Here is a 72,089-nt window from a genome sequence, read left to right as displayed (position 1 = left end):
TATCTCCATCATAGCAGGTTTTTCATTCCCACACACTCCACCATTCTTAGTTCCTCTTCGTACCATCGATTCATGCCAGTCCTATGCAATTGCAAGTCAGATCAGCAATCAGCCACCCTTAAAAAAAAAATTAGTACACACAACCTCCGGAATGAAACTTCGTTGTGATACCGCTTGAAATAGTTACCAGTGAGGAGGAACCTGAATGGGCTCAATTCGAACCGGTCAAAAAGAGTAAACACAATGGAAACACATAGATATGATGGAGGCAATGAAAAATAGATAGTTTTATTGCATGAAATTTGATTACATCCAACTGGTAACAACCAGGTTACAACATGCCGACACACATGCCTGATAGAATAGGTCACAACCGGGACCTTGAATCGAAAGATCTATCTTTTAGGCATAGTCTATCTATCTGATACTCTGATTGATCCTAATTGATTATATTCTAAAGCATGATTACAAACATATATATTGATCCAAAGGATCCAATTGGCCCAAAAGGGATCAAAACCCAAAAAACAAGACCTAACATTAAAAATGAACAAGGTCGGCCTCCACCAAGAGATTCCTCTGCAAAAATCAAAACGATGAAATGTAGATCATGGGAAATGGTTGGCCACATGCCAAGGAACATCAATATCAATGCCCAATGCTCTAAAAGCTTTGGAAAGGGTTCTAGTAGATCACCATAATAGGTCTCAGACAACTGGTAACAAAGGAATAATTGGTAACAAGAAACTGTCATGGAAACCGGTAGTGATATCTTTCATGTAAGTGATCCAAATGAGATGTAGTCTAAAAGAAAGAAATATGGTCAAGTCTTCAAGTAGAATCCAACTCCATAGGATCTGGTGAGCCAAAACCAGGACACACAAAAAGGAAAACTAAAACTGCAAACAAAATAGAAAGGAAAATATTTTGGGCTGATGCAATATTGTTGTGAATTGGGATGCTCTTGCATGAAGAAATATGATCCCAATGAGTGGAGAATATCTGGATATGAGAGAGAGATGGATGAGCTTGAAGCACTAATTATCTAGAGATTGTCTAAAGGTGCAGGTAAGTATGATGGAAAGTTCACTTTGAAATGTTTCTCTTGTAATAAGATAGGACATTTTTATTCTAGATGGCCGAAGAGAATGGCTAAATATGTCAGGAATGATAAATTTTATAAGCATGATAAGATAGATAGATATGAAAAGAATGAGAAGTATGATAAGCCCTATAAGCCTAACCGGAAGTATAGGAATCAAAACAACTATTACTATGTTGCTGATGAAGGTATTACAAATGAAGAATCTGTTAGTTAAGATGAAAGGGGGGGTGAATCATAAAAACTTAATCTTCAATATATTCAATAGATTCAACCTCGGTAGCCTTTACTGATATGCAACTATGACTGTAAATCATTCAATACTCATGAACAGATACACTTAAAACATCATAACACATTTAACACCAGATTTAACGTGGAAACCCAAATAGGGAAAAACCACTGTGGGATTTCGGACCCACTAAGAAATATACCCTTCTAGAGTATGCTCGATTAAAAGCTAATCCTGTTAAAGATTACAAACACATTGCTAGATGTGACCCGGTTAAGGGATTTCCCTCGAACTTGTTAGAGTCTTGCACTTTGTTAGAAGTGACCTTGTCAAAGGATTTCAAACACTCATTTAGAATGTTACCTTGCTAGAGGGTTTACAAATAAGACTGTTAAGTCCACTCGGTTAAGAGATTTCCTGTCACTTACAAAATAAATAATAGTAATAAAATATATCTGCAACTTCACATCTGAAATGCTAAAGCAAATTCTATTTGCTCAAAACAATCTTGTCATAAGACTTTTCTTGTCCCTTATTGGGCTTGCTGGGCTTCTCAATCTGTTCTTCAATCAGATCTTCAAGCTTCTATGCTCGGTAAACATTACTATAGCATCATTGTGCATACATTTGCCTGCATACATTATTCATCAACAATTCCTTATTTATAAACAATTTCTAACCGCTTAATCTCCTTGATCACATTTCCCATCATCAATCTTAGCCATCAGATCTTCAAACTTGACTAGGTTCAATGTATCCTTCAATCTGAAAAATGTTTTACCTCACCTTGGAACTTGCATTCAATCCTTGGAAATTGTGCTAGGTTATTGTGGTTCAATCTGTGCTGTAGATCTTCCTCTTGATTTTCCATGTCGTTGATCCTCAACAAACTTCTTGCGTGACATACCAATCATTTATTCATCTCTAGCTCATCAACATCCTTCATTAAATAATACTTTTATTCATCCAATGTGATCTATTATAACTCAATTGTTACTCGGTAAATACTAAACTTCACTCAGTAGACATTCTTCCTTCTTTAACCGATATCGATAACCTTAGGGTTTACCGACTAGGTTCTTTGCTTGATGACATAGTACAATATTAAACTTGTAATCAACAACATATGTAGGATATCAAAACAATCAAAACAACATGATCTCATCATTGTCTAACTCAGTAATAGTTGCCCATTGAATAACTTATTATTCCCCTTCATTATCACATTCTTTCTGTGTCACTTACCGACCTCTTAATACTCATCAAAACATACTTCTCAAGATATGGCAACATCGTACTGAATCAGAAAATCAATTTCTTGACATCAATGACAAAATAATATTATTAAGACAGTAATCATCCTTCTTCAGTTATATCAATAATCTCCAACAACCTTCTCAATATCCTTATTGAAATGCCAACAATCTTATTTCTATTGTAATGCCAACAATCTCCCCCTTTGGCATTGATGGCAATACCAAATTTAAATGGCAATACCAACTGATTCGGATTCAGATTGCTGTTTAGACTTCTCTTGTTATCCTTGAGCTATTTAAACCTTCTCCTGAAGTCTTCTCCCCCTATCATTAGTCTTCTCCTAGCTTCTTCATTTAGTCTACTCCATTTAGTCTTCTCCATTTAGTCTTCTCCATTTATTCTTCTCCCCCTTTGACAACAATGCCAAAAAGAAAAACTAATTCATGATTTCTTCCTTTGTGAGGTAATTTCCTTGCAGTCTCATTCACGGTCAGAGCATCTATGTCTTCAATCACTTTTTCTTGTACAAATTTAGGCGACCTCCTAAAGTGTAAAGCAGCATCAACTCATAAATAGTTATCCTTTAGATTCATAGAATTGATGCTTTCACCGAACTCTATCAGTGAGTGCTAGATAGGGGTAGGACCCCTAACTGACTTCTAAGATACTCAAAAGTGTCCCTTGGCAATGGCTTTGTGAAAATATCTACTATTTGTTCCTTTGAACTGATATATTCTAGCACAACTTTCTTCTCTTGAACTTCTTCTTTGAGATAATGATACTTTATAGAGATATGCTTTGTCTTAGAGTGAATTACAAGATTCTTTGAAATGTTAATGGCACTAGTATTATCATAGAATATAGTTGCTAGCTCGGTAACTTTCTCATTCATACCTTCCAATAGTTGTTTGATCCATGCTATATTGGTACAATTCAATGTTGTAGCGACACATTCAGCTTCCGTTGTTGACTGTGAAATGCATCCTTATTTCTTGCTAAGCCAACTTACTAGTGTATCTCCCAAAAAGAAAGCTCCATGGCTTGTGCTTTTCCTGTCATCAATGTTTCCTGCCCAATCAGCATCATATAGACTTTTAAGTCAAAAAAATTTCTCTTTTGATACACTAAGCCATAATCTTTAGTGCCTCTCAGGTATCTGAAAATTCTCTTGATTGCTGTCAAATGAGTTTCTTTGGGATCTGCAGAAAATCTTGCAACTATACCTACTGCATGTGCTATATCCGGACTGCTGTGAACCACATATTGCAACTTTCCAATCATAGATCAGTAAAGTGTCTCATCAATAGATGCAGATTCATCACTCTTTGATAGTTTACAATTGGTAGTCATAGGAGTACTTACAGGTTTAGAATCCTATATTCCAAATTTCTTCAAGATTTCTTGTATATACTTGGATTGAGTAATGAAAATCTCATTTTTCATTTGAAGTATCTGTAAACCTATAAAATACTTTATTTCACCGATTAATGACATCTCAAATTCTTTGCACATTTCATTTCCAAAGTTCTTGCATAAGGAGTCATTTCCATAAAAAATAATATCATCAACAAATATGGTTGAAAGTAGTATACCATTGTTTTCATCATTTTTCATATACATGTTGTTTTTGCTTGTCCTCGTAAATCCAATCTTGATCAAATAAGAGTGCATTCTTTCATACCATGCTCTAGGTTCTTTCTTTAAACCATATAATGCTTTGTTCAGCTTACATACCTAGTCTTTATTCTTGTCTTCAATAAATCCTTCAGGTTGTTCAATGTAAACTTCTTCTTCTAGTATACCATTCAAAAATGCAGATTTAACATCCATTTGATATACCTTGAAATTTTTGTAAGTAGCATATGCCAAAAATGTTCTCACTCCTTCAAGTCTTGCCATAGGTGCAAAAGTCTCACCATAATCAATTCCTTCTTCTTGAGTATATCCTTTGCAAACTAGTCTTGCTTTATTCTGAATGACCTCTCCTTTTTCATTTAGCTTGTTTTTGAAAATCCACTTTGTACCGATTACATTTTTGTCCTTCAGTCTTGGGACCAATGTCCATGTTTCATTCTCCTTGATTTGATCAATCTCTTCTATCATGGCATTTATCCAATCTTCATTACTAAATGCCTCTTTTACTATCCTCGATTCAAATTCAGATATCAGACATGTGTTTTGTCTCAGTTTGTTCCTTGTCATCATTGGATGATCCTTATCTCCTATAATCTAACTTGATGCATGATTTCTTTTGACATACTTGGCTAATATGGGCTCAGTATGCTCTGTTTTATCTTCTTCATCACTCGGTAACTAAGTATTTTCTTCATCAACTTTCTCAGTAGGATTTCTCGATTGAACATAAACAAATTCTTCATAATTTTCTGGTTCTTTGTAATTTCCTTCATCATTTCTTTTTGCAAATTCATCAATTTTGACATTTGCACTTTCTACTATTTTGTTAGATGATTTGATCAGACATTTAAATACTTTACTTCTAGAAGAATAGCCAAGAAATGTTCCTTCCCCACTTTTCAGATCAAACTTTCCATTTCTGTCATCTTTGTGAACATAACATCTACTTCCAAATATTTTAAAATAACTTACATTGGGTTTCTTATCATACCAAATTTCATATGGTGTCTTCAAAGTTCCTTTCTTCAGTTGTACTCGGTTCAGGGTGTAAACTACAGTGTTGATTGCTTCTCTCCAGAATGTTTGAGGTACCCTCTTTTCTATCATCAAGGTTCTGGCACAATCTACAATTGATCTATTTCTTCTTTAAGCTATCCCATTTTGCTGAGGTGTTCTCGGTGCAGACACTTGTCTCTTTATACCATGATCATTGTAAAATAGGTTAAATTCATCATAAATGAATTCTCCTCCTCTATCAGATCTTAGACATTTCAACTGTCTTCCTGTTTCTTTTTCAACTCTTGCCTTGTACCATTTGAACATTTGAAAGGCTTCTGATTTTTCTTTTAAAAACATAACTGACATCATTCTTGAGTAATCATCCACAAATAATATGAAATATTTATCACCATAATAACTTTGAACTTTCATGGGACCACAAAGATCAGTGTGCACTAGATCTAAAATTCCTTTAGAATTGTAGGACTTACTTGTAAAGCTTGACCTTGTCATCTTACCCATCTGGCATCCTCGACATATTGCATTCTCTAGTTTTTTCAGGCTCGGTAGACCTCTTACTTGGTGCTTCTTACTTATTTTGATCAGGTTATCAAAATTTACATGACAAAACCTTTTATTCCATAACCAGGTATCTTCTATTTTAGCATACATACAATTGTTCTGAGTTGAGTCAAGATGAAATGTATTACCTTTTGTTTGTGTCCTGGTAGCAGCCAGTTTTCCATGTTTGTCATGAACTTTGACACATCCCTTCTGAAATTCTATTTGGTATCTTGTATTGTTTAGTTGTGCTACACTCAACAAATTGTATTTCAAACCTTCAACCCAATAACATCATCACATTTAGCATTGTCAAGAAGTGTTATAGATCCTTTACCTTTCACCGGACATGGTGCAGCATTACCAAATCTTACATATCCTCCATCATAGTCTTCTAATTTAACAAACTTGTGTTTATCACCTATCATGTGATGTGAGCATCCACTATCTATGATCCAAGAATCATTTTTATTTATGTGAGATATTAGGGATTTTTATTCATACCTTTCTTCATCTGATCCATCTTTGATAGCCACATAAACAACTTCCTCTGTATCAGTCCCATCAGATTTATCATCATTGGATTCCTCATCAGCTACTAGGTATGTCTTTCTATCTTTCCTTCTAAAGTCTCGGTGTCCTCTATATTGGTTGTCTTTCTGTCTGTCATCTTGGTATTCTCTCTTTTCACTAGATTCTTTGTCAGGACAATTAGAAGCCATATGTCCTATTCTATCACAGTTAAAACATTTTAAAGGTAACTTTCCTTTATACTTACCTTTGCCTCTCAGTAACCTTTTGGCTAATAATGCTTCAAACTCTTCTTGCTTTTTGATTTCTTCATATAGTTTGTGTACCTCCTCCATGTTTTTGCAAAATCTTTCACTTGCTCCACTGTGATTTCCTTCAGTATACTTATACATTCTATCATTGTAATCATCACATTCACCAATATGAAAAGAAATGAATGTAGATTCAACTTTATTTATCAAGGACCCACTGTTATCAAAATTACTTAACTCAAATGCATGTAGCTTCGCTATAGTAGCATCCAAAGAGACTAGCATGTTTGGCACAGACCTTAATTCATTTATTGTAGAGACTTGAATGGCATAAGCAGGTAGAAGTGTTCTAAGCAACTTACTTGTTACATCCTTTTCTTCAATAGTTCCTCCTGCTCCTTTGATTTGATTGACGGTTTCCTTTAACCTTGTACTGTATTGGGTTATATTCTCACCTTCATTCATTCTCATGGATTCAAGTTCACCTCTTAGATTGTCTACTTTTGCTCTTTGAACATGTTCATCACCACTATACACAGATATAAGCTTGGTCCACATCGCTTTGGCATCATTGCAACCTTCTAGGTCATTAAACTCTAAATCAATTAATGCAGATGTTATTTCATTCATAGCTTGAATATGTTCTTTCTTTGCCTTTATCTCTTCCATTGTCATCATGCTGGTGTTGGGTGCTATGTAATCATTCTCTAGATAATATGTTGCATATTCTCCAATTCCTAATAAATGCAGCTTCATCCTTTTCTGCCATGTGGAGAAACTTGACTTTTTCAACTTTGGTGCATCCCTTTTATACATCTTCGGATCTTGCCTCAAGTACCTTTAAAATTTTCTTCCGGAGTCCAAAGCTCTGATACCAATTGTTAGTTAAGATGAGACGGGGGGGTGAATCATAAAAACTTAGTCTTCAATATATTCAACAGATTCAACCTCGGTAGCCTTTACTAATATGCAACTATGACTATAAATCATTCAATACTCATGAATAGATACACTTAAAACATCATAACACATTTAACACCAGATTTAACATGGAAACCCAAATAGGGAAAAACCACTGTGGGATTTTGGACCCACTAAGAAATATACCCTTCTAGAGTATGCTCGGTTAAAAGCTAATCCTGTTAAAGATTACAAACACATTGCTAGATTTGACCCGGTTAAGGGATTTCCCTCAGACTTGTTAGAGTCTTGCACTTTGTTAGAAGTGACCTTGTCAAAGGATTTCAAACACTCATTTAGAATGTAACCTTGCTAGAGGGTTTACAAATAAGACTGTTAATTCCACTTGGTTAAGAGATTTCCTGTCACTTACAAAATAAATAATAGTAATAAAATATATCTGCAACTTCACATCTACAATGCTAAAGCATATTCTATTTGCTCAAAACAATCTTGTCATAAGACTTTTCTTGTCCCTTGTTGGGCTTGCTGGGCTTCTCAATCTGTTCTTCAATCAGATCTTCAAGCTTCTATGCTCGATAAACATTACTATAGCATCATTGTGCATACATTTTCCCACATACATTGTTCATCAACAATTCCTTATTTATAAACAATTTCTAACCACTTACTCTCCTTGATCACATTTCTCATGATCAATCTTAGCCATCAGATCTTCAAACTTGACTAGGTTCAATGTATCCTTCGATCTAAAAAACATTTTACCTCGCCTTGGAACTTGCATTCCTTCCTTGGAACTTTTGATAGGTTATTGCGGTTCAATCTGTGCTATAGATCTTCCTCTTGATTTTCCATGTCGTCGATCCTCAACAAAATTCTTGCGTGACATACCAATCATTTATTCATTTCTAGCTCATCAGCATCCTTCATTAAATAACACTTTTATTCATCAAATGTGATCTATTATAACTCAGTTGTTACTTGGTAAATACTGAACTTCACTCGGTAGACATTCTTCCTTCTTTAATCGATATCAATAACCTTAGGGTTTACCGACTAGGTTCTTTGCTCGGTAACATAATAAAGTATTAAACTTGTAATCAATAACATATGTAGGATATCAAAACAATCAAAATAGCATGATCTCATCATTGTCTAACTCGGTAATAGTTTCCCATTGAATAACTTATTATTCCCCTTCATTATCACATTATTTCTGTGTCACTTACCACCCTCTTGATACTCATAAAACATACTTCTCAAGATATGGCAACATCATACTGAATCAGAAAAACATTTTCTTGACATCAATGACAAAATAATATTATTAAGACAGTAATCATCCTTCTTCAGTTATATCAATAATCTCCAACAACCTTCTCAATATCCTTATTGAAATGCCAACAGAATCAAAAGGACATGAAGTTGTATTCCTTTCCATTAAGGAACATGGACATGTACCTATTGATTCCACTAGTTGTACTATTGAGGACAAATATTTAGCTACTAAAGTTGAAGAGAAAGATTAATGGGTAATTGATAGTGGTTCTTCACATTATATGATTGGTGACAAAAGAAAATTTATGAGTATGGAAATATATGATGGTAGAATAGTTAGATTTGGAGATGACAAAGCTTGTGTGATTTGTGGGAGAGGTTCTATTTCTTTTGATGGTAAGCATAACACTAATGATCTCTTGTATGTTGAAGGTTTGAAGAATAATCTTTTGAGTGTTGGACAGATGGTTGATAAAGGTTATGATCTACAATTCAATGATGTAAAATGGAAGATCTTAAATGCCTCAGGTATATAGATTACATTTGGAACTAAGATTGAAGGTAACATTTGAATTTTGGTGAGAAAAGTTGTTCGATTGCTCAGATTGATGAGAGTTGGTTGTGGCATAGGAGAATGTGTCATGTGAATTTTGATTCAATGATCAAGATCAGTTCTACACAAGATTTTAGAGATCTGCCTAAGATTGTTAAGCTTGCTAATCTGGTATGTAAGGAATGCTAGTTGGGTAAGAAAACAAGTATTTCTATCAGAAGAAAATAGTATAGATAAGATGGATTGCTAGATCTTGTGCAATACTAACCTATGTGGACCTACAAATGTTAAAAGTGTGCAAGGTGATAGATATTTTATGTTGCTAATTAATGATTATTCTAGGGTGATGTGGGTTGTCATTTTGAAGGAGAAATTAGAAGCATTGGACAAATTCAAGATATTCAAAGAAAAGGTTGAGACTGAGTCTGGATTGAAGGTGAAGTGTCTAAGATCTGATAGAGGTGGAGAATTTTGTTCTGATGAGTTCAATTCATTCTATGAGAAGCATGGGATTAGAAGACAATTATCTTCTCCTAGAACCCCTCAGCAGATTGGAGTTGTTGAGAGGAGGAACAAAACTATTTTGGATGTTGCAAGGACTATGTTGATTGAAGGGAATGTTCCAAAGATGTACTAGAAAGAAGCTATTAGCACTTTTGTTTACACATTCAACAGATTTCACATCAAAGGTAATACGAGTAAGACCCCTTATTAGTTATGGTTTGGCCATGTTCCTACTCTGAGATATTTCAGAGTATTTGGTAGCAAATTTTATATCAAGGGAGATGAGGATATAGGAAAGTTTGATGCTATAAGTAATGAAGAAATATTCTTGGTCTATTATACAAAGAGAAAAGCCTACCGGTGCTACAACAAGACATAGAGAAATATAGTGGAGAGTGCAAATGTAAAGGTGGATGGGAACCTTGGGAAAGAAATTAGAGCATGTGGTTACGATGATGGACAACATATTGTTTTAGCTCCTATTCAGACTGAAGAGCCTAAGCAAAATGATCTAGTAGAGACAGTTAATATGGATATTGTTGCTATTGGTGAAGAAGTGCAGGAACCTTATAATCAAAACAATTAGAAGACTCCAAGGTATGTAAGACTGAATCATTTTGAAAATTAGATTATAGGTGATAAGAACAAAGGTGTAATGAATAGAAGAAGGTTATTTGTTGAAGATGTATGCTTGATTTCTAAAGTTGAACCTAAAGATGTTGTTGAATCTTGTAAAGATGAAAATTGTATGAGAGCTATAGAAAAAGAACTAGATCAAATTGAAAAGAATAATACTAGGGAGCTTGTGCCTTGACATAAGGATAAGTGTTATTGGCACTAAATGGGTATTCAGGGACAAATTGAATGAATTCGGTAAAGTTGTCAGGAATAAAGCTAGACTGGTTTGCAAAGGATATTCTTAGAAAGAAGGAATTGATTATGAGGATACTTTTGCTCTAGTTGCCAAACTTGAAGTTGTTAGATTGTTGCTTGCTTATGCTACTTATAAAGATTTCAAGGTATATCAAATGGATGTCAAATCTTTCTTTTTGAATGGTGATCTTGAGGAAGAAGTTTACATTGAGCAACCTAATGGATTTGATTGTCAGATGATGGAGACATGGTATGTAGCCTGAAGAAAGTTCTTTATGGATTGAAACAAGCCCCTAGAGCCTAGTATGCTAGACTAGATAAATATTTGTTAAAATTGGGATTTACTAAAGGTGTTGCAGATAATAATCTATACCTTAAGATAGAAAATGATAACATCATGATTGTTGAAGTCTTTGTTGATGACATTATCTTTGGAGGTGATGATGACTTGAGTATGAAGTTTGTTGGTGATATGCAGAAAGAATTTGAGATGTTTGTGATTGGTGAGATGAAATTATTCTTAGGTTTGCAGATTTCACAAACTGGAAAAGGTATATTCATATCTCAAACTAAGTATGTGAAGGAACTACTGAAGAAGTTTGGGTTAGATGACTCCAAACTAGTTGGAACTCCTATGATGACTAGTTGTAAATTGACTAAGAATGATGAATCTTTGAAAGCTAATCAGAGTTTATATAGATCTATGGTTGGTGGACTATTATATCTTATTCAGACTAAATCAAACATTATGCATGTTGTGTGCATGGCTACTAGATACCAAGCTAATCCGAAAGAAAACCATGTCACTGTCGTGAAGAGGATATTCAGATACTTGAAGAGAACTATAGATTATGGTCTATGGTATCCGAGGAATGATGATTTCATGCTATGTGCCTACACTGATTCATTTTGGGTTGGTGATGTTGATGACCAGAAAAGCACTACCAGTGGAGCATTATTTTTGGATAAGAAGTTAATTTCATGGACTAGTAAGAGACAAGATTCCTTGTCCTTATCTACTACTGAAGTTGAGTACATTGCTATTGCTAGGAGTTGCACTTAGGTAGTCTGGATGAAACAAATATTGAAGGATATCAGAGTTATTTATGATGAGCCTAGTGTTATATAATAAGATAATTCCAATGCTATTAACATGTCAAATAATCTGATGCAACATTCAAAGGCTAAGCATGTGTCAATCAAATATCATTACTTGAGAGAACAAGTCAGTGAAGAGAAGGTGAAGCTGGAATATGTATCTACTAAGGAACAAATAGCTGATATTTTCACTAAGACTTTGCCTCCAAATACATTTTTCTATTTGAGAGAAAAGTTAGGGGTATCTACTCCTCCTGATGAGAACTAGATGCATTGAGTTGCATCAATTCGGTGGACTTCATAGTCTTATCTTTTTATCCTGATTGGTGTGTTGGTGTTGCTCCTTTTCTAGAGTAGTCTGTGTTTTGGGGAGAGAGATTCATGTTTCATAGGGGGAGTAATTTTGGTTTTTTTTTTTGAGATATTTGGCATTGTTGTCAAAGGGGGAGACAAATTATGTGAAAAAATTCTTTATATGTCCTAATCTTGGGGAGTTTGTTTGAGATATCTTCTTTCTTTGCATTGATTATTTTTCACATTTATATGTTATCATCAATGCCAAAGGGGGAGATTGTTTGATATTGTTGGTCATTGTTGCTTCTATGATATGTTGTTGTGATTGATGTCAACATATTCTTGTGTATTGCTTTGATGATTGCAAATTGGGAAGATCTTATGATCTAGTTTGTAAGGTTGGTTTGTTGATCACTGTTTTGCAGAGCTTGGTATTTCCTCCGGTATATTTCAGTGTGATTAGATATTGTGCTGATTTTTTGAGATATTGTTTTGGATGGTCTTTTGTATCTTCATTCCAGATGGATCAGGATTTGGTTCTCCGCAGGTTATCTTTCTTTGTAACAATTGTTGATTGGTTGTGTTTTTTAGCGTTTTGATGTTGACCAATGAAGATTTGATAACTGGTGTTGGTGTAGCTATTCTAGATGATTATAACGTGCTTGCTGGTGTTTTCTAGTTGTTTCCTATTTGTTTTGGTGATCTACATTGATTGTTGTGTGATTTTTTGGTGGTTTCTATCAACCGGCAATGATTTTCGTGTTATGTGGTTTTCCTAGTGGTGTAGAGAGTTTTTGTTGATCTTCGTGTGATTTCTGGTGGTGTTGCATGTTTGGGAATTTGATTTAGGACCATGCTATGCTATGTAAATCATTATATTAGTCTGGTGGTCAATCTTTTTATCGTGTGATGTAATTTTGTAATTGAGGATTGAGGGTTTAGCTGACCTTGTTATCAAGGTTGATGAATTGTATATATAGGTGATATATTCATGTAATTTAGGTGTTGATGTTATGTCTGCATTATCAAAGAGAGGTTTATATGTGAAGAAGAGATTTATCCTTCAATGTTGAGTTTAAGGAGAGATTAGGGTTACATAGCACACATATGTGCTTAACCGAAACTGTAATTAGACATTTGGAGATGCTATTCTTTTAGTTCATTTGTTTCAGATTGTAGTCTAAATCTTATTATAAGTTAGTGAGACTTCCCTAAGGGATGTAGCCTTTCGGGCCATTATCTTTTGAGTAGTGAGATCTATGGAGTGTGCCTAAATGCATGTGCATTCCCCATTGTGATATTTTCACATACCACTGTAGAGTATCATCTTATTGTGGGTAGGTTCCCACCGTGATTTTTCCCTTAATCAGGTTTTCCACGTCAAAATCTTGGTGTTGTGTGTTGTGCTTTCAATTTTCTTATCTCTATTAATACTGCAATTTATCAGACATGTGTTTTATGATTATGTTTGTTATTCCAGTGAAGACTAATTTGCCCCCTCTCAGTCTTCCTTCTTGGCTACTGCTAACATAGTTAACCTGAAGGAAATGATCTAGATTATTTTAGTTAATGAGGAATGAGGTTACGACTCTAGTAGTAGAATAAGACATGGGTGCATCACAAAGTATTTGAATATTTCTTAGTTAATGGAAATAATATAATTGTATCTATTGTATGTGTTCATCATTACATGTATGTTATGATTATTAGATTGGTTGTAGATTATAATGGGGAAGAACCTATGTAAGTAGGATTGTTGTAGTATAGGACTTGTAGTTGATAACTGATATTGTGTATGTGATAATGACATTTACATATTATTGGCATTATACACTCAGATGAGAATAGTTGATGTTTTCATTGATGGCAACCAACTAGTAATATGTCTCATAAGTTACACCGGCATCAAACATCATCTATCAGCACTAATAGGCACTACAAGATTATTCAAACTGGCATCCAGTCTACACCAATAGTAGATCACACCAGAACTCTAAGCCAACATGGAAATAATATTGTTTTGTATTATAATTATATTGTATAGCCAACATGATGTATTGTAAAGACTCATATATGTATGAGATCTTGTAAGTCATTTGTAATGTAAGAAAGGATATGTAATAAGGAAATGAATGTAAGCAGTATATGAGAGAGAATAACTATATATGCATTATGATGTAATCATTTTATGAGTGAATAAGAGAAGAGAAGAGTGGAGCAAGGTTTATGGAAGAGGTATCTGACAGAGCTTAAACTGGTACTGAATCCAGCATTGTAGATGCTATTTTGAGCAGTACATTGTCATTGGATTTAACCATCCAATTGTAGTCAGTGGGACTCCATTTTGTTGTTGAGCAGTGAGCTCTAGGCTACTGGCCTTCCTACATGTGTAGACCCCTATTGTATAAGTAATATTTATTCATATTGGTCAGCGATTAAATATTGTGGGTCACAAATCCCACCGAGGTTTTTCCCCTCGCCAAAAATATCTATGTTATGGTGTGCATTGATGGTTATACTTTTGTTTTTCTTTACTACATTATTATTTTCTTACTAGTATATTGATTTGGGTTATAAAGTTGCAAACAAGTTTAAATCTTTTGTTTACTGGTTAGACACTGATTTACCACCCCCCTCTCAGTTTCTTTGGGACTCATCAAGTATCTAACAATTGGTATCAGGGCCTAGTCCTCTATTTGTAGAAGCCTAACAACTTGAGGAAGATTTTGAAACTAGTACCGATGGAAAGTTTGAGACAATAGTTGGAAGGAGCTCTTGAAGATTTTGATGCAGAAAAATTGAAGAATATCAAACTAGAAGATGAACTCAGAACTGCTTGGGAATTCATAAAAGCACTTCAAGATAACCTGGTTATAGAAAATAATAAGAGAAAATAATTACATGTGCAATTGCAAAATCAAGATGATGAAGAAAAGGAAACTCTCAGAGATATTGTAGAGAAATTAAGACAAGAGAACAGTAACATGAAGAGTGAGATGCAAGATTTAACCATGAGATTATGCAAGGATATTAAATATAGAAAGAGGAATGAAGAAGATTTGGCCAGAAGACTTAATGAAAGATCAGATGAATCTCTAAGGCTTAGTTATGAAAATGATATGCTTAAAACAAATTTGATTTACATGCAACATGACAAAGAGGAACTTAAGAGACAAGTTAGCACTTTAGAAGAGAGTTGGTCATTGCAAATGAATACAAAGACAAATTCAAGAAGAGTTCAGATAATCTTGATGATATGCTGAAAAGTTAGAAACCTGATGGAGAAACAGTTGGACTTAGAGTTGAACATGGAAAAAGTTCTGGGACTGCAAACAATCATGATCGTAGCAAACCGGTAAGGCAACCTAATTTTTATATATTCAATGGGAAATGTTTTAATTGCAACAAATTTGGTCATAGAGCAAATCAGTATAGATTTAGGAATAATTAGAATACAAATTTACCCACCGGTCAATGTTCCAAATGCAACAAAAATGGTCATAACTCAGACAATTACAGAATGAATGTGAAATGCTATGTTTGTGGTAGATTTGGACATTTACCTAATCAATGCAGAACTCAAACCGGTCAAGGTTATGAAAAAGCTATTCAAAGAAACAATATAACTTGTTATGCATGTAACAAGATTGGGCATATTGCAAAATTTTATAGAAGTAAGACTATACTAGTAAACATTAAAGGATCTAATGACAAAGGCAAAGAAAAGGTGACTCAAATCAAGCAAGAATTTTCTAAACAATGGATTAGGCAAAGAGATCAGAGGAATGATGAATCTATCACTGCACCGACAAAACAAAGCAATCATGCACCAGCAAGAGATTCTTCATCTAACTAAGGAATAATCCTTAGGGGTAAGGCAACAAATTGAAAATCATGCATTTACCCTTGGTTGGTGGTAAGAAGTCATAATTCTTCTTTACCGGTAGATATGTGGAGTTTTCACTTCATCGGCGAAAAATTTATTGCAGTTGTAAGTTAATTTTTGGTTATAAAGGCACTATAACTTCTCATTTCAACTCACCAAGCATCCAAGCATTCAAAGAGAGTGAAATTGAGCAAAGGCATTCTAAAGGCAAAGAAGCAAAGGTCTTTTAGAGCATTCAAGGATTTCTGAGTTAAAAGGTATTTATCTTTCACAATGGCTTCTTCATCCTCCGTTCTTGAATTTGTAGCAAACCCTACCATTGTGGAGAACATAAAATGACCTAGACCCATTTTCAAAATCATTCCTAAGATAGCAAAACTGGATGATTCCATTGGTGCATTTTCTAGAATCCCTAAGGGAGCTGCGTTTGTTCAAGACCCTAGGGCATACATACATTGTAATATTGAAAGTTTAGGGTTTGAAGATTTGAAGAACATGTACATGAATGTTATCATTGACAAGAATGGGGTAGTAAAACCGGAACACAAGGTAGTTGAGGATTTAGGTTTCATTGATATCCTCCATATGCCGTAATTCTCAGATGCAACCATCCGCTATGTTCTTAGCAGGGTTCATGGTGAATTTATGTGGTTGGGCTCAGTTTTTAAGATTACTAAGGAAGCTATAAGGGCTATTAATTATTTACCATCCATCAGAACTAGGCCTGACAAGAAGAAGAAAATCCCTAACAAAGAGGTTATGAGATTAACCGGCACTACATTTGACAATAGATCACTTAGGGTCAATGATATAAAAGATAACAATGTTAAATTTGCAAGTATGGTCATTGGATATAAAGTTGCTCATACTAATAGGCTGAATTTTGTATCTAGTTCTTGCATTCATAGTGCTCATGATATGATATTAAACAATGCTAAAATTGACATCTGTGAATGGTTAAAGGATAAATTGTTAGAGAATTTGCACAAAATCAAAGGTGATAAGAAAGGAATTTTTAAATTTGGAAGTCTGGTTGTGTGTTTAATGCTTTACTTTTCAAAAGAGATTACTGGTATAGGACATAAGTATTTTGCCTATGATATTTCTATTGGAAAATAGATAAAGGGGGAAATTTCCAGTATGGGATCTGATGGTGATGAGTTGGTGAAAGACTATTTCAATAATTTCCAAGTTAAAATGAGACAAAGGGAAAGGATTCCCCAAAGCATTGTGGATAAATATGATAAACAGATATGCTTTATAGTGAAAAGAGATGAAATTTGGATGGATGCAGTTAGACCCATAACTATCTAGATTACATAGATGGGATATGAGGTGGATTCACACATCTTAGATTCATATGCTAAAATACTCCTAGATGCTCCATCGGAACCAACAAAGGAGATATTTGGTAATGCTAAAACTATTAAAAGTGGTGTTGCTATGATGAAGTAGAGGAAGAAGATATAGAAACTAATGAAATATGCTTCTAAGTTGGTAAAGGATGTTAAAGAAGGATTGATGAATCTTGTTGGTATTGTTGCTAGTGTGAAAGAAAGTAAATTAGAGTAGAATCTGGTAGCTCACATTTCCCTTGTGACTACTTCATCTGATTCTAACACTGATCAGGAAGCTGAATTCAAGAGAGTGGACAAGAAGAAAAGAAAACCCTCACTGGCACCTTCTCCATCTCCCAAGAAGTCAAGGACATAGAGAAAGAAACAACAGGCTATAAGAGAGCCTAGTGGTCTGAAGAAGAAAGTGACTCCAAAGAAGAAACCTGAACCTAAGGCACCTGATACTCTTACACCAGAAGAGTTGATCAATGAAATCACCCAAGATGGTAACCTTAGTAATGTAAATAAATTTTATCATTCTTTCAATGATTTAGATAAGAAAACCATAGAAGAAACTATTATTTTATACCTAGATATATACAAGAAATTTCTCATAGAGGTCATAGGTGTTTTGCCAAATGATTTATACTTAAGATTAGAGGCTAAGAGAATGTTTGTCATGGAGCTTGACAAGAATCTAAAGGTAGAAGCTCTATTACTTGTGCATCTTGTTAATTCCAAGAAGGAAATTGATGACCTAATATCTGAAGCCAATAGAAAAAATTTTGTGAGTGGTCACCAGCAAGTTAGTCTTATGGCTGATAGAGTTAAAGAAATAGCAGATGAAATAGTGGATAAGGGGCATATATTTTTCATTGAGAGAGAGAAGAAAGAAGAGAAAGATAGATAGAAAATGGATATATCATTTACCAAAGTATATCAGAAAGATAAAGGTAAAAGGAAAATTGGAAGTGTACTTGATATCATGATCAAGGATAACCTTCCTCCACTGGCACAAACTGATAGTCAACCTGAAGAGAAGGTAGAGGAAATGGCAAAAGATGACATAGATCCAAAGTCAGACATTCTTTTTACTATGAATGTGGACACTTGGGACTTTAACATTGTCATGGATAAGGAATCAGCTAAAGTTAAGAAAACAAAAACCATCCCTGATGATACTCAGCTCAATATTGAGATATCAGTAGAAGCAGAAGCAAAAGCATGAACAGAGTATATCTAAACCGAAAGTTAGAAAGGTAGATAATAAGGATGAAAATAAGGTTGAAAACAAAAGTGAGAATAAGGAAGAAATGGTGAATAAAGAAGAGGTCAATGATGGAAGCAAGATAGCAGAAGTGGTTAAGGTTAATGTGCAGACATCTGAAGAAGATAAGAAACCAACTGTAGAACCTAGCACTCCGTCTAGCACCTCCACTATGGATTATAGACAAAAGAATGTTACAGATGTACTTTTAAATTCAATAAAGAAGATCACAGAATGCAATGCCTTAGCATTTAAGGTCATTGATGATACTTTACCAATTTTGCAAATGATTGCACCGGCATGTAAAGTTGATCATATTGATGGATCTTTAGGTAAATTGGACACATTGTCCAAATTCATTGCTTCTAACATTCAAACTATGGATAAAATAAATGAAGAAGCCATTAAGGAAAGGGTGAATAAGGAGAAAGATGAATTCTTTGATAGGACAATTAAAGATTGTACAAGACAAATTGATTCTTTGTTACCAACACTAAATTCTACCATTCTAGAATACAAAGAGTTATACGGGGAAGCGTGTAAGCCTCACCATTTAATAGAAGATATTGATAAGGAAATAAGAAAAACACAAAAATAAATTGTTGATATAGCTGATAATATGATAGGTTCTTTAGAACCTACTTCAAGTTTGGATCAAGAAATGGCAATCTATGAAGAGATGATTGAGAAATTGGAAAGGGAGAAAGCAAGGCTAAGAATGAAAACTCGGGAGTTGAAGAAAAAACTTGTTCGTAGATTGGACAGCTTACTAACACATTGGAATGAGTTGTCTAAAGCATCTATTCAAGGAAATAGATCACCAGAGCAACAAATGCATTATCTGATCGAGATGATCCGATGGACAGAGACCATAATTTCTTATAGTACTAAGTTTTTGCAGAGTCTTAACTTGGTTTTGGCAGATATTTTTCAGATTGTACATAACCAATTACAAGTATCTAGGTAAATTTTGAATTCTTTTGATTCTTTTTGCATCCTTTGTCATTGATGTCAAAGGGGGAGTAGTGGTGTATGATAAAAAAGTATAGAAGGAGATCATTTTCTCAGGGGGAGCACACTCAATTTTTGGATATCAATTTTTGGATTTTTTCTCATGAGTGTTGCCATGAATGCCAAAGGGGGATATTGTTGGCATTATACACTTAGATGAGAATAGTTGATGTTTTCATTGATGGCAACCAATTGGTAGTATGGTTCATAGGTTACAACGGAAACATACATCATCTACCGGCACCGACAAGCACTACAAGGTTATTCACACCAGCATCTAGTCTACACCGATAGTAGATCACATCGACACTCTAAGCCGACATGGAAATAATATTGTTTTGTATTGTAATTATATTTTATAGCTGACATGATGTATTGTAAAGACTCATATATGTATGAGATCTTGTAAGTCTTTTGTAATGTAAGAAAGGATATGTAATTAGGAAATGAATTTAAGCAGTATATAAGAGAGAATAACTATATATGCATTATGATGAAATTATTTTGTGAGTGAATAAGAGTAGAGCAGAGCGAAGCAAGGTTTATGGTAGAGGTATCTGACATACCTTAAACTGGTACTGAATCTAGTATTTTAGATGCTATTTTGAGCAGTACATTGTCATTGGATTTAACCATCCAATTGTAGTCGGTGGCACTCCATTTTGTTGTTGAGCAATGAGCTCTAGGTTGTTGGCCCTCTTGCATGTGTAGGCCCCTATTGTATAAGTAATATTTATTCATATTGGCTAGTGAGTAAATATTGTGGGTCACAAATCCCACCAAGGTTTTTCCCCTATCGAGTTTCCTCGCCAAAAATATTTGTGTTATGGTGTGCATTGATGGTTATACTTTTATTTTTCTTTACTGCATTATTATTTCCTTACCGGTATATTAATTTAGGTTATAAAGTTGTAAACAAGTTTAAATCTTTTGTTTACCGGTTAGACACTGATTCACCCCCCCTCTCAATGTCTTTGAGACTAATCAAGTATCTAACACATATATGGTTGTGTTAGAAAGAAACAAGGGACCATGTATAGCATTTTAGATGATTGGTTTAAGAAGGACTTTATGAATTTTGCATTATGCACTTAGGAATCATGTAAAGCAAAAAGATCATTCTAGAGTTATGAAATCATGAGTAGATATGGAAGTATTGGATAAGAAAGGAAATTATGTTTATGCATTATCATTATAGGAGAGTACAGATCATGTTAATAGAAAATAATTAAGGACTTTAGGCAGATTTGGACTTGGTGCATAAAATGAACATAAGGAAAAGGGATTGGTCTTGTATTGAAAAGAGTGGCATATCATATTAGTCAAATGAGTATGTAGGTTGCATACCATGAAGGATAGAAATAATTGAGTTGCATGTGCATAGTTAATGAGTAAGAAATACTAAGTGTATTGCATAGGTGCATGAATAATAATTAAGGATGTTAAGAGTCATAACGAAAATGGTTAGATTGCTATTTCCTATGTTAGTAGAGTAAGTAATGACATAGAGTAACCATAGGGAGATGATAGTGAATATTATGATATGTTTATTCTGCTTGTGTAATTAGTTAATGTGACATGTTCAAGTTTATAATGATTATGAGTTAATTGATGTTAATTTATATTGCATATATGATGTTATGTGTTGCATTAGATGTTACTAAAAAAAATTATCTTGATTAGTATGCTAGTTTGCTTTATTTTCTCTAGTGTATTTTGGTGGGCATTACATCTAGTATCAGAGCCTGTGTTGCAAACATTGGGATCTCTGGTTAAGGTTGGTGCTCTTAGTGATGTGTAGTGTGCTAAAATGTTCTTTTGACTTAAGTTATCCCTTGAGATTTGAGATGGAAAAGGGTCATCGGAACCCTGGAGACCTTAGATGTCTATGCTTTGTGTTTCTCCCTAATCTCTTCTATAAATTAGAATTGTATGCAATATGTGTATTCATTCTTATGCTTGTTTTCTAGATAAGAGATATGTCTATATGATTCTATGCGGTCATGATTGCCTTGTAATTTCTAGTGCTTGCCTGGATGTTAAAGGTTGTTCCCTATATATATAATGAGTATGTTTTAGAATGAGAAAAGATTGTGTTTATTCTCTTAACTAATGCTATGTTTATAAGATTAGTTGGTTACATTGCTTTTCTTATGAATAGTAAGGTGTAGTGTTCATATTATGCATATGAGAATAATTTTTTATAGACCATGATGTGAAATTGAAGAGCTTGTGTGTGATGCATCTATATTTAAGAAAACAGTAATTAAATAATGCCCTTCTCTTTATTTTAATCTCCTATGCAAGATGTAAGGAAGTCAACTAGTGAAGTATGGGCACCAAATAGTGTTGGACATTGTTGCTACTAGGATATGTTGTTGTCATTGATGTCAACATATTCCCACTCTGGTGATTGTAGATTGGTTTCTTGTGCTTATGGTATGGTTTATGGAGTGTTTCTAGTATCATTATATTCTTTTGTACTAGTGTTGGTGATCTGAGAAGCTTAATTGATCATATCAGATGATCTAGTTTTGCAATTTGTTTATCTGATCAGTGCTTTGTAGAGTTCAGTATTTCCTTTAGTATATTATAGTGTGATCAGATGTTGATCTAAGATTTTGGGATATTGTTTCAGATGGTTTTATGTATCTTCATTTCAGATGGTTCATGATTGGGTGCCCTGCAAGTTATATTTTCTTCATGACAATTGTTGTTGGTTGAGTGTTCTCGATTTTTTATGTTGATCGATGAAGATTTGATAAGTGGTGTTGGTGCAGCTATTGTTGATGATTCTAACATGCTTGATGGTTTTTCCTATTTGTTTTGATGATCTACATTGATCATTGTGCAAGTTCTTGGTGATTTTGCTAAACCGGTGATGTTCTTTGTGTTATGCAGTTGATATTGGTGTGATTTCCGGTGGTGTTGCATGTTTGGAGATTTGATTTAGGTCCATGTTATGTCATGTATGTTGGAATCCAATAGCACTGAGAGGGGGGTGAATTAGTTTTATACCAAAATGATCAATTTTAACCTCATTAAAACATGCATGCACCAATTGGTATACTAGTACATATAGAATTGAAAGAAGTAAAGCAACCAATAAGCCAATCACATAAATGAGAATCATAACACACAAAATTATACATCGAAAACCTCAAAGAGGAAAAACCAAGGTGGGATTTGTGACACACAATATCAATCCACTAGCCATATGAAGAGATATTACAAAAATATAAGGGACCTACACTTGTAGGAAGGCTTACAACCTAGACCACACTGCTCAATCACAAATGGAGCCTCATTGACTACATATAAATCTAGACTACAATCCAGAGAAGTGTTGAACTGCTAAGATAGCATCTAATCCAACTGACCTATATACCCTATATAACTTATCATGCCTTATGTCCACTTACAAAGATAATTACAGTATCAAATGACATGTCGACTAGATAACATAAATGCAAGAATATTAAAAACAATTTCTGATGTCGAATCCAAGAGATGTCAGCCTCTAATATCGATAACCATATTCTAAACCATGTCAGCCTACATTGTCAGTAACCAAAGAAATCCTTCTATCCTATCAATTTCAGTACCGGTGTAGTGTCTATGAGTGCCTACCGGTACACAACTGAACCAAAACATGAAGCCGGAATAAGATACCATGTTTCCATCAATGACAACATAGTGAAACCAACCAATTGAGTGTCAATTTCCAATAACCTCCCCCTTTGGCATTGATGGCAACACTCATGTGAAAAATTATCAAGGTTTCATCTGTCGGTTCCATCCTGCCTGCTCCCCCTGAGCAGTATATTCATTAATGAAAAATACTTCACATCTCCATATCTCCATATCTCCCCCTAATATATACAACTCCTTCTATTCTTTTTCACATCTATATTACTCTCCCTTTGACATCAATGCCATAAAAATATCTAAAAAGAATGTCAAAGATCCAAAAAACCTGTACAATGAATATACCAAAAATATCTTATCGAAGCTTACAAATTAAAAAAAAATTGGATAGGCCTTCTCCAATAGCTCAAGCTAAGTATCCCAACTAGTTTTGAAAGTGTCAAAAATAGATACAAGTCCACTTAATATATGTTCAAATGATTCTTTCTCATTTACCTCTGACGGTGTGGGCTTTCCCACCATATTCATACATTCTTTCTTATGTACACTAAGTGAATCCAATTGGGGACTAAGCAAGCCTCTCATACTTCTGGCTCTTCTTATAATTTTTTCTCTTTCCTTCTCAAGAACATAAATTTGGGCTTCTAAAATCAAAATTTGACCATCAATGGATGTAGTTAATGAAGCCAATCCATCAAAAGAATTAGCTATATTTGCAATTTTCTCCTGAAATTCTTTTATCTTCTTATCCACATTAACTGTAATTATATCAGTGTTACAACATACCCTATAAATATTTGTACACTACTTCAACCAATTTTCTATCAGTTTCAGTTTTTCATCAATCATCTTCTTCTCAGATTCAATCACCTGATCAAATGCAGCTCTCTTAGCCTGAGTGAACCTCTCCAGTGCTTGTCGGTTTGAAATATACTATAAGGATTGAAAATCCTTTGAAATATTCTCAATAATTGTCTTAATATTCTTGGATGGGCTCGCTTCATTGTCAATCTTCCACTCTGGGACTAGTCTATGTCAAAAAGTGATTGACTGATCAATAATCCCTTTATCTGTAGATCCCTCCTTCATTATTTTTTGTGTTTCCATCACCATGAGTTCAATAGGAGTTATCTAGTTTATGTTTTTCTTTTCCACCTGCAAGGTGTCAATTGACAACAATGATGGACCTACTACCGGTTCCTTGTCAGATTCCCCTTTCTTCTCCTCTGATGATTTATCTTTTATAGCTTCCTCACTTGCACTAGTGGCTTCGCCACTTGGTGAAGTCTCCATAATTGTTGGTTCCTCTATAGGAATGTAGCCTCAACCTATACATTTGTACCTAGAGGACTATTATGCTCAAAACAAGTATCATGTACATCATTAACTTTTTCATTCTCTATATTAGTTGGTATCTCAACATTTGTCTGTACATTTGTATTTATCGGGGACTTGATTTCCACTATCTTAATGTTCTTCAAAATTGAGGGTGAAGTACCCATAATCCCCTTCCCTTTTCCTTCAATTGGGGTGTCTACAGTGTCTATCTTTGATTCTAGTGAAGTAAAGAATCCTATGTTCTCTCCAAAGAACTTAACCCATGCCTTTTGGGTCTCCTTTATTATTTCATTTACAATTCCTAGAATCAGAATAGTTATTCTATGTTTTCTATTAAAGACTTTTCTATCCGCCACCTCAAATGTCCTTTCCATTTCCTCTAGAGAAATAGTAACACAAACAGATAATAACTCTTGAATTTTGATATGCTTATCTGCTTGCATTGCTGACAGTCTTCTAGCATCTAACATATTATATAACTTTATCGGTATTTGATTTTCAATTTCTATTAAGGATTTCTTATAAATATCCAAATACAATATTACTGCTTCCTCTACCTCTCTTTTTGTTCATCATCCTCTAAACAATCATAGTAAAACTGTACATTCTTTAACATGCCATCCTTAGTGATTTCATCTACTAACCCTACACAAGTTTTAGGTGGTACATTACCAAATTCAATAGATGTATTAATGTCATTCTTCTTCTTCCTCTTTGCAGTACCGGATGCAACTGAAGGTGTTTCGTTTGGTGCTTTCTTTCATGTCGGTATTTTGAATGTAACCTTCCTAACCGATTGATTTTTAGCTTCTATCTTTGTTTCCTATGTTTTCTTCCTTACAATCCTCTTGAATGCCAAGGGTGTGTCATCCTCAGATTTGGACTCTGTTGTAACAGGCTCAATGTGTACTTTTGGATTCTTCCTCTTCTTGCCTTTCTCCGAGACAACATCACTTAATTCTTTAATATCCTATGAGACCTTCTCAACAAATTTTCTAGCCTTTCCTTCCTGATTTTCTCTCTTCTTCTGGTTGAACTCTATTTCAACCTCTTGTGATTTTTGTTTCGCAGTACCACAGGGCTTCTCTACCTCATCAATAGGTGCATCAATCAACATTTTTGCATAAGCCTCAAGAATCTGTGCATCCACTTCATAGCCCATTTCCTCAATCTAAATATTTTGGGGCTTAACTGCTTGCATAAGTGTTTCATCCTTCTTCCCCATGAAGCATATGTCAGTTGAATATTTTTTAACAATATTCTTAGGAACCCTTTCCCTAGACTTCATAGATTTCTAAAACCTTTGAAATATCCCCATATTTTATCATCTCTCTAGCTGCCTAAAGTAGCAATTGACTATTTCAATTGTCTCCCTACCGGTATGTCAAATGCCCATTGCCTTTTACCAAAACTGGGTGTATCATTCATTAAAAACAACATTAAGAAGACTATTAAGTTGCCATACCAGAAGTTTCCCTTATTTTCTCCCTTAATCTTTCCTAGGTTTATTAATAACTCATCTAACATCCAACTGCATAGATCCAATTTCACATTTTCTCTCATCATTTTGTATGTAACGAAAATGCAGGAACTGTAAATAGAATTCAGTCGATTTGACTGAGTTACCTTATACTTGATGATCATGCTATTGAATCTGATGTTTGTGTCTATAATAGTGCTTATTCTCATAGATCTCCTATCAGATTTTGCACTAGTGATTTTTTTCACAAAATCATTTGAAACCTTCTTATCGGGATGTTGCCTAATGGATGGTAAACCAATGATTGCCCTGATGACTTCCTTGGTGATCTTGTAAGGTCTATCCAACCAGATAAAATCCCCATGTACTCTGCTTAAAACATACCTAATTATCTCATATTCAAATTCTGGGATGTCCAGAATGTCAGTAACCCTAAGTATTCAATGTGCTTTTATGCTAGTTTCAACTTTCTAAATTCTCCAATCAACTCACTCGTGTACATTCCCTTTATTTTAGATGTTCCCAAGTCCTCAATGTGATAGTGTATGTATGCCCTAACATTTTCAACATAGACAACTCCCTCCAGAACATGAGAAAATGCTCCAACTAAATCTTCCAGGGTAGCCACATGCGAATATCACTTGAAAATTGGCCTAGGGTGGTCCTTGACCTCTACTACAGTCGGGTTTGCAACAAAGATAGGAATAGATGATGATCTCGCTTCCATGTTTAAAGATAAATACTTGTTGATCACTTTCGATGAAAATCCTTAACAAATTCTTCCAGTCATCGGTGAAATCGCTCAAGAAGAAATCCGATTGCTCTGAAATGCCTTTTATTTCTCTTAGTCACTCTTAATCACTCTAAAATATCTCTAAATGCAAGGTGATCAATAATGAAGTGAGTTTGACCTTTTAACCTCTGAGAAAAACCTTAATCTTTCATTGACATAAATTAATGTCGGTGAAAGATACCAAATCTTGAATAGAACATATCCATGCCAGATAAGCATCTCCAATGTTTGGAACATCTTCTAGAACCTCTTCCTGGGGCATATGCAACATCTTCATGAATTTTGCCTACCCCTAAGGCATCTGCCTCAGTTACCGGATGAGCTACATGTTGGTGCAGCAGCAACCTCTTCTGCCAGATAAGTGATTGGTGCATTTCCATCTAATGATTGTTCTTAAATCTTCCTAACCCATCTTTGAGTATGATCTTTCCATATTTCACTAACCTTCTCTTTCCCTTTCTCATTTGATCCTCCATTACCAACCAGTGGATTTATGCTTATACAAAATTTAGCAATATGTCCAACCTCATTACATGCATAACATGTAACATTGTTCCTTTGAATTTCTTTTCTAAAACCAATATAATTGCTTGACCTGTACTGATTAGCCATATGTCCAAACTCTCCATATGCATAGCATTTAACATTCATTCTACAATCTTATATCTTATGACCATACTTATTGCATTTAGAACATTTACCGAGAGCAGAATCAAGGTTTTGATTTGCTCTTTTTCTACATTGTCTAGCCATGTGACCAAATCTATTATGAACAAAACATCTACCATTAAATTTATAAGAATTAAATTTCCTTACCGGTGCTTTATTCTTTTGATCTTCATTAGAAGTACCGAAACTCTGTCCTTGCTCAAATCCAAGTCCACTAGAATCTGCAATCTGCCTTTGTCTCTTCAATAACTCATCTAGCCTGTGTTGAGCTAATCTTGAAATTTTATTTATACTCACTTGCAGTAGTTAAATCTTCTCTCAAAATTATTATTTGTTTCTCAAGATCTTGTTCATTAATCTGGGATTGTACTAAATCAGCTCTCAACATATCATTCTCATGAACCAACCTACCACATTCTTCAAATTTGTTCTTCAAGGATACAACTAGATTTTCTTCTTTTTTATTTCGGTCCTCAATATCCTTACACTTTCTCATAGTTATAACTTGCATTTCATTGATCATAACCATGTTCTCCTGACTCAATTTCTAACATTTTTCCTTAAGTGCATCTTTTTCTTCATCATCCTGACTTTGCAAAAGTTTCTTCCTCCTAGCTTGAACAAATGATAGCCTCTCTTGTAGGACAAGAATGAATTCCTTAGCAGAATTCAATTCATCTTGTAGCTTTAAGTTCTTCAACCTTTCAACATCATAATATTCAAGTGCCATCTCAAGTTGCTTCTCCAAACCCATATCCATGGATTCTGGATTCAGGATCTTCAAGTTGTTAAACTTCCTCTGAGGCATAAGGCTCTGATACCAATTGTTGGAATCCAATAACACTGAGAGGGGGTGGTGTAGGAGAACCTAACACAAAGGCACAAAAGGAGTCTATAAGAGGATAAAAATCAATTCATAAGTATATTCAATTGCATTTTCATTTGTAATGTCATTTGAGTCAATATGAATAAATATGTAAGGCTAAAAGAACGCATTGTAATGAGTTGTCCAAGTTGTCCTAATAAGGTCTTGAATTAGTCATTTGGTAAAACTTGTATAAAATAACCTTTGAGGAGTAAAATGGTGACAAAAATACATTATTATTCCATCCTAATATATTTTGAAGGTTCTTTTGAAGGTTTAAAGTCATTTGAGTCAAAAGTTGTAAAAGTTGTAAAAAGACCAAAATGGGAAGTTGTATGGTCATAAGAGGAAGTTGGGTAGTTGTAACTTCCATGTGAAGATGAGAAGAATATAAAACCTCTGTAATGGTCATTCATAAGAGTGTGTAAAAATTGGAGAATGAATTGAAAAGCATTGGAAACATTTTGGTATCATATTTTCATTGTTTTCAATCTCTTGTTTTGTGGTCTTGAAAGTTTTTCCTCTTGTTTCCATGCCTGGTACAACCATGTACAGCCTGAAAACAAGTGTATTTATATAATTATAGTGTAGTATATTGAATCATATTTCCATTGATTCTGGTTTGAGTTGATTTCATTTAGTTTTGAGAAAGTTATGAGTGTTTTGGTGAAAACCGTTTGGAACTACTCAAAACCCTGATTCATGGCGACTAGTTTTGGAAAAATCATCATAACTTTGGATTTAACTGTTGGATCTTTCTATAACTTGAAGGGATGTTTTATAACTAGAATCTATAGAATTTTACTAGAGAGATTGTCCTAGTGATTAATATTTTAAGAATTATTAATGACTTTTCATGACTATAATTTCATGACCAGAATAGAGTAAATTTCATAGTTTGGGAAAATTCTTGGTTTTCATTTGCAAGAAATGAATAGATGAAGGGTTTAAATGATTCAGATTTAATGCATAATATATGGATCTAAAATCATTATGGATTGATATCTATGGAGAATATTTGATAATGGTTATTTTATTGATGTTTTTCATGATGCTCTGCATCAGGGGGGGTGAATCAGTGTTATACCGGAATGATCAAATTTAGCCATGTTAAAACATGCATACACCAACTGGTATATCGGTACATACAAAATTGAAAGAACTAAAAACACCAATAAGCCAATCACATAAATGAGAATCCTAACACAAAATTATACGTGGAAAACCTCAAAGAGGAAAAACTACGGTGGGATTTGTGACCCACAATATCAATCCACTGGCCATATGAAGAGATTACAAAATATAAGGGGCTTGCACTTGTAGGAAGACTTATAGCCTAGAGAACACTACTCAATCACAAATGGAGCCTCACTGACTACATATAAATCTAGAATATAATCCAGAGAAGTGTTTAACTGCTAAGATAGCATCTTCTATGCTAGAATATAGTTCTGGTTTTAGCTTTGTCAGTTCTGGTCTGAAACCCTAAACCCTTTACCAAAATAACCCTTGCATAAATATGCTCACATACGTAATCTCTTTGATATATTTCACATTATATCACATTCTCATATCCATAATCTCCTATCACAAAATGATCTAATCCAACTGATCTATATACCCTATACAACTTATCATGCCTTATGTCGTCTTACAAAGATAATTACAATATAAAATTGTTGGCAATTGACACTCATTGGATTCATTTTGTTGTCATTGATGGCAACAAGATCTGATGGAAGTCACAAAATAGCACTAGGAGGCATATACTGACAGATACCAGCATTGGAAGCATTCAGGTGTACACTAGCACTGGCACCGGCATCAACACTTCAAGGAAGTTGACATCAAGGAAGATTTATTTAGTAAATCATTTTGTAATTATTGTCGACGCCAACATTGAATATCTTTTGTAAATTCATTGTAAGCTAACATAAGGTATATCATGTAATAGTTATATAATTCAGTCTACTAGGTCAATTTAATCTGATGGTATTCTGATGGAATAGATGATAGACATATATAGGTATAGCAGAACTGTGAGATGCGAAATATATGTATGGAGATCATTTTTGTATGCAAACATTATATCATGCAATGATCTACATATAGCTTGGAAAGCATTCTTGCAGGAGAAGTAATACCGGTAATAGTTCAAGTTTGTGAACTAGTACAAAGCAGAACAAGAACCAGAACTCTATCTAGCATAGCAGATACACTCCTGAGTTCATTTTCAGTAATTTACTTTGGCAAAAAGCTTGTAGTCAGTGAGGCTCTTTAGTGATGAGCAATGTGCTCTAGGAAGTGTGCCTTCTTGCAAGTGCAGGCCCCTATTATATATAATATCATTTCATATGGCCAGTGAACTGATATTGTGGGTCACAAATCCCATCATGGTTTTTCCTCATTGAGGTTTTCCATGTATAAAATTCTAAGTGTTATGGTGTTCATTTATGTGGATGGTTTATTTGCTTCTTGTTATATGCTTATTTGTCTACCGATACATACATGCATGGTTTAGAAAGTTAAAAGTTGTTCATTCCAGTAGAATATTGATTCACCCCCCTCTTAGTGTTCTCAAATCCCAACAATTGGTATCAGAGCCTGGTACTATTGTCTTCAAAATCTGACTCACTTCAACATCCTTATAATAAGATGATCAAACTCTGCGCAAGAGGGATGTTAAGGGGAAGGAAACTCTTAGGACAACATATGACAAGGTTTGATTCAACCTTCTACACTTTGGACTTATTCAGAGTCCAGGTGGGTATACCTTTGTGAACCGAATTCACACTTTCAAAAGATAAATCCACAGCAAACCATTCTAGAAAACCAGTGGATCTATTCACCTTGAAACTAACTGAAACAAAGGAATGAAAATTATACTCAAATTCAGTATTTCGATCAACAAAACATGCAATAAACAATTTCAATCAATACCAGTGCCTTATCCAAGGTCATAGAGTCATCTAAAACTCAGATAATACTCCTCAAACAAAATATCTTTACGCATCCCATTAGCTTGGTTTCTATTAATCCTTATACATGCCTAACACTTATAAGAATTTATGCATCCCAAATTAAACTATGATCATCAAGATTCAAAGTTTCTCCCAAAGAATTTACTGGTATGAGTGATCCCCGCATCTTTAATTTCCCTCCTAAAGAGAAAAGCCAGTGAGCACATCTACTGAAAATAGCCTTGCTACCCCATTCAAACAAAATAACCTTGGATTATTCAGAATGAAAACAGTAAACAAATCGTAAACACACTTGGAAGATGACACAAAGATTTACTCAAAACCGATGGTCTGTATATTGATATTATATTCAGAAAAATATTACAAGAAGTTGTTGAATATTCCCCATTAGACTCAGACAAGCTGAGATAAATTTCTACAGTGTTTTCTTACAATTCTTTTGCGATCCCTTTTCCTCTAGTCCTGGTATCCATTTATAACAACATGGATGCACAAAGCTTTGGACTTTTCGAGGAGAGTTTGTTACAATCATTTCTTTCAAAACAAAGAAATTACAAGCCTATCACAAAAATAGTTACAAGTTCTTTTCGGCCTCTGCAGCTTCTTCAACAGGCTGTTTGGTTGTAACCTCTTCTACCTTTTCAGGGGTGCTCCCCAACTGTTCCTGATCATGGGTGGCATATTTTTTTTTCCACTCATCATACACATCATCTGTCAGCCATGAGAAATTAATCACTTTAGCCATAGCCTTAGTCAACCTTGTCCAAGAGTTTCTCATTTTGTTGACTTCTGAATTGAGAAAACTATAATGTGCCTTAATTTTCTCTATCTCCTGTATTGTTACAACAAAGAAAGAAGCATCATCTAGATCAATAATTCCCTTAATTCTTGCTGATAGTTTGGCTTCTATCTCCTTAAGCCACATTTGTTTGTCCTTCAATTGATCCAAGCTAGCAAAAACTCTTGGGCGAAACTCAAAAACTTGATTAGCATATTCCTTTTTGCACAAATTAACTTTCCTATCAACATTATCCACCCCTACTGCTAACTATACTAAATCTTTAGTGATGTCAGAAGTGGATCTAATGATAGGATTGGCTCTTGCTTCATCACAAGATACACACATAAACTCTAAATCTTGCTCCCTAGGCCTCCATTTGTCAAAAATAGGTGTCAATATGGCCTTGTCTCCCCTGAGCTCATTCCATATATCCAAAATTTTACTTACATTATTGTATAGCAATGAGGCATTCACGGTATCTACAAAACTAGTGATAGTGGCCTTCACTCTATCCTCATACTTCTTTGCATACATAGCTTGGGCCTGTTTTAGATTCTCTAACTCTTGAGGAATAATCTCAATCATCTGGGAGCTAGAAGGTGCTGGAGATGGTGGGAACTCAATAATAGGACTGGTAGGTGGAGGTTTGGCAGGAGAAGAGGAAATCATCAGTGTTGAGGATTCACCATGATGATGTTGTCCTGCTAGTTGCTTCTGCTATTTAGCAATGATGCTATCTATGTTCCTTACCTCTTCTTGAGCATTAGTGTAAGCTTTCAAAATTGTCTCCAATTTAACCTGGAGATCTGCCTTTTCCTTAGCTTCCCTTTCTGCCACTGCAACACTAAATTTTGCAGTTTCTAGTACAGTGCTAGCAATTTCCACTACCCCAGTAGTCTGCACCCTCTTTACCATCATCCCCCCAAGGTAACTTGACATTGAGGTGTCCTTTTTCTTCTTATTTTCATCTCTTTTTAGAGACCACATAACTAATGCAGCATTGTCTTTACTGAAATTGACTCCCTCCATAGGTTTAGTCTCCTTTCTTACTGGTTCCAGGACTAGAGCATCTGCTATATCCCATTCAGGGAGAATAAGTAACCCAGCCTTCCCCACCATGTCTCTTCCTTGCTGAGGAGTGATGGTCTTAAATTCTTCAACCATTTCTTGCTTTATTTCTTCCTCAACTGTAGTTGGGTCTTTATGAGGCTACTCACCCTTCTTTTTCTCACACCTTGCATTGTATTTATCAATGCTCTGCTTCCACACAAATTTCATGAATGCTTCTGATGTGATGAACTTTTCATTAGGTAAGAAATCTTCACTAGCTCGCTTGATCTCAGGGTCCCATTCTTGGCCTTTGAATTCACTATTGGTGATATTCATTTTAGCAGCTAAGGGCTCTTCTGGCATTCCTTCCTCTACTTCATCATAGGTGTAGGCAATTTCCCCTAGACTACCTAACTGCAATAATTGCTCAGCTACTGCCTGTTCATCTCCTATATGGATAGGTGATTGAGATGGGGAGTACATAGGTTCTTCAGGTTGTACCTCTTTTCCCACTCTTTGTTTCTTTGGGCTACTAGGGATATCAATGACATCATGTATCTTCCTTTTACTTTTAGAGGCAGAGGGCTCCCCTGAAGCAGGCATAAGTACACTATAATTAGACCTCTTATGTAACATATAATTACCCAGAGGGATCAGCCTAGCAGATACAGACCTATTCAAAATCAATCTTTCTTTCTCAGGGTTATTCTTGATTACAACCTCCCTCTTTTCTTTTAGTGTTTGCATCACCTCCTCAAAACTAAGAATTAAAAACTTCATCTTCTTTGCAAAGGGGTGAAAGCTAGACAAAGGGTCATAGCTTATGTCAAGTTGATGCACCAAGTCTAAGGCCTTCTTATAGGCTATCCACTTTTCCTTTCTCAGCTCTTGTTCATCCAAATCAAATTCATTCCTGATGAGGTCCTCAGGGAACTGAAATTGATGGGGTTTGGCCTTGCATACAGCCCTCTTCCTAAACATACCATTGAAGAAATCTTCGGGGTCAGCACACCGAGAGAATGCAGTTGATAAATGATATGGCTGGAGAAAATCTCCAAAACATTTCCAGCCTCCTTTAGTTATTACAAATTGGTGTGCCATGGTAATTGTAGGGAAAATTGTCCCTTTGCCTCTACCTGTCAATTCTACCTCTTGCACAGCACCAATCTGCCTGAGTATCTCTGCAATTCCCACTTTAAGAGGGACCTGATAAGGTAACAAAAATGGGGTACCTGTGAAACCATATATTTTGAAAACTGTTGAAACAGGGTATAGGTAGATATCACCCCAATTGTGGACAATTTTTATGTCCTCTGCAAACTCTTGTGGCCTAATGAATTCCAAAAGCACCTTAGGGACTCTTGGGTTTTCCAAATAGATAAGGGTCCTGATTTTTGATGCAAAATATTTATCAAACCTTAGGAAGCTTGCATCCTCTCTATCCCATGACAGAACAGTGCTCCATAATTGCACTGGCATCTTTTCCCCATCCTTTTCTTTTACAAGGTCCATCTCGCTTGCAAAATAGTCACCACCCTTGAATAAAAACAAATGCATAAGAAGGGAGTACCACCTGAAGGGCCTATCTACTTTCCCGTTCATGATCCCTATCAATCCATTATGGATAGCATCAATTATAAAAGAAGCATAATCAAAAGTTATTGCCACTGAAGGATTCAAAATCTGAGCAACCATCAACATGTAATGAGTGGGCATACTCACTTCAGCATCTTCCCCTAGGATTTGGCAAAGTGACCATTATAATCCTTTAGCCCTAAGGGTAAACAAATTTAGAGAGAAGGGCTCTTCAGTATTAGGTCCCACAACAGTCAACCCACCTATCTTCAAAAAGAATTCTTTGAGAGGCCCATTTCTTAGGTGATTTCTTTGCACATTATACACCTGAGCTAATGATTTAAAATCAATAGGCTCCAGAAAATTAGTGTATTCACTTAACCCAAAGGCATTCCTGAATTCCTCATTTTTAATTTCAATGAGGGTCTTCCCACTGATATCCTTTACACTTCTTGAAGTTAGGTCATAGCTATGTGCAATCTAAGTCAGAAGATTTGCATCAAAGAAAACCCCTAGAACCACCAACTTTCCAACATCCAATTCCCATATACTGTTCTGAGGGGCTGGAGAATTTCTCATACTGAACCCAACCTTGAATAATCCTAACCCATACATCCCTACTTGAGGGTCTCTTAACCAATTCCCTTTATCATATAAACCCTCTCCTATTTTCAGGCGAGAAGCTCTTGGCACCGATTCTTTCATTTTGGAAGCCACATTAGTTGACAACGTCAATTGTTCAAGGAAATCATCACAAATTTCCCTCTCGTGATAATTGATTTTTCTTGAGAACTCTCTTTTAGGTGCCATCTCTTTTAGAAAATTAAGCAAGTGATTCAACAATATCCTTCAATTGTTCTATGACAAATTAAAACCTCAGTTGAACATACACAATTTAAAAAATGATGGCTGAACAAGAGTATAGAGAAACCTATTTGTACTCAAAGAAATTAACTCTACAATTGAAGAAGTCTGCTCTGCAACTGCTTGTTTACAAGTGTTCTTCAGAATGATATCTCAATTCAATTGATATGAGATCATATATGGCGGCTGGGCTCTTAACTCCGACATTGATTCCACATGCTTGGTCGTCCTTTCAGAATTGAATTCATGAAAGAATTCAAAGTTTTCGCTCCAATGAGTCACAACGCCCATGCAATTTTTCTTTTCGCTATTTCACAAGACTTAATTTCTTGGCAACTTTACTTCACGAAATAACGCCGGTCGTCCGATCAAATGAGAGTTGATCGGCCTTTACACTAGCTTAATACTTCTACCCTTTTCACTGAGCCTTATTTCATTTGGCCATTTCGCAAGTGTTATCTAGTGAGCACTTTACCTTCGCAAAACCACACTGGGCGTTGGATGGGACCCGAACTGCACCTCCTTTAACCTTTACCTGGATAGTTAGCTTTTTCACTAACTGCGCCTTCACCTAACAGCTAACGGGTTTTCACTATTTTGCATAGCTAAATTTGCACTCAACTTTAGGCTGTGAAATAGTGCCAACCGTTGGATCAAACCACACTTGATTTTCCTTTAAGTGAAGACTCTTATACTGATGTACTTGCTCTACTCCTCTTCTAGTTACCAGATACCACATGGCACCTAACCATTTGCCTCGGGAGACTTATTAAGTTTAAATCTGAGTCAGCCGCATGTTATACCTCCTTTTAAAACTGTTGGTTCCACCCTGGCACCTTCAATCTCGGTGGAAGCCACGTGCTCATGTACACGTCACCGTTTAGCCTGGCATCAAAATGAATCTCCTTTACTTTCGCCATTTCACTGAGCATATCCTTCAGGCATCTTACAAGCACGAAATAGCACCAGCCGTTAGATCAGACCACACTTGATCGTCTTTTACACTTCATGTTCTCTTTGCCTTTAAGAACGAAAAACCTTTTCGCCATTTCGCAAGAATTAAAATGGGATCACTTCACCTTCGCGAAATAACACGGACCGTCTAATCAAATGAGAGTTGATCAGCCATTACACTAACAACCTTGGCTCTGCACTGGGTCCCGCTTCTTTGTTGACTACGTGCTACCACGTGGCACTCGACTACTGGCTTTGAAAGACTTTTTGCATTCAAATCAACATCGGCCATGTGTCTTTCTTTTATACCACCAGTTCCACCTTGGTGAGCCCATGGCTTCTTCTAAGACCACGTGTCCATGGACATGTTACCATCTATCATGACACATGGACAGTCCTCGTTTACTTTCACTTTTTCACAGGGTATAAAGAACGAGCATCTTACCCTTGCGAAATAGTGCAAGCCGTCAGATCATTTTCTAGTTGCTCGGTGCTTAACCATCTAAATAGACTCTAAGAGGGGTGGGCGCTCTGACTCAACTTTGAACACTTGGCGTCCAGTCACCTTCAGAGCTAGCATGTCATTTTTTCATTTGCTAAGAGAAAGAAATGGGCTCTGATTAATTCTTGACACCTGTATCTGCCAGGTCATCTCCCATCCTGTGATCTGACTCACCTCTGGGACCCTCCCTTTAACCTTTAATCCTGACTTGCTGACTATTGTAGCTTATGTCACGCGCCGCTATTCTACTCGCTTTATTGACCAGCTAGACTGCCCAGTTGGCATGCCATGTCATTTTCGCAACTTTACTGGCTTTAAACCACGCGCAACTTCACCTAGCGAAATAGCGAAAGTCGTAGATCCATCTGCGAGATGCACACTACTTACTGGGCCTGACAACTTTAGGAGGGATACATATAAGGCATATTTTTTTGCGATTAATTCACATGACCGCCTAGGCAAAGAAAACAAGGGGGAACACTTCCTACGATCCCATGACCCATTACTTAAGTGGATAAAGTAATGAAAGAATAGAAACCAGAGGGTTTTTTATCAGACATTAGGCGATTTAAAATAAAAAAAACCTAAACCCTTAAAACCTAACACAGAGCTGAAGCAATTGAAAATGCGCCTTACTCAAGATTTCAAAAAAATCATAGCCAATTATGGGAAAAGAAAAACCCATTTTTAATCAGTGATAATAGGTACCTCGGAAGAAGTTTAATAGCTTGAGGAAGATCCTGAAACTAGAATCTTTGAACATGGATATGGAGAAGCAACTAGACATGGATCTTGAGGATTATGATGTTGAAAGGTTGAAGAACTTGAAATTGCAAGAAGAATGGAATTCTACAAATGAATTCATTCTTATCAGGCAAGAAAGGTTATCATCTACTCAAGGTAAGAGAAAAGAACTTCTGCAACAATCGGATGATGAGGAGAAGAATGCTCTTAAGGAACAATGTGCAATGCCCCGCCAGGAACCCTAAAGGATAGCAACACAACAAGGCAACTAAAAGGAGCAATAATTTTTTTTTTTTAAAGATTAAATGAATTAATCATAACTTGCACAATAAAACATAAGCGGAAGACTATCATTTACATCCTAAAGGGTTACCAACGAAGATTACTTCTAATTAAAACTACATCACAATATTAATCCAATTATCCATCTAAAATAGGGAAAGTCAATAACGATTAAATAACTCAAATTCATAAATTGATCTCCAAAGGATAGGTTTAAAGAATTACAACATATATACTTCCAATGATTCATTTATACATAATAAGAAAGATAATTGAAACAACATATATCCCATGAACTTAAATTACAACATTCCATAAATTAAATGGCTTCCATAGAACAATAAAGTATGAAGGTTACAAGTTGCTGATACAATGACCACACGAGCCTCAAAAGTACAATATCAAAACATGAGTTGCTACACGAAGCAAGAACCAAGATACACCGGCGAAGCCAATCCTCGCATGAAGGTAGGAATCAAGATATCCGATGGGAAGTGGCACTACCACCCGACCATGTGATCCCATAATGGAACCACCCCATCGTGCTAGGAGATAGCAGAAGACCCTCAAGCAAGCAAGAAAAGTACAACAGTACACATGACTCCGTAGTACACAAGTGACTCAACTCACAAAACACTAGCGACTCTAAAGAGAGAGTGTCATCACATGGCTTAAGACGGTTACCCTAGGTAGGTCTCCATAGGTCCCGGCCCCCATCTTGGGTTATCCTGGTAACCTCTCCCAAACCCCTGGCTCCATCTAAGCATCATGCGGACCCTACCATCCTTTTGTGAGGCCAAGGTGGTAGGTTTGCCATTCCAGGCCTTCCCAAACACCTTGAGCCTATACAAGCACTCAACCGTGTGCGGGGTACATTATCTTAATTAAATTAATAACTACCCACCCCCTAATCAATTTATTAGGTTATCACTTAATAGTTGACTTTCGAGGGGTTATCCTGCCATCCACACCGGGTGCGGCCCCCGCCCGAAAGCCACTCTCTCTACTAGGACCCTAACTGGATAAGACTATCTATGAGAACTCTATGGTGGGGCTGACAACCATAAATAATCCAGACATAACACAGGTGAAGGACTCACAGTCACAAACCTAGGGTTGACCATTAGGGACATAACACATAATGGCTCACATCCTCAAGGTTTAAACATCGACACCTGACCAAGGGGTAAACATCAACGACATAATGACCATCTTAACCATAATGCAATGACATTTAAACAACTAGACTGCAAATATTGAAACACAAGATCCTACACAAGCAATCTTTCTTTAAACAGTCAACAGCATAAAATGCTCGCAATAAGGATTTCTGGAAATAAAGACATCACATCTATTTAACATAAAGAAATGATGAAGTCACATGTCTAAAAAGGTTGAATTGGAACCACATTTACAATTTTAAACCCCCAACCAGTTGATGATGATAAAATTACAATTTACTCAAATCGACTATAACCAAGTCAACATTTAAATCAAATTAAACAAATATATATAAGCTAATATAAAGTAATTCCAATATAACACCTATTCGTCGAATACAATCATCATAAGATTATATTACAATACTTGGATAACGAACATTAATATTAAATTTAACCCAATTTCTCCTTTATTCCAAACGTTAATACTAACCTCCATATCATTTTATTTATTTTCAAAATGCAAGGCAAATAATTCTAATCACTAAATCGAAGAATTGTTAATTAACCTTAATATCATTATAATCTAACAATTAACTTAATATTATTATTTAATATTAAATAATAACATATTATTATTATTGTTTAAATAACAATATATTATTATTTAATATTAAAAAAGATAACTTTATTGATTATATTTTAACAGCTAGCAATATTATATATTTTTTTTTTTAAACTAAAAAAAAATATTAAAAAAAATCATGAACAAATCACGTGGGGCCCAAAGCTCCCATGGCAGCAAGTGCTGCTAACCCCAAGCTGGGGGAAGGTAGTGTTAGCTGCAGGGAGAGGGGGTGCGTGGGCTGGGTTGAGCCCAACTCCCCGCCACTGCCCCCAATCCCAAACTATAATTTTTTTTTGGTTTTAATAAATTTAAATTCTGTTTTTTTTTATAAACACGTATGAGACAAAAGGATAAAACAAACAGAAATAAGAGATGAAAATCTCTGTAAAAAAAAAAATAACAAATAATTTCCCCAGCCAATAACCTCCCTTTTTTTTTTAAACATTTAAACAGATAGATAAATTATAAAAATCACTGGTAATAGCAATTTTGCCAGCAATAAACATCTGAGACAAAACAGAGGCAAGAAAACTTCACCCAAATCAGCCCAGTTCATTCTTAAAATTAAATTACATGGGAATAAGCTTAATCTCTAATCCCCAATTGGTTTTTCTTTGCTCCAAACAAGCATGGACAAGAGAAATTAACTCATAATCATTATTTTTAAACTGAAAATTACCAGGAAGAACTATTTTATAAATGCTTGGCAAAATTTTGCCAGCATAACACTACTAAAACCCAAAAACAATATTTCCAATTACAAACAGCAAAAGCCATGAATTTCTTGCACAAGCAAAAATGAAGAGCATAATTAAATTATGAAACTACTTGGAGAGAGTTTGAGTTTGAATTTTGATAACAAATTTGATAGAATTCTTCTTCAACAATCCCATGGCAAGCAAAGACTCAACACCCAAAACTCATAAACCAAGCTTTAAACAATAAACAGAGAATTGGAAGAAAGCAAGGATTTTTGTTAAAAATAAACAAGGATTCAACCAACCTCTAGAGTTCCCAAGAAGGAGTTGTATGCTTCAGCAGAATTCCCAGCTAGTTCAAGACCCAAATCCACCTTTCAAGAAATTTTTCCAGAATTTCTTTTTCTCCTCCAAACAAGCATATCCTTTCCCCAAAAATCTCTCCAAGGTAAAATAGTAAAACAATGTTTTAACCTAATTTTTTAGGTTGCAATATTTTTCTATTTAAAACCATTAAAATAAAACAATTGACTTTTTTTTCTTTTTCATATTCCTCTAAAATAAATGAGAATTCCCTTTTTTCGAAAATTACATTTCTCATATATAGCAATTAAATCAACTTTTCAACTAAAAAGGAAAACAATGAGTTAGCTTTATTTGTATATATTAAAAGCAATTAACTCTATTTATTCTACTTCTTTCGTTGGATCTAAACATGATTACTTTTCCAAAATAAACAACTATAGGTTAAAATCTAATAAACTAATCAATTAAGCTTGGTTCAGGACATAAAGGCATAATAAAGAATAAATCGCTCAAACCAACAAAGAATGACAACTTAAACTTTAAATAAATAACCGAACCACTATGGCATGCAAATCGAGGAAAAGCAAGAAGACTCAAAATTCGAACAAAAGGGATGGACAACCGACTGACGACACTCACAAGAATAGACTGAGGTAAGGACTAGGGTCAACAACTATCTCCTCCACTCCCATCGGACATATAAGGCACGCTCAGACCTGTGAATCCAGGTGGAGACGATACCCCGTACCTACCCAGTACTTGTACCTGCAATATCCTGCATCATCGAATCACACATGCATGAATATAAATATAGAATACACGACACGCACACTGATGAAGGAGAATCGTGACGTTCCCTTTCTCATCGAAATGAGTGAAGGAAAATCGTCCCCTTGCATCCAATACAATAGCAAACACGCAACATATATATGACACATCGCCTAGATAAAGTAAGATGTCAGTACAAAGCAATAATCCATGAAATACTAGAAATCACCAATACTGAAATACTGAAAATAACTCATGCATCTAATATCCAGATAAACAGGAAATAATATCAAATACGTCTGCAAAATGTCGAGCAATAAAGTGTCAACTGAATAGTAAACTGCAACATGAAATCAGTCTAATAAGTCCGATCAAGAAGGGGTACTACATTCTCCCCCACAAAACTAGGCTTACTCCTGGAAGCCTAAAACAGATAAGAATAGAGCTCTCTCATCTTCGCTGCATCCTCCCATGTCGCCGAGGTCTCATCATTTGGGTCCCATAGGACCCTTACCTGGTCAATGGTGCGACCCCTGAGGGTCAAATCCCGACACTGAAGAATGCGCACGGGATCCATGGAAAGCTGCCCGTCCTCGACCTGCAAAGCGTTCCAATCAAGCACATGAGTCACATCTGGGTGATAAGGTCAAAGAACTGAAACATGAAAGACATCGTGGATGCGGGATAGACTCGGTGGCAAGGCAAGACGGTAGGCAACAGGTCCTATCCTCTCAAGGATCTCAAATGGGCCAACAAAATGAGGCGCCAACTTAGAACCCTTTCCATAACGGATCGGACTCTTTCGTGGACGCACTCTCAAGAAAACACGGTCGCCAACAGAAAATTGATGATCTACCCTGTGAGCATCTGCATACTTCTTCTGCCTATCCTATGCAGCTACCAAATGCTCACGAATCCGCTCTACCTGCTGCTCCATCTCTCGAAGGATATCTGGGCCTATAAGCACCCTGTCCTCTAACCGATCCCAACTCAACGGAGTACGGCAAGGACGACCATGCAATTCCTGAAAGGGAGACATACCTATGGAGCTATGATATCCATTGTTATAAGCAAACTCCACAAGATAAATATAATCCTCCCAACGTGACTGCTGGTCCATAACATACATGCGAAGCATGTCCTCTAAAACCTAATTCACACGCTCAGTCTGACCATCTGTCTCTGGGTGATAAGCTGAACTGAAGTTCAACTGAGTTCCCAAAGCATGCTGAAGTGAGGTCCACAATGCTGAGGTAAAGACTGGATCTCTATCAGAGATTATCCGCCTTGGAATCCCATGCAATCTCACCACATCTTCCAAGAAGACACGAGCCACCACTGCTGCTGTATAGGAAGCTCGGATAGGAACAAAATGAGCAACCTTCATCAACCTGTCAACAATGACCATGATGGCATCATGACGACGTGAAGAAACAGGCAACCCAACAATGAAATCCATGGAAATGATGTCCCATTTCCAATCCGGTACTAAATTAGGCTGTAAAAGCCCTACCGGGTGCTGATGCTCCGCCTTCACTCGCTAACATTCCAAACACTTCGACACAAAATCGGCAATGTCACGTTTCATACTAGCCCAATGATAAATCTGACTAAGATCTGCATGCATCTTCTTGACACCTGGATGTGCCGAATAAGGTGCACGATGGGCCTCAGTCATGATCAAAGTGCGAAGACCCTCCAAAGGAGGTACGTAGATCCGGCCAAGATGACATAGAAGGCCATCCGCCTCAAGACTATACCCAGCAAATCTACCCTCTAAGGGCCTTCCGGACTCCAACACGACTCTAACATCCTGATACCAAGAGTCCTGAGGAAGAACTCCAAGAATTCTCCGTCTCAAGTCCACTCCAAGGGACAATGCTGAAACTTCATACCGCCTACGACTCAAGGCATCAGCCACTACATTCTCTTTTCCCTGAATATATCGAACCTCAAAATCATACTCGCAGAGGAATTCCATCCACCTTCGCTGTCGAGCATTCAAGTTCGGCTGCGTGAAGATATATTGCAAACTGCGGTGATCACTATGCATCTCAAACCGATGCCCTAACAGAAAGTGACGCCACCTAACCAACGCATGTACTACAACTGCCAACTCCAAATCATGAACTGGATAGTTCAACTCGTGGTCCTTGATTTTGCGAGACTCATAGGCTACCACACGTCCATCCTGCATAAGCACCGCACCTATACCTTCTAAAGAGGCATCTGTGCATACCATAAACTCTCTGGATGGATCAGGGACTGCCAAAATCGGAGCACTGACAAGGAGCTCCTTCAAGGAATGAAACACTGACTCACACTACTCTGACCAAACAAACTTCTTCCCTTTCCTCTGAAGAGAAGTAATCGGGTGACCTATATGGGAAAAATCCTTAACAAAGCGACGGTAATATCCGACCAAGCCCATAAAGCTCCGAACCTCTGAAACATTGGTCGGCGCTGGCCAATCCACTATGGCTTGGATCTTTGAAGGATCCACAGATACGCCTTCTCCTAAAACCACATGACCTAAGATAGTTCACCTCAGTTTGGAAGAAATCACACTTCGCCAAATTGGCATAAAGCTGATTCTCCCTCAAACACTGCAAAACTTGACGCAGGTGACCCTCATGCTCTTCCATAGATCTAGAATAAATCAATATATCATCCAAGAACACAAGAACAAAATGATCCAGGTATGCACGGAAAACCCCATTCATGAGGCACATGAAAACTGAAGGCGCGTTTGTCAACCCAAATGGTACTACTGTGAACTCGTAGTGACCATAACGAGTGCGAAACGCTGTCTTATGAATGTCTGCATCCTGAATGCGCAGCTAATGGTACCCAGATTTCAAATCAATTTTAGAGAACACCATGGCTCCCTTCACCTGATTGAAAAGATCATCAATACGAGGCAATGGATATCGATTCCGGATGGTTACCTTATTTAGCTGTCGGTAATCAATGCATAACTGAAGAGAACCATCTTTCTTCTTTACGAAGATAACAGGCGCACCCCAAGGAGAGACACTAGGACGAATGAATCCCTTGGTCAACAATTCCTCCATCTACAACTTCAACTCACTCAACTCCTGAGTAGTCATCCGATATGGAGCTCTCGAAATAGGTTCTGCACCAGGAACCAAGTCAATGCGGAAATCTATGTCTCGCTTCGGAGGCATACCAGGAATCTCCAACGGAAACACATCAGAAAACTCTTGAAGAATAGGGTGCCTATCAAGAGCAATTTCTCAACTCTCTCCCTCATCCATATCCTCAAGAGTTACTGCTAAAAGCTGACATCCTCAACGCATACACCGCTTAAGTTGCATAGCAGAAATCATACATAAGGATATCGATCTTTGAACTCCAACGATCCCCACTTTCCTGCCATGGTCATCTAAACACTCTACTGTCTTCTGACGATAGTCCACATGAGCACTATGAGATGCTAACCAATCCATCCCCAACACCACTCCATAGGATCCCAAAGGAATGACTCAAAGGTCAACAGAAGTCACAAAGGGACCTAGATCCAACTCACAGCTAGGAACAAAGGTATCTACGAACACGCGCACCCCGGTAGCCAACTCTACCTGCCACCTATCCACCTGCTTAGCAGACGTGAGTCCACACCGCTCCACAATGGACGAAGAAATAAAAGAATCCGATGCACCGGAGTCAAAAAGCACTGAGATAGGGATATCACACAACACACCTGTGGCCTCAATAACTGTCCCCTGATGCTCAGCCTGGCGGTTATCAACCGCTGCAAACACTCTGTGGGACCTACCAGCATCCCCTACTGTAGGCTCTGATGCAGCTGGCCTCTGATTCCCTATCTGGTGGACATGCTGAGGACACTGTGCGGCTATATGACCATACTACCCACAAGAGTAGCAAGCTCCTCTACCTGGTCCTCTACCTCCAGTCGGCCCACTAGACTGCTAAAAGCTTCCCCTGCTAGGGGCCTGAGATGCACTCTGAGAAGACTGTCCTGGAAAACCCTGTTTGCTCCTCCGCCAGTTCCTATTCCTTCTATGATGAGGGTTGCCACCTTGCTAGCCCTGAGACTGTTTCGATTTCTACTGCTGCGGTTGCTGTTGCGGCTACTGCTACTGTTCACCCTTAGCGGGTGCCTGAGGAGTCCTGAATGGTGCCGCTGACTGGGACTGATTCCCACGAGCTCTGTTCCCACTGAAGGGAACACTCCCTATCTGAACTCCTGTCTGTCCACCATGTGCACGGATGAGGTTCTGCTCAACCAACCTGGCTTTCACCGCCGCTGCCTCCACTGAAACTGGCTCAAAGACTCTAACCCCTCCACTAATGCAGTCGTTAAGACCTCTCAAGAAATGTTGTACGAGCATAGTCTCATCATTGCCAATCCCGGCATACTATTTCAGCTCATAGAATCTATGCTCGAACTGGTCAACTGACATACCAAGCTGCTGCAATGCATAGAACTCATCTGCCCGAGTCTGTCTCCACTGCGGTGAGAGAAACCGTGCTCTGAATCTCTCTAAGAAAGTCTCCCAAGAAACAGTGTTGATACTCAGACCAATTTTCTCCTCCTCTAACTTCCACCATATAGAAGCAAAATCATTGGGGCGCATGATCGCACATCTCGCTCGGGTGTTGCTACTATATGGGAACATAGCGAAACACCTATCCAAACTAATCAACCAAGTCTCTGCCTCGAGACCTGTGCCTTGACCATCAAAGAAAGGAGGGTTGGTCCTCAAAAGATCCTTGATGTGACTCGAGGGAGCTGAATCATGGCCGACTGGAACCTCTCTCCTCCTAGGAGACCTCTCTCTCTCTCTCCTCTAAAACATGCTGATGTGACTCCCCAACCTGAGCATGGATGGGCTGCTCACCTTCAGGCCTGGGGCCTAGCCTAGTTAGAACTTCCTGAAACATCTGCCTCAGCTCTTCCCTTTCGAGAACCTGCTCTTCTACATGCGGTAATTCCTGATGCACTGACTAATCCTGCTCCACACTCACATGAGCGGGTGGTGGTGAAGCACTATGGCGGTCTGAACCTCGGCCCCGTCCCCCACCTCTACCTCTATTGCGGCCACCAACATGGCCAACTCCCTTAGCTTTCCTAACCATGACCAAAACTGCAAAAGAGAAAACGGTTCAGATCAATGACAAGGATAAGGCAGGGGAAATCCAAACACTAAGATCTACACACAAGGCCAAGCTGAATGGGCTCACTACAATCCCAGAGTACCCAGTGTTGAAACATGAGCTCTGATACCAAATGTAACGCCCCGCTAGGAACCCTAAAGGATAGCAACACAACAAGGCAACTAAAAGGAGCAATAATTTTTTTTTTTTAAAGATTAAATGAATTAATCATAACTTGCACAATAAAACATAAGCGGAAGACTATCATTTACATCCTAAAGGGTTACCAACGAAAATTACTTCTAATTAAAACTACATCACAATATTAATCCAATTATCCATCTAAAATAGGGAAAGTCAATAATGATTAAATAACTCAAATTCATAAATTGATCTCCAAAGGATAGGTTTAAAGAATTACAACATATATACTTCCAATGATTCATTTATACATAATAAGAAAGATAATTGAAACAACATATATCCCATGAACTTAAATTACAACATTCCATAAATTACATGGCTTCCATAGAACAATAAAGTACGAAGGTTACAAGTTGCTGATACAATGACCAAATGGGCCTCAAAAGTACAATATCAAAACATGAGTTGCTACACAAAGCAAGAACCAAGATACACCGGCGAAGCCAATCCTTGCATGAAGGTAGGAATCAAGATATCCGATGGGAAGTGGCACTACCACCCCACCGTGTGATCCCATAATGGAACCACCCCACCATGCTAGGAGATAGCAGAAGACCCTCAAGCAAGCAAGAAAAGTACAATAGTACACATGACTCCGCAGTACACAAGTGACTCAACTCACAAAACACTAGCGACCCTAAAGAGAGAGTGTCATCACATGGCTTAAGACGGTTACCCTAGGTAGGTCTCCATAGGTCCCGGCCCCCATCTTGGGTTATCCTGGTAACCTCTCCCGAACCCCCGGCTCCATCTAAGCATCATGCGGACCCTACCATCCTTTTGTGAGGACAAGGTGGTAGGTTTGCCATTCCAGGCCTTCCCAAACACCTTGAGCCTATACAAGCACTCAACCGTGTGCGGGGTACATTATCTTAATTAAATTAATAACTACCCACCCCCTAATCAATTTATTAGGTTATCACTTAATAATTGACTTTCGAGGGGTTATCCTGCCATCCACTTCAGGTGCGGCCCCCGCCCGAAAGCCACTCTCTCTACTAGGACCCTAACTGGATAAGACTATCTATCAGAACTCTATGGTGGGGCTGACAACCATAAATAATCCAGACATAACATAGGTGAAAGACTCACAGTCACAAACCTAGGGTTGACCATTAGGGACATAACACATAATGGCTCACATCCTCAAGGTTTAAACATCGACACCTGACCAAGGGGTAAACATCAACGACATAATGACCATCTTAACCATAATGCAATGACATTTAAACAACTAGACTGCAAATATTGAAACACAAGATCCTACACAAGCAATCTTTCTTTAAACAGTCAACAGCATAAAATGCTCGCAATAAGGATTTCTGGAAATAAAGACATCGCATCTATTTAACATAAAGAAATGATGAAGTCACATGTCTAAAAAGGTTGAATTGGAACCACATTTACAATTTTAAACCCCCAACCAGTTGATGATGATAAAATTACAATTTACTCAAATCGACTATAACCAAGTCAACATTTAAATCAAATTAAACAAATATATATAAGCTAATATAAAGTAATTCCAATATAACACCTATTCGTCGAATACAATCATCATAAGATTATATTACAATACTTGGATAACGAACATTAATATTAAATTTAACCCAATTTCTCCTTTATTCCAAACGTTAATACTAACCTCCATATCATTTTATTTATTTTTAAAATGCAAGGCAAATAATTCTAATCACTAAATCGAAGAATTGTTAATTAACCTTAATATCATTATAATCTAACAATTAACTTAATATTATTATTTAATATTAAATAATAACATATTATTATTATTGTTTAAATAACAATATATTATTATTTAATATTAAAAAAGATAACTTTATTGATTATATTTTAACAGCTAGCAATATTATATTTTTTTTTTTTTAAACTAAAAAAAAATATTAAAAAAAAATCATGAACAAATCACGTGGGGCCCAAAGCTCCCACGGCAGCAAGTGCTGCTAACCCCAAGCTGGGGGAAGGTAGTGTTAGCTGCAGGGAGAGGGGGTGCGTGGGCTGGGTTGAGCCCAGCTCCCCACCACCGCCCCCAATCCCAAACTATAATTTTTTTTTGTTTTAATAAATTTAAATTCTGTTTTTTTTTATAAACACGTCTGAGACAAAAGGATAAAACAAACAGAAATAAGAGATGAAAATCTCTGTAAAAAAAAATAACAAATAATTTCCCCAGCCAATAACCTCCCTTTTTTTTTAAAACATTTAAACAGATAGATAAATTATAAAAATCACTGGTAATAGCAATTTTGCCAGCAATAAACATCTGAGACAAAACAGAGGCAAGAAAACTTCACCCAAATCAGCCCAGTTCATTCTTAAAATTAAATTACATGGGAATAAGCTTAATCTCTAATCCCCAATTGGTTTTTCTTTGCTCCAAACAAGCATGGACAAGAGAAATTAACTCATAATCATTATTTTTAAACTGAAAATTACCAGGAAGAACTATTTTATAAATGCTTGGCAAAATTTTGCCAGCATAACACTACTAAAACCCAAAAACGATATTTCCAATTACAAACAGCAAAAGCCATGAATTTCTTGCACAAGCAAAAATGAAGAGCATAATTAAATTATGAAACTACTTGGAGAGAGTTTGAGTTTGAATTTTGATAACAAATTTGATAGAATTCTTCTTCAACAATCCCATGGCAAGCAAAGACTCAACACCCAAAACTCATAAACCAAGCTTTAAACAATAAACAGAGAATTGGAAGAAAGCAAGGATTTTTGTTAAAAATAAACAAGGATTCAACCAACCTCTAGAGTTCCCAAGAAGGAGTTGTATGCTTCAGCAGAATTCCCAGCTAGTTCAAGACCCAAATCCACCTTTCAAGAAATTTTTCTAGAATTTCTTTTTCTCCTCCAAACAAGCATATCCTTTCCCCAAAAATCTCTCCAAGATAAAATAGTAAAACAATGTTTTAACCTAATTTTCTAGGTTGCAATATTTTTCTATTTAAAACCATTAAAATAAAACAATTGACTTTTTTTTCTTTTTTATATTCCTCTAAAATAAATGAGAATTCCCTTTTTTTGAAAATTATATTTCTCATATATAGCATTTAAATCAACTTTTCAACTAAAAAGGAAAACAATGAGTTAGCTTTATCTGTATATATTAAAAGCAATTAACTCTATTTATTCTACTTCTTCCGTTGGATCTAAACATGATTACTTTTCCAAAATAAATAACTATAGGTTAAAATCTAATAAACTAATCAATTAAGCTTGGTTCAAGACATAAAGGCATAATAAAGAATAAATCACTCAAACCAACAAAGAATGACAACTTAAACTTTAAATAAATAACCGAACCACTATGGCACACAAATAGAAGAAAAGCAAGAAGACTTGAAATTCGAACAAAAGGGATGGACAACCGACTGACGTCACTCACAAGAATAGACTGAGGTAAGGACTAGGGTCAACAGCTATCTCCTCCACTCCCATCGGACATATAAGGCACGCTCAAACCTGTGAAGCCAGGTGGAGACAATACCCCATACCTACCCAGTACTTGTACCTGCAATATCCTGCATCATCGAATCACACATGCATGCATATAAATATAGAATACATAGCACGCACACCGATGAAAGAGAATCACGACGTTCCCTATCTCATCAAAATGAGTGAAAGAAAATCATCCCCTTGCATCCAATACAATAGAAAACATGCAACATATATATGACACATCGCCTAGATAAAGTAAGATGTCAGTACAAAGCAATAATCCATGAAATACTAGAAATCACCAATACTGAAATACTGAAAATAACTCATGCATCTAATATCCAGATAAACAGAAAATAATATCAAATACGTCTGCAAAATGTCGAGCAATAAAGTGTCAACTGAATAGTAAACTGCAACATGAAATCAGTCTAATAAGTCCGATCAAGAAGGGGTACTACACAATGTTAGAAACTAAGTCAAGAAAACATGCTCATGAAGAATAAAATGCAAGATCTGACCATGAGATTATCAAAAGATATTGAGGATAGAAAGAAGAAGGAAGATAATCTTGTTTTATCTCAGAAGAACAATTTTGATGAATGTGGAAGATTGACTCATGAGAATAATTTGTTGAGGACTTTTGGCACTCCTAGAACAATGAACAAGAACTTGAAAGACACGTAACTACTCTGAGAAATGATCTAACTATTGCAAGTGAGTATAAAGATAAGTTTAGGATCAATGTTACACAGTTGGATGACTTATTAAAAAGACAAAGACAAATTAATGACTCTAGAGGACTTGGATTTGTACAAGGTGAAATCTCTGGTACTGCTAATGAAGATCAGACAACCGGTATGTAGAACTCATCAAAATAGAGGAAACTAGTAAGGCAATCTAATACTTATAAATTCAATGGTAGATGTTTTTTTTGCAATAAATTTGGGCATATGGCTAAACAATGTAGAAATAAGGCAAATCAAAACTACAATTTTGTTCTCGGTCAATGCACAAACTGCAAGAAATATGGTCATAGATCAGAAGATTGTAGAATGAATGTTAAATGTCATGCATGTGGAAATTTTGGACATTTTGCTAATCATTGTAGGTCGAGAAATAAAAATACCGGATATGTCAAAGAAATTCAGAAGAGAAATGTTACATGCAAAAATGCAACAAAATAGGTCACATTGCTAAGTATTACAAAAGCAAGACTCAACCGATTAATAATGAGAAAGGAAAGAAAAAGGTAGATGAAATACAACAAGATCACACCAAGAGATGGGTTAGAAAATATAAAGAACAAAGTGGAGATGGATCTCTACCGGCAAATCCACCGGTAGAACAGGGTATTACTCCATCGATAGGAAGTTCCACCAGTAACTGAGGCATAAGCCTTAGGGATTGGCAAAGTCACTGATAAATTTTGCATATTACCCTGGAAGAGATCTAAGGGGATCTAGAAAGAGATCTGGAGAAATGTGTTCATCATCGATGAAGGTTACCCTAACACATAACTATGAAACCGATATCTGTAGGGTTGTTGGTGAAGCATTTATTACAAAATATTAAGGTTTTATTCATTGTTAAAAGAGGGTAAGTGAATTCAGTTTCACTCACCGAGCATTTAGAGCGAAGTAAAGGCAAATTAAGAGTGAGAAAAGCATTGAGAGAGGATTTTGAGAAATTATCTGAAGCACTCAAATCATCCACCAGCATTCACTTTCAAGTATTTTTTGACATGGCATCTAGATCATCAACACCTACTTTTATTGCAAATCCCATTGTTGTCGAAGTCAAGGATAGGTTAAGGCCAGTCTTTATGGAGGTTCCTAAAATTTCCAAGAAGGAAGACTCTGTAGGAGCATTTCCTAGGGTTTCTGACAGAGTAATGTATGTTGAAGATGTGAGGGCATACATTCACTGCACTCTTGAGGATTTGGGCACTGAAGACATCAAAAGCATGTATCAATCCATGATACTGGGAGACACAGAAACGATCAAACCAGAATTCAAAGCAGTTGAGGATCTAGGGTGTTGGTGTAAATAATTATTCATCTTGGATATTATTACACCTTACTTAAGTTTGCTTAGGAAATGCATTTCATAGTAGTTTGGGTATGAGACACTTGGGCGTTTGTGTCACATTGGGATAGTGTGTGTAGGAGAATTTCCACCTTTTGTAGACTTATCTTATTGTTACACTCCACATTCAGTGGGTGATCCACCTCATGTGGAATATTTTACTGTTCCTCCTACCTACCCACACCTATTTTCTACCTACCCTTGTTTCTTATTGAGCCACATGTCATGTTTGTGTGCTCACATATCCATATAGCCTTGCCTATATAAGTAGACTCATATTCATTGTATGTAATGTGTAATGCCCCACCAGGAACCCTAAAGGAAAACAACACAACTAGGCAACTAAAGGGTGAAATATAACAATTGCACGTTTAATAACACAACGAAATTCTAACACATGATTTCCTAAGGGTTACCAACGAAGATTAATTTATAGATTATATTAACACCATGGTTAATGCAATTGTCCATTTTAATTAGGTAAATTAAATGCTTGAGAATAAACCTACACATACATCTAAATTCCATAATGAAAGAATCTAAGTATCCCAATGCATTTATTTTTCCATAGATCATTTATACAAAAGATTAAAGCAACTGAATTAACATACATTCCACTGATATAATATTACAAAATCTATAAATACATGGCTTCCAAAAAATACCACGAAATCCAAAAGTTACAATATCAAGGTTACATAAAATTTTGATACAATGACCACAAGGTCTCAACTGAACAATGATCATGAACAAGAGCTAGTACATGAACCATGAACCAAGAAACACCAGGGAAGCCTTTCCTCGTTCGAAGATACAATCTAGAACATCCGATGGGAAGTGGCACTACCACCCGACCATGTGATTCCGAAATGGAACCACCCCACCGTGCTAGGAGATAGTAGAAGACCCTTAAGGAAGCAAAATAAGACAAGTACGACAAAACTACATGACTCCGCAAACATCCATGTGACTCAACTCACAAACACTAGTGACTCTAAGGAGAGAGTGTCATCACATGGCTTAAGGTGGTTACTCTGGTAGGTCTCCATAGGTCCCAACCCCCATCCTATGTTATCCTGGTAACCTCTCCCGAACCTCTAGCTCCATCTAAGCCTCATGCTACCTACCAAATTTTTTATATATTTTTTTTTTCTTTTTTTTTTTTAAACTTCAATAACCTAAAAAACATTAAATTTCAATAACCTAAAAATATTAAATTTTATTTCCAATAAAATTTATTTCCAGGGAATCTAATTAATACAGATTTTCTCCAAAATGATAAAATAAAACTATTTCCCCATAACTTTTAATAACCCAATAAATTTAATTAAAATTAAATTCATTACCAAAGTAACTAAATAATTACATAGAGATGTACAAATATTGATAGAACAACCATAGAAAAATATCAAAACCAATACCAATCCATAGGACGTTTTCTCTGGCAAAACCCATTTCTCCCAAAACTTGCAATTTTCATTCTCCGTAAAACATCTTGGCAAAATTTGCCAGAATAACTTTTCCAAAATCCTCACAAAATTTAATCTACAAACACTCAGGAAATAACTTCTTTCCATAAACTAAAATTAATTTCAGGAATGAATTTTAGCCAAAAAAACATGAAATAACCAGAGAGGGTTTTGGATTTGACAAATATTTTTAACACACATCATTCAGAAAGAGGGAAGAAATAAAATATTTTCTTAAAAAACAAATAGATGAGGCCACCCAACCTGTATAGCTTTCCTGGAAGATTCACGTAGAAGAACTCAGCCTTGTACCGGTTATCCAAGCCAATCCCTCTTCTAGCAATCCTCTGATAATTTCTTCTTCAACAAAATATTGCTTCAAAAATAATTTTCTTCCCAAAATCTCTACCTCCTTCTTGTGTCCAAAAAGAGAAAGATCTATTCTTTTTAACCTAAAATTTTAGGTTATGCATATTTTTCCCAAAAACCTAATATTTAATATTTTTTAGTAATAAAAAGCAATTTTATTTTCTTTTCTAATTCCTAACAAAGGGATAAATTAACATGCAATAAGCAAAAATCATTTTTTTCTTTTCTTTTCTCGTGCAAATTAATTAATTTTCTAAACAAAGAAAATAAAGCAATACTTTAATTCTAATTTATTCTTTTATTCATTTATTTATTTAAAATTCTAGGAAACAATAAATGAAATTAATCTAATTTATTTTTCACTAAAATTTAAATAAGATATATTTCTAATATAATGCAACTTGCAACTTAATTTAATAACTTCTGTTAATTAATTAAATTTATAATCTCAATGCATAAAATACATAATTCAAAAATACCAACTATGAGATAACTCCATAAATTTAATTAATTAATTAAATCCACTAAACACACAAACTGAGCAATCCCCAAGCAAAGACTCATAAAAAGGTCAAACAACAAAATACGAAGGCCGAACAAACTGACAGGATGACCAACTGATGACACTCACAAGAGTGTAACTTGGTAAAATAGGGTCAACTACTACCTCCTCCACTTCCATCGGACAAATATAAGACATGCTCAGACCTGTGAAGCCAGGTGGAGATAATACCCCGTACCTACCTGGTACTTGTACCTACAATATCCTGCATCACCAAACCACACATGCATATATAAAATATAGAAAACACAGCATGCACATCGATGAAGGAGAATCACCGGAGTGAGTGAAGGAAAGTTGTCCCCTTGCATCCAATACACTCACAAACATGCAACATATATTTTCACATTGCATAGATAAAATAAAGTGTCAGTACATAGCAATAATCCATAAAATGCCATAAATCACAAGTACTAAATACTGCAAATAAATTATGCATCTCATATCCAGATAAAGAATGAAATAATGTCATAAAAGTCTGAATAACACCTCATAGTAATGTATCCACTGAAAGTAAAAAATAATAAAATATGAGTCTAATAAGTTTAAACGAAGAAGGGTACTACATAACGATTGATGATCCAGTTGATCAATATTTTCATCTTGATAGAATACAGTTTATTCTTATCAATATTTTGTCTCTCCATTGTATTTTCATTGAGCTCTAGATTTTGGAAAAATATCACATGGTATCAGAGCCTATAAGGCTTCATTGATTAGTTTTTTGGAGACATTTTGAAGGCTTCAATTTTTGGATTTGGGGATCTTCATTTTTTGGGGGCATCATACAGCGATTTGGACATCACGGTTCAGTCCGGGAGGCCGTTTGTATGAATTTTGGCTATAAAGTCGGCCTATTTTGGTGAGAAATATTTTTTTGCCCATTTTGGCTATTATTGTACGAATTTTGAAATTTTTTTAGTATTTTCCGAAAAAAAATTGAAAAAAAAATTAAAAAATAATTTTGGGGAGCTCCGCAGACCCCCCACCCCCCCATGATCTGCATCGTACTGTGTATTTAAATTTTCGCAAGGCCTGCAGAAGTCTGCCACTATCGTCGTCCGCTGTCGTGCTTGGGTCTCCCGCAATGCTCCGATGTCATGCTGCCATCCGCTGGTAGTTTCCTTCCTGGCACCCAGAACTCTTGTCCGGCCCAACCCCTGCTAACCACCGGACATCACTACCACACCGGCCGAAACCTCCCGGCACCTGCTCTTGTGTCATCCTCCGTCGGTTCTCTACCGCCCTCCAGCCCGGTGCCTCCTCTACTCCAATAGACTCCCGCTAGACTCCCAGCCCCCTGGCCGCCACTACTGCAGACCCAACACCTACTTAGACCGAGAGCCCCCACTGTCCACTGCGCATCCACCTCCTGCTCCCACCGCCTATCGGGCTCCACGATAACTTACTCCCTGTTGCCGACAGCTCTCCACCCCGTCAGACCCACCCCAACCTCCCTCAACTCACTGGTAGACTTTAAACCCACGTCTACCATGTGGCTGGTGGCCACTGGCCCACAGTCAACATCAGTACGGTACATCAGCCTCTACCATGCAGTCAACCGTACGCCCAATTAGATCGTGACATCACCCAGTCCGTACTGTACGGACATCAAATGAGCAAGGAGGCAAAAACATTTTGATGGGAAGACATGCATCAAATTTAAGGCCATCATTTAGTGATGTCAATGCCATATCAACAGTATTTTGAAAATTTTTTACCCCCTCTTCATTGAGCTTTTCAGTTTTGCAATTCAACTTTGGAAGGCCATATCTTGCTCATTTTTGCTCCTTTTTTGGTGTAATTTGTTTTGAAATGGGATAGAATTTTGTTCTCTTTGCAATGGTGGAATAATTTTCTAATTTTGATAGATGTATTTTTCAGAAATTGCAGATCTTCATGATTGTACCTATCTAATCCCTGATTTTGCAACTTCAGAGGCTTCTTTTGGGGTCATACGACCTCCTTTTCAGGTGTCGTTTTTTTTAAAGTGCATATTTTTTTGTCTACTTTCCTAATATGCCATTTTTTTGCAATTATTTTAAGTGAAAATTATACTTTCAGTATTTGGTCATTCTTGGCATATTTGGTATTTTCATTTTGCTTGGATCTCAGTTTAGATCACTAGCAGTATTTGTTGAAGTCTCTTAGATCTCATTTTGAGAAGTTGTAAATTGAAGTCAAAATCCCACTTTGCCTTGTTTTGCAAGTGTCCCATTGTATTCGCACTATGTATAAAGTGTCAAATCACCATTTGGGGGGGGGGGGGGGGTTCTTGATTGAGTATTTTGGGGAGGTGTCTTGTGTGATTGTGCCTCTCTCTATCTTGTGTTTTTTCCATTTTGATGCTATGGGTTCTCCTAAATTTCCACTTTTAACTCCTCATAATTATGCATCATGGAAGATTAAGGCATGGAGTAAACTAATGGAAAAAGGACTCATTCATTATGTAAATGAAACTATAACAACACCACCTGATCCTAAGGTTGATCCTAATGCTAAACTTGAATGGCTTACTAAGAATGCTATGGCATTTGGAACTCTTAGAAAGTATGTATCAGATGACCTCATTTTTTACATTGATAAGTGTACAACAATTAAAGAGGCTTAGGATATTTTTAAGAAATTGTATGGTCAAGTTGATGAGATTAAGGGCTACAAGCTTGATAGTGAACTCACAACTTTGGATCCCAACGATTTTGATACAATCCAAGATTATGTCACAAAAGCAACTGAGCTAAGAGCAAAGCTAAAGGATTGTGGAATTGACAAAAAGGATGTTCAATTGGTTTATAACTTGTTGGACAAGCTTCCTTTAGAGTATGCAGCCTTTATATCTAGCTTTCACACCCATAGGTTAGCTCAAGGTTCCTCATACACTTCTCTCTCATTTGATTCATTCATGGAGAGGTTGATACTTGAGCAATCTAAGTTGACCACGATGGGGATTCTCAAATCTTCAAAGTCACAAGCTTTGGTGGCTAACAAAGGGAATCAAAGTAATCAAGGAAAAGGCAAGAATCAAAAGCAACCTAAGTCAAAACCACAACAAAATGGACACAATCTTCCTCTCCACAAAAAGGTGATACACCATTCTCACCTAAGAGGAAATCATATAAGGACAATTTTTTTTGTGGATATTGCAAGAAGTCAGGACATGATGAACATCATTGTTATAAGAAGGATATTGATGAGTTGAAGAATCTTCTTGGGAAGAATACAATCAACCTACCATCTAGAATGTCTATATCGACTTATTCTTCCAAGGATAAAGGAAAGGATCACTCTTTTGGGATAGATAAAGGAAAGGGACAAGCTCTTTGTGCTACTACAAGTCTTGATTCAGGGAGATGGCTTCTAGATTCAGGGGCTTCTCATCATATGGCATCTTCACAGTCTATGTTTTCTACATTTGAGCCTTGCCACATGCTGAAAATTTTGATGGGCAATCATACATACATGGATGTGATTGGGAAAGGATCTATTGCCATTGGGGATAACTCCTTCAATGGTGTGTTGTGTGTACCCCACTTGACAAATAATCTTCTTTCCATCTATCAAATCACACATGGGGAAACTAGGAAAACTATAGAGTTTACACTTGATTCAGTTATTATTAGAGACTTGGAGAGTGGAGCTATCATTGTGGCTGGAGTGGTTGATCATGCATCTCAATTGTACTCTTTTTCAGATTTTGGTCCTATTGATGAGGTTGATTCTTCCTATGTTGATGATTCAGATTTTGAGGAGAACTTTGGGCATTTGAACTTGGGGATTCTCACTTGTGACCCCGTTCTTGAGCCTTGCATTTCATCTCCTTCTCTTGATATCCCACCACCTATTGCACCTGATGATGCAGCTAGTGTGATAGTTTTGCCTTCTTGTGATTTAGTGCAACAGGATATTCCATGTCTTCTAGCTTCAATTGATTGGGATGCCTAATTGACAGAAATTATAGGTTTGTTTGTGGAGTCCTACATTGCAGATTTGGGAGACATCATTGATGACATTCATCTTCTCTTTGATGAAGATGATCCTTCTTTGATTGTTGTGAGTGATCACTCTGACCCTCTAGTGCATTCTCTACATGATCAATCTTTAGAGGTTGACATGATTGTGGATACTTTTGTCCAGAAGTTGGAGGAGGTCTCTTTATCTTTTGAGGAGACATATGAGTCTTTGGATATTGTTCTACATTCTTTTCCACTAGATCTTGGAGTTCCTTTTTCAATAGTGTGGAGCAGTTTACCACCTTTGGAGGGGGTAACTTTCAGCATTGACATGGTGAGACTTGAGCAGTTTTTAGAGATTCCTTTCATCATGTAATTTTGCTTCATCTTCCCTTCATGGTTGGGGAGACTTCATGGATACACCTTTGGGTTTTTTTCTTCCTAAGGGGAGGAACGTGGTTTGACGTTCATGGAGAATTTTCTTCATTCATCATCGAGCTTCTATCATTGGTGCAGATTCCACATTGAGGGAGGCCTTCCTAGTCTCTCTTCTTCTTCTCTCATATGGGGGGGACTTTTTCCTCGCATGGGGTTTTGTCCTTCACATACTTCTATGAGAATTCTTTGTATCTAGTTATCATCTCTCTTTTGGGGGAGGGTTTTTTCCCATTGGGTTTTTCTCTCTTTCCCCGCTTTGTGAGAGATTTCATTGCATTGGTTTGCATGCATTTGTACCTAGGTACCTAACATGGCCTAGTAGTTGGGACCCATCTTGCATTGCTTGGTTGCATTGTATACTTTAGTGCATTCCCCTAAGTTGCACTTAAGGGGGGGTGTTGGTGTAAATAATTATTCATCTTGGATATTATTACACCTTACTTAAGTTTACTTAGGAAATGCATTTCATAGTAGTTTGGGTATGAGACACTTGGGTGTTTGTGTCACATTGGGATAGTGTGTGTAGGAGAATTTCCACCTTTTGTGGACTTATCTTGTTGTTACACTCCACATTCAGTGGGTGATCCACCTCATGTGGAATATTTTATTGTTTCTCCTACCTACCCACACCTATTTCCTACCTACCCTTGTTTCTTATTGAGCCACATGTCATGTTTATGTGCTCACATATCCATATAGCCTTTCCTATATAAGCAGGCTCATATTCATTGTATGTAATGATTGATGATCCAGTTGATCAGTATTTTCATCTTGATAGAATATAGTTTATTCCTATCAATATTTTGTCTCTCCATTGTATTTTTCATTGAGCTCTAGATCTTGGCAAAATCTCACATAAGATTAACCGGTATTCTGTACATATCAGAATTCAAGGATGAAGTTATCAGATACATTCTGAGCAAGGTTCACAATGAATTCATTTGGTTAGACAGACCCTACATGATCACGAAGGAGGCAATTTAGGCTATCACTAGTTTACCCAGGGTTGGACAAGAACCTGGCAAGAAAATTTCCAACACAGAGGTCGAAAAACTCACTGGTGCTGCATCCGATAGAAAATTAATGAGGATAAGCACAATCACCGACAAAGACATAAAATTTGCAAGCATGATCATAGGATATAAGGTAGCTCAATCCAACCAATTGAATTCTATTGAAAGTTCATGCATTCATGCCGCATATCAGATGCTAAGGAATAATGTGAAGTATGAGTTATGTGAATGGATGAGGAGTGAATTGATGCTAAACCTTACTAAGATCAAAGGAACAAAGAAAGGCACCTTTAGATATGAAAACTTGATTGTTTTTTTAATTCTTTGCTTCTTGAATGAGCTACCTAGTTTAGGAAATAAGCAATCGGCTCATGACATACCGGTAGGTATGCAAATCAAGACAGCTATCACCAGTCTTGGTACTAATAGAGATGAGAAACTTTGGGGGTATTTTAAGACTTTTCAAGAAAACATGAGGAAAAGGGAGAGAATTTCAAAGAATATTGTGGAGAAGTATTCCATTGACATATGTTTCATGGTGAAAACTAATGAAACTCTCATGGAAGCAATTGAACCTAGGAAAATCTGGGTTACTGAGCTTGGATATGAGGTAGATGATAGTATCTTTGAACTTTATGAAAAGATGTTGTTAGATGCCCCATTAGATGATAGGACAAAACACTTTGGTACAACAAGAGAGAAGGATTTTGAAGTGAAAACCAGCTTTAACAGGAAGAGAAGAGAAAATAGAAAATATGTATGCATATGTACAAGATGTGATGCATAAGATAGACACTCAAGTGGGCTCCAAATCAAAACCAATAGTCAAACCAACAGAGGTTGCTACTAAAGAAGTGAAAAAGCTAGAAGTTTGCATTTCCCCTATCACTTCTGATTTTGATCCTGAGGATAATGAGCCTCTGGCTTTCAAAAGAGTACAAAGGAAGAATGTGGTAAAACCATTGGTAGAGCAACAAAAGGTAGAACCTAGGAGGAGACTTGTCAGAAAGGCAGCTCAGCCTACTGCACCTCTGCCATCGATAAGGAAGCCTATGCAAAAGAGGAAACTAGTCACACTGGCAACCACAAGCAAAAAGCAGAAGGGTGATGATACTGGAACTGGTAAGACAACAATGACATGTGTTGAAATTATTGATGAAGTTACAAAAGATGGAATATTAGAGAATATATCAAAGTATTATAAATATTTTGAATAAAATGAGCAAAATGAGTTAGAAGAGGCTATTTTACTATATATAGACATCTACAAGAAAGCCTTAGTTGAAATTTTGAAGGAGATACCTTTATCCATTTATAATAAAATCGAGGCTAGAAGACTTGATGCTAGCATAAGGGATAGGGAAATCAAGGAAGTTGCACTTTTGGAACAATGTGGTACTATAAATAATGAAGAGATGAAAAGATGTATAGATACTGCTAATAGGACAATTTTTCAGCAGTAAAAACTGACACATAAGCCTTATGATGGGAAGAGTAAATGAGGTGATAAATGAGACAAGTAAGGGATGGAAAAAATTCTTTCTGAAAAACCTAGACTTTCGCACATCACAAGAAGAATTTGTAAAGGCAACACCCCCCATCATTCCTGACAAATCAAAAGGAAAGGGTATTTTGGGCAGTTCAACTCTAGTTTTGGCACAACCACAATCGGCAGTTATAGAGAGTGTACAGTATGTACCAGCACAAAACAATTCTGAGTAAGAGAATGTACATGGCACTACAAGCACTATGGATGATACTCCACTGATAGTAACTGATACTACACCAAGTGGCGAAGCCACCAGTGCAATAGAGGTTGAGATGGACAAGGTAAAATCAACTGAGTCCATACCGACAGGTAAAATTGATTCCTCGGTAAGAGTTTTGGCAATTGACACTTCTCAAGTTGAGAAGAAATCAGTGTCTGAGTTAAGTCCAATAGAATTAATGATGATGGCCACTCAGAAATTGCTAAAGTAAGGAACTATGCACAAAGGGTTAATTGATCAATTGGTCTTTGTACTACACAAAATAATGTCCGACTGTCAGATTGAGGATGGAGCAAGCCCTTCCGGTAAGCTCAAGACTTTAATAGAGCACATATATAATAATTTTCAATCTTTGAGATAGATTGTAGACCGACGGGCTTTGGATAGTTTCTCTATAGCAAAAAGAGCAGCTTTTGATCAGCTCATAGAAACTGGGAAGAAGAAAATAGAAGACAAGCTTATTCCCATTGAAATTTGTTTAAAATAATGTACTAATATCTACAAAGTATGTTGTAATTTAGGAAATCTTACCGCTAATGTAGATAGCAGATTGAAAGATTTATATGACAAAATGGCTAATATTGCTAACTCTTTTGATGGACTGACTGCACTAATTACATCTATTGATGGACAAATTTTATCCTTGGAGAAACAGGTTTTTGCTTTTGAGAAAGAAGAAGATAAAATAATAAGGAGAGTAAGAAATTTAAGAGGATTGGTAAGCCCTAGACTTGATTCATTGGGTGTTCACAAGAAAGAATGCATGGATATGCTAGTGAACCCACACCAGTAGATACCTAGGAGAAGCAATCACTTTCTCACTTACTCAGTGGACTTGTATCAGTATCTGATACTTTCAAATCAGGTTGGGACACGTATCTTCAGTTGCTACAAAAGGCATACCCAGAAATCCTAAAGATGACTAAGCTTGAATGACACTAATAGTATTCTTTCATTATTTTATTCTGTCACTGGTCTTTGGTATTAATGTCAAAGGGGGAGTATGTACATACATGAAAAATATCAAAGAAAATATTGTTAGATGGAGTAAATGGAGTGTATTTCTCAAGGGGAGCACACCGACAGGGAATCCATTTTTCACATGAGTGTTACCATAAATGCCAAAGGGGGATATTGTTGGTAATTGACACTCATTGGATTCATTTTGTTGTCATTGATGGCAACAAGATTTGATGGAAGTCACAAAATGGCACTAGGAGGCATATACCAGTAGATACTGGCATTGGAAGCATTCAGGCCTATACTGGCACTGACACCGGCATCAATACTTCAAGGAAGCCGACATCAAGGAAGATTTATCTAGTAAATCATTTTGTAATTATTGTCGAGGCCGACATTGAATATCTTTTATAAATGCATTGTAAGCCAACATAAGGCATATCATGTAATAGGTATATAAGTCAGTCTACTAGGTCAAATTAATATGATGGTATTGTGATGGAATAGATGATAGACATGTTGGTATTATGGATGTCTTGCATTAGTTTTGTCATTGATTTCAACACTTATCCTTCTGGAGATCTTTGGTAATGTTGAACAGTCACATTGTGTTCACCGACAAGTTCAATGACTTATGCACAGTCATCGGTATATTGTTCATCGGCAGGTTATATTGTTCACCGGCACTGAGGATGACTTGTTATCATCTGAAGATCACTTGGTTATGTCAAAGACATGGTTTGGATACTTGGTTTTGGTGTTTTGGTTATTGGTCTAATCGGGTTGACATATTTGTTGTTACCAGCAAATTGGTCTAGGTTATGGACCGGTATGCATTATCTATTCTAGATCAGAATGACATGTTATGGAGATGATTTATTGATTGGATATTGTTGTAAATTTATTGAGCTGACATGATGCATCACATCTTGACTTATTTATAATTGATTTAATTGTAATATTCTTAGTAAGCCAACCTACACATTTGGTCTTAGGTTTTGGTATAATCTAAGGTCTCAATTGATGAGATAGTAGACATGTATAATGGATATGTGATGGTATATGGTATGTAAGGTTATAACATGGTATGTGTGAATATTGAAGATCATATGAGCATACCATAGAGAAGGTTCAAGGAAGGTTTGAAGGTGACTATAAGAGCTTAACCGGTATTGAATCCAGCATTGAAGATGCTACTCTGAGTAGTACATTATCATTGGATTTAACCATCCAATTTTAGTCAGTCTGACTCCTATTTTGTGATTGAGCAGTGAGCTCTAGGTGGTTGGCCTTTCTGCATGTGCAGACCCCATTTGTATACACATACTATTGTTAGGTCCTGGAGACAACTGAGAGGGGGGGTGAATCAGTTGTCTAATAAATTCAACCAAAATTAACTTAACCAAAACTTAATGCTTAATGCCGGTAAAACAAACTTTATGTCGGTAGATAGTTTAATCAGTTAATTGTAGTACCGGTAAAGATTAATGCATGAACAGAAAGACAATAACATCCACATCACATAACACAAATATTTGTACATGGAAACCCTTTAAGGGGAAAAACCATGGTGGGAAGCCTTACCCACAATCAAATGATACTATTGCAGATAGTATGTGTGTATAATATGGAGTCTACACATGCACAAAGGCCAGCTGCCTAGAGCTCACTGCTCAATCACAAAATGGGAGTCAAACTGACTACAATTGGATGGTTAAATCTAATGATAATGTACTGCATAAAATAGCATCTTCATATGCTGGATTCAGTACTGGTTTAGTTCTGATTGTCTTCATAAAAACCTTCCTTCAATCTTCAAATGATGTCTGCATGTATAGCTCTACTTATTTTTGTGTATATCTTATTACAATCCTTTTCCTTATCGCATATCAATCTCACAAATGAGATCTTACATTTATACCGTAACCTAAGACCAATTGAATAGGTTGGCTCACTAAAAATATTACAATAAAATCAATTACAAATGAGTAAATAAGCGATGCATCATTTCGGCTCAATGCATTTACATTGATAACAAATCATCTCTATAACGTGATGTGCTGATCTAGAATAGATATGCTTGTCAGTGCATACCTGGACCTATTTGCTAGTAACAACAAATATGCAAACCCGAATAGACCAATAGCCAAATTGCCAAAACCAAGTGATCAAATAATGTCTTCGACATAACCAAGAATTCTCCAAGTCATTCCAAGTTCTGGTGAACAATATAACCTGTCGGTGAACCAAATATCGGTGACTATGCATAAGTCACTAACTTGTCGGTGAACATAACCAAAGATCTCCAAGTGCTGATAAGGTTGAAAAGTGTTGACATCAATGATAAAACCATATCAACATTTCCAAAATACCAACAATCTCCTCCTTTATCATTGATGGCAACACAAGATGTAAAAACCATCAAAGTGCCAAAACAAAAATGCCAAAAACCAAAAACCAACAATCTCCCAAAGAGATCATTAACCAGAAATCAAAATACATAATTTCTCTCCCCTAGGAATGATTTCTCCCAAAAGATATCTCTCCCAAAAATGTTTTTCCATAATATCTCTCCCCCTTTGACATCAAATGCCAAAGCAATACAAAACCAAATATAAAATACCAATTACTCCCCCTGAGAAGTAGCTCTCCTCATCAAAGCCGAAATAAAATATTTCTCTGTTAATTCTATCGGTTGATGAAAAACATCAACTATCTGAGTGTCTACCGATGGGGGTAGAAATCCAAGCTACTCTCTAAGATATTCAAAAGTCTCCTTAGGGAAAGGCTTAGTAAAAATATCTGCAATCTGCTCTTTAGTATTCACATAAACCAGTTTCACTTCTCTTGCTTCAACATTCTCTTTTAGAAAATTGAATTTGATAGAAACAAGTTTAGTCTTTGAATGAAATACTGGGTTCTTTAATATATCAATTGCTGCCATATTATCATAGTAAATAGTTACAGGTTCCTTGCATTTTACCTTTATTTCCTTCAACATTTGTTTGATCCATAATACCTATGTACAATTTGTTGTTGCTGCAACATATTCTGATTCTGCTATTGATAGTGATGTACAACTCTGTTTCTTTCTCAACCATGAAATTAGTCCGCTACCAAGAAAAAATGCTCTGCCAGTGGTTCTTTTTCTGTCATCTACATCTCCTACCCAATTAGCATCTGTGTATGCATATAAATCAAAAATTTTATCTCTAGGATACCATAAGATTTGTAGTGTCTTGTAGGTACCAGAAAATCCTTTTCACTGTTGATTTATGAGTTTCTTTAGGATTACTCTAAAATATTGAAACAATACATACTATGTTCATAACATCAGGTCTTGTTTGTGTCAAATACAGTGAACCTCCTATCATAGACTTGTATCTAGTTAGATTAATAGGTGTTGATTCATCCTTCAAAGATAGTTTATCAGTTGTAGTCATAGGTGTGCTTACCGGTTTAGAGTCTTCCATACCAAATTTTTTTAGTAATTCCTTAAAGTACTTAGATTGACATAGGAATATACCTTTATCAGTCTATGAAATCGACAATCCTAAAAATAATTTTATCTCTCCAATCATAGATATTTCAAATTCTTGTTGCATTTTGTTAGAAAAGTCTTTTTATAATCCATCTTCTCCTCCAATGATTATATCATCAACAAAAACTTCAATAACCAAGATGTCATCATTAGTCACTTTGTAGTATAGATTGTTGTCAGTGTTACCTTTAGTGTATCCAAGCTTCAAAAGATATTTGTCCGATCTAGCATACCAAGCTCTAGGAGCTTGTTTTAGTCCATATAAAGCTTTCCTTAACTTGCAAACCATATCTTTGTTAACTGTCAAAGAAAATCCATCGGGTTGTTCAATATAAACTTCTTCTTCAAGATCTCCATTCAAAAATGCACATTTAACATCCATTTGATATACTTTATAGTTCTTGTGTGTTGCAAAAGCCAATAAAAGTCTGACTGCCTCAATTATAGCTACCGGTGCAAAGGTTTTATTGTAATCAATTCCTTCTTTCTGTGAATATCCCTTACACACTAATCTTGCTTTGTTTCTAATTACCTTGCCATCTTCATTAATTTTATTTCTAAAAACCTATTTAGTTCCAATTACATTTTTGTCTTTAGGCTGGGGAACTAATGACCAAGTATTATTTCTTTCAATTTGTTCCAATTCATCTTTCATAGATTTAATTCAATATTTATCTTCACATGCCTCATTAATTGATGTAGGTTCAATTTGAGAAATAAGACATACCTCTTCATTTGCCAATCTTCCTCTAGTCATAACTCCTTGAAATTTATTTCCAATTATCTGATCTTCAGAGTGATTTAATCTTACATACCGGGGTGTTTTTACTTGCTTATGTTCTTCAATAACTGTTGAATCCTTAGATGATGCAGTGTAATTGGATCAACATTCTGTATCAGTGTACTCATAGTAGGTTCATTTGTGATTATCTTTATTTCCAGTTTAGAGTCCATGTACCTTGAATTTCCTCTAAATTGTTCATCAATCTTCACATTTGCACTCTAAACAATTTTCTGCAATCTCTTGTTAAAACATCTATATGCCTTTCTCTTAGATGAATAACCAAGAAATATTCCTTCATCACTTCTAGGATAAAATTTGCCAATATAATCATCTCTTCTAATATAGCATTTACTTCCAAATATTCTAAAATATTTAAGAGTAGGAGTATTTCCAAACCATAGTTTATGAGGGGTCTTACCAGTTTCACCTTTGATGTAAACTCTGTTGAATATATAAAATGTTGTATTCACCGCTTGTCTCCAGTATATATGAGGTAGATTTTCTTTTGATATCATACTTCTAGTTGCATCCAAGATAGTTTTGTTTTTCCTTTCAACAACTCCATTCTGCTGGGGTGTCCGGGGTGCTGATAATTGTCTTCTGGTCCCATTCACTTCACTGAATGTATTAAATTCCTTAGATGTGAACTCACCTCCTTGATCTGATCTTAAACATTTTATTTTCTTGCCGGTTTCATTCTCTACCATCACCTTGAATAGTTTGAATTTCCCAAATGCTTCAGATTTCTCCCTGAGAAAAGTAACCCAACACATTCTAGAATAGTCATCAATGATTAGCATAGAATACCTATCTCCTTATATACTTCTAGTTCTTGTGGACCACATAAATTAGTATGAATTAAATCAAGAACATTGTTAGATATCTCTGGAATACTCTTGAAAGTTGCTCTAACTTGCTTTCCAAATTGACATTCCTTACATACCGGATTGTGAGGTTTAACAATCTTAGGTAAATCTCTTACTACCTTAGTTGTACTGATTTTCACAATGCAATCAAAATTTACATGACAAAGTCTCTTATGCCATAACCAACTTTCATCAATATGTGCAATCAAACATGCTTTCTCATTGTTGTTTAATTGAAAGATATTGCCTCTAGCTTGATTACCGGTTGCAATTTCCAAACCAGTTCTGTTTAAGATTTTGCATTTACCATTCTTGAATTGTAATTGAAATCCTTTCTCAACTAATTGACCAACACTCAAAAGATTATGCTTCAAACCTTATACATAGTAAGCATTATCAGTATTGTGCTTACCATCAAAAGATATAGTTCCTTTTCCTTTGATCGTACAAGCTTTGTCATCTCCAATTCTCACTAGACCTCCATTGTAATCCTGAAAGATTGAGAATTTACTCTTATCACCAGTCATGTGATGTGAGAATCCTGAATCAATAATCCATTCATCCTTATCTTCAACTTTAGCTGCTAGGGCCTGCTCTACTGGTTGAACAGTAGGTGTCAGTTGATCTTCTGTTATAGCAACAAAAGCCCATCCATTGTCTGTCAGTTCCTCATCAGAATCATCAGTAACTCCTTCATCAGCATAATAACAAGATTTGTCTATATTCTTTTTAAAGTTGTATCTCTGATAATTAGGGTTAGGCTTGTATGTTCTTTTAGCTTCTTCTCTTAGTCTTGCATGTCTATCAGGACATCTAGAAGTGATATGACCAATCTTATTACAGTTAAAACATTTAAATGGTGCTTTACCTTCATACTTACTTCCAACTGGACCTTTACGCATTTTTCATGCAAATGGTGCTTCAAGCTCTTCCAGTTCTTCATTCTCCTTCCTAATTTCTTCAAGTTCTCTTGCGTAAAAGGCTTTCCAATCATATTTCTTAGATGATGATGATTCTTCGAAAGCTAGATCTGTCTTAATAGTAGCAACAGGACTTCCTCTAGTTCAAAAGCAGAAAGTTTTCCAACCAAGGTGTCTCTTGATAATGATGCATTAGGCATTGTTCTTAATTCATTTATAGCAGTAACTTTCATTTTATATGTCGGTGGCATTGCTATTAAAACTTTAGAAATAATCTCATCTTCACTTAAGGTTCCTCCACAACATCGTATACCCAGAACAATTTTATTTACTCTTTCCATAAAAGCAGAAATTCTTTCATCTTCTTCTATTTTCAGATTTTCATACCTGACCCAGAAGCATTCAAGTTTTGCAATTTTGACTGTGGAATCTCCTTCATTCAATGTTTCCAATTTGTCCCAAATAGCTTTAGCAGTAGATCTATCTGATAATCTCATGACTTGTTGATCTGATAATGCACTCAAAAGTGCTTCTCTTGCTTTGCAATCATTTTCCTCATCTTTAGCCAAGTTAGGTGGATTAGGTTGACCTTGAGTAGCAGCAATATAACCAGTATTTGTAACATCTCATATGTCCTTTCCAATGCAATTCAAATGTGTCTCCATCTTGATCTTCCATATGCCATAGTTAGTTCCATCAAGTTTTGGACTATCCTTCTTGAAATAGTTAGAAGACATTGGATCTCCTCAAGCTGTTAAACTTTTACAAAAAGAGGACTATGCTCTAATACCAATTGTTAGGTCTGAGAGACAACTGAGAGAAGGGGGGTGAATCAGTTGTCCAATATATTCAACCAAAATTAACTTATCCAAAACTTAATGCTTAATGTCGGTAAACCAAACTTTATGCTGGTAGACAGTTTTATCAGTTAATTGCAGTACCGGTAAAGATTAATGCATGAAACAGAAAGACAATAACATTCACAACACATAACACAAATATTTGTATGTGCAAACCCTGTAAGGAGAAAAACCACCGTGGGAAGCCTTACCCACAATCAAATGATACTACTGCAGATAGTATGTGTGTACAATATGGAGTCTGCACATGGAGAAAGGCCAGCTACCTAGAGCTTACTGCTCAATCACAAAATGGGAGTCACACTGACTACAATTGGATGGTTAAATCCAATGATAATGTACTGCATAAAATAGCATCTTCATATGCTAGATTCAATACCGGTTTAATTCTAATTATCTTCATAAAAATCTTCCTTCAACCTTCAAATGATTTCTGCGTGTATAGCTCTGCTTATTTTTGCATATATCCTATTACAATCCTTTTCCTTATCAAATATCAATCTCACAAATGAGATCTTACATTTATATCATAACCTAAGACCAATTGAATAGGTTGGCTCACTAAGAATATTACAATAAAATCAATTACAAATGAATCAATAAGTGAAGCATCATGTTGGCTCAATGCATTTACAATAATAATAAATCATCTCTATAATATGTCGTGCTGATCTGGAATAGATATGCTTGTTGGTGCATAACCTGGACCTATTTGCTGATAACAACAAATATGCAAACCCAAATAGACCAATAACCAAATAGCAAAAACCAAGTGATCAAATAATGTCTTCAACATAACCAAGTAGTCTCCAAGTCATTCCAAGTGTAGGTGAACCAAATACCAGTGACTGTGCATAAGTCACTGACTTGTCGGTGAACATAACCAAAGATCTCCAAGTGCTGATAAGGTTGACAAGTGTTGACAAGTATTGACATCAATGATAAAACCATATCAACATATCCAAAATACCGACAACTATCTACAGTAGTATCATCTGATTGTGGGTAAGGTTTCTAACCATGGTTTTTCCCCTTACAAGGTTTCCACGTACAAATCTTTGTGTTATGTGTTGTGGATGTTGTTTCTCTTTCTATTTCATGCATTAAGTTTCACTGGTATTAATATTAACTACCAATCTATCAACTAGCATTAAGTTTGGTTTACCGGTATAATGTATCAAGTTTGATTAAGTTGTATTTGGTTTGAAATTCATAGTCAACTGATTTACCCCCCCCCCCTCTCAGTTGCCTCTCAGGTCCTAACAATTGGTATTGGAGCCTAGTCCTCTTTTTGCAGAAGTCTAATAGGTTGAGGAGATTCTATGGAAAAAAACTTTTTCAAGAGAATGATTTCATTGGAAGAGACATATGGGATGTTACAAAGAATGGTTATGTTGGTCCTACACTGAATCAACCTAATCCACCAACATTGGGTAAGGGTCAAGAGAATGATTGCAAAGCAGGAGAAGCACTTTTGAGCACATTGTCAGATCAGTAAATCATGGGATTATCATATCGATCTACTGCTAAATCTATTTGGGATAAATTGGAGACGTTGAATGAAGGATATACCATTGTTAAAATTGCAAAACTAGAATGCTTTTGGGTCAGGTACAAAAATCTGAAAATGGAAGAAGATGAAAGAATTTTTACTTTTATGGAAAGGGTTAATGAAATTGTTTTGAGAATACAATGTTGTGGAGGATCCTTAAGTGAAGATAAAATTGTTTCTAAAGTTTTAAGAGGTTTTCCACCAGCATACAAAATGAAAGTAACTGCTATTAGTGAGTTGATAACAATGCCTAATACATCAGTATCTAGAGATACCTTGGTTGGAAAACTTTTAGCATTTGAGCTTGAGGAATTTGATCTTGTTGCTACAATTAAGATAGATTTATCCTTCAAAGCATCATCATCATCATCTGACAAATCTGAATGGAAAGCACTTTATGCAAAAGAACTTGAAGATATCAGTAGGGAAAATGAAGAACCAGAAGAACT

The sequence above is a fragment of the Cryptomeria japonica genome, chromosome 11 (assembly GCF_030272615.1).
Source record: "Cryptomeria japonica chromosome 11, Sugi_1.0, whole genome shotgun sequence".
Taxonomy (NCBI): Eukaryota; Viridiplantae; Streptophyta; class Pinopsida; order Cupressales; family Cupressaceae; genus Cryptomeria; species Cryptomeria japonica.
The sequence above is the reverse complement of the archived record's forward strand: the minus strand, read 5'-3'. Positions refer to the sequence as shown.